Consider the following 72,089-nt stretch of genomic DNA (forward strand, 5'->3'; position numbering starts at 1 on the left):
ATTCACAGTCATATGCAACACGCCCTGTGGAAGAGGATCCAGAAAGCTTCATGGAGGAGATAGCATTTGAGATGTAGGATTTCGACGGGTGGAAGAGATTGGTAGATGGATTTCCAGGTAGAAGATGTAAGGGAGCACTACAGAGGTGGGAGTGCTTGTGTGGTTCAGTGTGAGCGCTCTAGTTTGGCTGGTGTGTAGGAAAGGGAAGGGCAGTAATATGGGATAAGGCTCAAAAAAGGGCTTGAAGAAGATCACAGGAGGCCTTGAATGCCAAGCTCAAACCGTAATTTATTCTCTAAGCCAGGGGTCAACAAACTATGGCTTACAGCCCAAATCTAGCCCACACTTGTTCTCAGGCCTGGCCTGTGGACTGATGATGGTTTTTACATTTCTGAAGAGTTGTAAAAACAAAAGAAACAAAAACAAGAAAGTTATATAACAGAGGCAGCAAGTGGCTGGAAAAGCCTAAAATGTTGACTGCCTGACCCTTTACAGAAAGAGTCTTGGAAGGTTCTTGTGTGCCTCTCTGTGCTTGACAAATGGTGATCTGGGGACAAGACCTGGGGAAATAGGACGTGGGAGGAGAGAGGAGGCAGGAGAACAGGTAAGAGGTGGCCCTAGGCAGCCAGGTGCCCAGAAGGGGGAGCTTGTGCTAGGGAGGTAGTGGGTACACAAATGAGCCCCACCAGGACCATTCATGGGTGATACTGCTGATTTCTTCAATATCAGGGAGCAAACGGTGATGAACACACCTGCCAGGCAACAAGGATGTGCTGGGCGGCCCATCACAGGGCATCCCACGCTGTTGGGCTTCTTCACAGCCCACTTGCATCAAGGGTTCCATGTCAGGTTCTATTTGAAGATTTTTTTTTTTTTTTTTTTTTTACTAAAACTAAATACAGTTGAAAATCATTGGTAGAGATGACATGGTCCCCCTTTCATCCCAAGAAGCCCAAGGAATTGTTTCTAATCAAGAACTCACTGTTACAGAGGAATTATATCTCCCTGCCCATCCCATCCAGAGCTATTAGCTTCTGGATGGTTCTTGATGTTGATGGCAGGGCAGCATAATGGGAAAGACATGGCCACTAACTCTTGCATCTCACTGGGCACGTGGCTTTCCGTCTGAGCATCAATGTCCCCAAGGGAAAAACACAATAATATCTATGTCACAGATAATGTGACCTGTCTGTCACAGAGATTTGAAAAATGTGTGGAAAGTACCTGGCACGTGGTAAGAGCTCAAAAGGTAATTATTATCATTATTCTTTTCATCTTCTCCATCCAGAGCCAGCATCACCCTAGGACATACCTTTTGTAGCCATTTTACTTGAAGCGTCCCAGGGTTGGAAGGGATCTGAGCAATGTGAATTCTTAGTCCATGACTCCCCTTCCTCTCCCTACAAGCGAGAGCGGTTTCTAACAATTAGAACAGAGCCCAAATAGAATGGATGTTGCCTTGCGAAATGTTACTAGTGAGGCTCCAACAGGGACCCTGCCACATCACCAATCATCGATGGTCAAACCCCATGGGAAATCCAATGGGCAAGGCAGCCCATTCCACGTGGGGGGCAAAATACCAATGATAAGAAATACTTAGAATCATTTAAAGCCATTATTTTCTACCTGCTGGTTCTGAGGGTCCCACAGCTATGCTAATTTTGCTTCCATCTCAATGTTTCCTCCAAGTCTTTCTTTTCCCCGTGAAACAACATAAGCTCTTTCTGCCTTCGCCGTCTGCTGTTTTTATATTTTTCCAAAGGTGAGTGTCTTCCTCTTCCTTCCACCGTGGCCAGCACCCTTCACCGTGTGAAGGGACTTGCTGGCCAGTACCTGGGGCCTAGGGCAGTGGTGCAGGGCGAGGCTGCCAGCTGCCGGATTTGTGTAAAGATGAAGGATACCAGTCTTGAGTGAGGCAGATGGAGGGCAGAGAGACAGTGGCAATCAATCCTCGGTTATATATAACTGTTCACCCGCAGCGGAGCCAGCCCCAGGCCGACCACCCACTCTGCAGCTCAGCCCTAGAGACCCCAGGCAGCAGGCCTGCTCACTTTTTCTGAGGCCCCTCGGCAGATTGTGGAGCCAGAGAGGGTAGGAGGGGGGCTCTGGGCTCTTCTGCTCAGCGGAGCTGGATGCATGACCTCTCTGAGCATAATCTTCTACCCTGCCACCTCCATCCTGGTTTTCGTCTTAACTCCAACTCTCTCTATTCTGCCTGGATGGGGCAAGAGGGAAAACTGGGGTTGAATTCAAGACAGAAGTGCATTCAAGCCCACTTGCTGGCTGTGCAGCTTTGGAGGAGCCACTTAACCTCTCTGAGCTGGTTTTCACATCTGTCAAATGAGCCTAATGATCCCTCCTTCATGGGAATGTTGTGAGGATTAAATAAGGGGTGTGTGTGTGTAGTTGTATGAAGCAACCTCCCTGTCACTCAGGAGGATCCAGTAGAATTGAGACTATGCCTCAGGAAGGCAGAGATGTCCTCCCAAAGGCCTCATCCAGGGTACCACTTACGCCTGTCTCTTTTGGTTAGTCTGAGGAAATCCTCTCCTTACAGAGAATGTCCCTGGGCCCCACACATCAGCGTGCTGGGAAGGCACTGGTTGGAACGGCAGAGCCGGGGTTACAAAGCCGATGCTGTTCACAGTGGGGAAAGGCCAGCCCGACACAGTCCAGACAGACACTGACCAAGGGCGCCCATCAGCACTTCCACCTGTAGTAAGCTGCCTGCTCCCTTAGAACCCCCATTGCTAAGAGCACCTGCTCCCCTAGACTCTGCCCTGGATGGGAAAGGACTTTACAATACAAACGTGACATTCAGGAAATTCCCAGGAACTGACTACATGATCATTTCTGTCTAGTTGATGGATGGCCCGGGAGCACTTCCTCCTCTAATTACCCTCTCATTACTGTCAGGAAAGTTTGCTGTAAGCTGGAGAGGCATCAGAAAGCCTAGAGATTCAGCGAATGTCAGGATCCTTCCTGCTTTGGAGCATGTTAGCCGGTGTCACCATGCCCTTGATGAAGAACTTTCAATGACTCCCTACTGCATTACATAATGAGCCCAAACTCCTCTGTCTGGCTTTCAGGGACTCTATTTGGGATGTAAAGTGACTGCTTATAATGGGCCATCTTTTGAGGGTTGCCAGGCACTCTGGCTCTGGGGTTCCCCCATGTTGAAGGACCCTTTGGAACCTGCCACTCAACTAGGACCTGCTGAAAGTGCTGTGCCACTGACGGGTTTGGTTATGAGCCTCTCCCCCCAGGGATGGTGACTTGCTGCCCCCTCCCACATTTCTGCTACTTCTGCTTGCTTCTCCCACCCTTAGGTCTTGTAGGAGCTTCTGCTTATAGCGGTGAGAACAAACCAAGTGATTCAGAGGGAACTGCCTCTATCTAAAGACAGTGGTTGAGAGGGGACACAGTCATGAAGGGGAGGGAGGTAAAGCAAAACTGATGTGTCCCCAGAAAAAGAATTCGATGTAGTTTTCCTTTCCTTCCCTTAAAATAATAATGATAGTAATGACAACTCTAAGAAAAATAAGAGGAAATATATTTGTACACTTCTACGCACATATAATTGGAAAGTATAATATAAATAGACTTTTTTTTTCAGGGTAAAGAGGTTTGTGGGGAATTCAATCCATATGGTCTCCTAACCATAGTTTGACAAGTGGCCATGGCATTTCAAGGTTCATAGATTTGGGGGTATGATTTTGGCCCCCAGGGGATGTTCTGGAAGAGTCTGGAGGTATTTTTGGTTGTCACAACTGAGGAGGGAGCTGCTGGCATCTCGTGGGCACAGCCCAGGGGTGCTGCTCAACATCCTGTAGGGCACAGGACAGCCTCCACGACAGAGAATGATCCAGACCAAATCTCAGTGGTGCCAAGGCTGAGAAATCCTGCCCGAGAACACAGTTCCCCCCCTCACCTGATAACAGACTGTCCGGAGGTGTTTGTTAAAGAAGAAAGCACCCCCACCTGGCATAAGGAACCCGAGTTTCCAGGAATGGGGCCTAATCAAGAATTTCAAAGCTTCTTGGCATGATGGAGTCAGCACCCGTCCTTCTCCTGGTGAGAGTTAAGAAGATCCAGTGGAAGGACCTTGTCCAGGGTCCGCAGTGGAGTCAGGACCCAGATTTCCAGCTTCCTAGCACAGGGTTATTCTGACCACCTCACAAATATCAGGGATGGTCATGTCCTCCCTCCCTGCCACTCTCAGAAACCGGCATGCAGGTGGGGAGACCTCCCGGCCAACCTCAGGACAGAGCCTGATCTGGGCCACTGCTTGGTGAAGTGGCCTGTCATGGGTTGGGACCCTTAGAAGCCGAGCCTGAGACCGGGGTCTGTGGGCATGTGATTTATCGGGTGAGAGCCCTTGGAAGAAACTAGTAAGGGAGTGAGGGAAGCAGAAGTAGTAAGGGGAAGGAACACAAGTCTGGTTTCAGCAGAAGTTTAGCTATGGCATGTCCTCAGGGAGCACGACCTGACCCCCAGGACCCTTCCCACCTTGAGGCAAAGGAGGGGGGCTTCTGTACCCCTGACTACCTTCTCCCCATCAGTCACTGCTGTTGGCCTGGGGGACCTTGGGGAGGAAAGCAGTGATGTGCTGCTGTCAACTCCTATCAGCTGGTGAGACCAACTGCACTAGTTCAGTGACATCACATTGGGAGCTTGAAATTGGCCAAGGGGGGAATATTTACACTGGGGAAATCAGCAAATGCTACAAACCAGTACTTTTTTCCATGAGCCCTTGTTCCAGCACACCCCTGGGGAGAGGGCTGTGTGACTCCCAGGTGGTGGCTTCAATGTGCCACAACTAAGGAGCTGGCAAGCCGCAACTAAGAGCCGGTGCAACCAAATTAATTAATTAATTAATTAATTAAAAAAAACAGTACAACTGTAAGCACTAGAGAAGGCTATAGCTGTTAGGCGAAGCCCCAGCAGGAACGTAAGGATGGGCAAAGCCTAACTAACCCGAAACTGCATCTGGTGATGCCACAGCACGTGTCCCTCCCCAACCCATTGCAATGTCGGTGTGAACAAAGAATGTCGCCTGCCATTTCAGTAAAGATGTCGAGGCCATCAAGCCACCAGCCTCTGCAGCCATCCCCAACGGTGCACTCTGAGGGGATTCAGAATGGAGAAAAACAGGATACTGGCCCTAGATAATTAAGGTGCATATCAAAGGAATAATTTCAGTAAGCCCAGACTCTTGCATCTTCCCGCACATAGAAAAGTGCTAAATTCATTAACTTGAGATGTCTGGTTTTCTTGTGTTGGTCAGTGTCCATGCGGTTAGGACAGCTGTGTCTGCTAGCTGACAACTATGGAAGTCAGGATTCCATCCTCCCACGGAGACTGAGAGAGAGGCCCTATCTTCCTGATAATTACTTTTCAAAGGAATTTTCCCCAGGCCCTAGAGAAGGCACCCGTGAGTTGTAGGAGATACATATACATCTCAAAGGGACAGAGGAAGGATTAACAGTTGTAAGCCCTTTTTAATAGATCTCTAATAAATGGAGATTGGAGTCTATGTCACGTGTTGGCTAGAACAGTAGTAAATTTTTTTGGCGGACTGGAGCTTGCCCAGGCAGGCATTGGATGGGGGGCTAGGGTCTTCCTACGGACAAGGCGTTATGTTCCTAGAAGCCCTGCTAGGATTTGGTCCTCTCCCAGTGCAGGGATTTGGACCGAGCCCTTAGTTCTCACCAGGGACCCTTTTCCTGGCCCCTCACCCTGAGCTGGTCCCTGCTCTGGGTTCCCCAGGCACTGGCACTCCCTGGAGAAAATTATCACATTATTGTGATCACTTGTTTTATTTGTGTTCTCTGATGGAAAACTGCCTGTGATGAGAGCCTGTTTGTCCTGTGCTGCGGTATGTCCAGCGCCTGGCCAGGGGGAAACACTTAAGAAATGTTGAATGAATTAATGAATGTTTAAATGAATGAATGAGTCCCAAGCAATAAGCATCTAAGGCAAGGTGGATTTAGACAGAACAAACTGGGGGAAATGAGGGGAAGGTGGAAAGCCAGACAACCTGGGAGCCTGTTACACTCTCTCTAGAACCAGAGAGAAGTGAGGTTTGACAAACGTGTCAGATGATGGTTTGAGGGGCGTGGGAGCTGCAGGCATTTAATGCCCCACTTGGACTTCTGTCCCGGGCTGGGCAGCTCCATGCTGGCCTTTCCCTGGACGTGGGAGTGAGAGCAGGGACCAGAAATCAATGAGTCGGTTAATTCCACATTGCACCAGCTCTCCCCTCCCTCTCCTGCCATCACACTTGTTTCCCCAGCAAGCAATCAAGCACTTTAGAAGGTGCAGAATTAGTGAGAGAATAAGCTCTTAGAGGGAACTCATCAAAGTGACAGACTGATCTCCTTTGAGAGCAAATCTCTGGAAAAGTGAATAACCTGAACGGTACACAGCTTCCTCCCTCTTGAGGCAGGTGGTGGGCAAGGGCAGGTGAAAAACAGCCTCTTCTTGCCCTTCCTGGGTGTAAGTCCTTTTTGCAGGGAAAGCTGTCCAAGTAATTAATAGAAGTAATTAGGGGTCGGGTGGTCATGAATGGAAATCTTTCGGTACCCAGCCACCAATGCCAAGCTTGGTCGTGCCAAGGAGAGGCGAACACGGTGGGGGGGGGGGGGAGGGGGGAGGGTCCAAAGAGGAGAAGAGGCAGCCGCCGCCATCGCCCCGCAGGATGCGGTGATCTGAGGGGGGCTTGTTCTCCCGGCTCTCAGACTAAAGGCAAGCTGTGAGGTCTGGGGGTTTGCATCCATAATCAGCAGCCCACACCGGGCAGAGGGGAAGGATTCAGAGCTACAACAAAGATGGGCAACTGCTAAGGAAGGAAATACAAGTGGTTCCTGACATTACTGCAGCCCAAGGCTCAGAACTGTGCCCTCTGCAAGGTGAAGAAGCACTTTAACGCACTCAGTATGTCTTGTAAATCCTTCCTTGGTTGTATTCCTCACACGTTATGTGTGGTTTTCAAGTCTTTAGAAATGGTGGAAATTTTTCCATCCACTCATCTATCCATCCACCCACTCACCCATCCATCCATCTACTCACCCATCCATCTATCCATCCATCCATCCACCCACTCATCCATTCATCTGCTCACCTACTCACCCATCCATCCACCTTCCCATCCATCCATCCATCCATCCATCCATCCATCCATCCATCCACCCACCCACCTCATCCATCTACTTCACAGATGTTTATCAGGTTCCCGCCAAACCCACAACAGGGCTAGGCTCTGGGTATACAAGACAAACAAGACAAGCATGGACCTTGCTTATGCACTTTACAATCCGGAGAGGAGGAAACAGTACACAAGCAAGCAAACAAAACCTGAGAAGCCCACACAACGAGTCCTGTGAAGAGAATGAAACAGGGTGATAATAGGTTAGAGGGTGACAGGTAAGGGTTTCTTCAGCTGGGATGGGCAGCAAGGACGTTTTGAGAAAGTGACCTTTGAGCTAAACGACAAGAAGGAGAAAAGATCTAGGGGGAGAGCATCCCAGGATGAGGGGAGAGCCAACTGCAAGGGCCCTTGACTGAAGAAGCCAAGGGGCTGAAAAGAGTGAGTGATGGGGACCTGGGTGGGGGGAGGGGGAGAAGTCAGCAAACTCAGGGACCACTCACAGCAGCACCACACAATCTGAGGGCCAGCTTGCTTGCCCTCCCAATACTCATGTGCCTACCCTGGTACTCACATACCAGAAACTTTTATTACTCTGCTATTTTAATGCTCCAGTAATACTCCTCCCAAATACTCTGTTAGGACCATTTCAGTGGCTGTAGGTCAAGTACAATAAGCTGGCTTGGACCCCAGCCTGGACTCTGTCCCACCTCTTCCCTCTCTTGGACTTCCTTCCTTGAGGGAGGCCACATGGTGTGGCCCTCTTCAGATGGGAAAGTGTGTGTTCCCCTGTTCATGCGACAATTGAGGGCTCCCTTCTGCCAGGCCTGGTCAAGGGTCGGCGTTTAGTGATGGTGACCCACTGGCTCTGACCTCATGGAGCATCTCTGGGGACAGAGGATCCCATGGGGCAGGGGGAGACATCCACAGTGCCACCTGGTGGGGATGTCCTGCCCCTGCATTTCTTTTTCTTTTTCTTTCTTTTCTTTTTTTTTTTAGCACCTTTATTGGAGTATAATTGCTTTACTACAGTGTGTTAGTTTCTGCTTTATAACAAAGTGAATCAGCTATACATATACATATATCCCCATATCTCCCCTCTCTTGCGTCTCCCTCCCGCCCTCCCTATCCCACCCGTCTAGGTGGTCACAAAGCACCAAGCTGATCTCCCTGTGCCATGTGGCTGCTTACCACTAGCTATCGATTTTACATTTGGTAGTGTATATATGTCCATGCCACTCTCTCACTTTGTCCCAGCTTACCCTTCCCCCTCCCCGTGTCCTCAAGTCCATTCTCTACGTCTGTGCCTTTATTCTGTCCTGCTCCTAGGTTCTCAGAACCATTTTTTTTTTTCAGATTCCATATATATGTGTTAGCATACGGTATTTGTTTTTCTCTTTCTGACTTACTTCACTTTGTAGGACAGACTCTAGGTCCATCCACCTCACTACAAATAACTCAATTTCATTTCTTGTTATGGCTGAGTAATATTCTATTGTATATACGTGCCACATCTTCTTTATCCTTTCATCTGTCGATGGACACTTAGGTTGCTTCCATGTCCTGGCTATTGTAAATAGAGCTGCAATGAACATTGTGGTACATGACTCTTTTTGAATTATGGTTTTCTCAGGGTGTATGCCCAGTAGTGGGATTGCTGGGTGGTATGGTAGTTTTATTTTTAGTTTTTTAAGGAACTTCCATACTGTTCTCCATAAAGGCTGTATCAATTTACATTCCCACCAACAGTGTAAGAGGGTTCCCTTTTCTCCACACCCTCTCCAGCATTTATTGTTTATAAATTTTTTCATGATGGCCATTCTGACGGGTGTGAGGTGATACCCCATTGTAGTTTTGACTTGAATTTCTCTAATGATTAGTGATGTTGAAAATTCTTCCATGTGTTTGTTGGCAATCTGTATATCTTCTTTGGAGAAATGTCTATTTAGGTCTTCTGCCCATTTTTGGATTGGGTTGTTTGTTTTTTTTGATATTGAGCTGCATGAGCTGCCTGTAAATTTTCGAGATTAATCCTTTGTCAGTTGCTTCATTTGCAAATATTTTCTCCCATTCTGAGGGTTGTCTTTTTGTCTTGTTTATGGTTTCCTTGGCTGTGCAAAGGCTTTTAAGTTTCATTAGGTCCCATTTGTTTATTTTTGTTTTCATTTCCATTTCTCTAGGAGGTGGGTCAAAAAGGATCTTGCTGTGATTTATGTCATAGAGTGTTCTGCCTATGTCTTCCTCTAAGAGTTTTATAGTGTCTGGCCTTACATTTAGGTCTTTAATCCATTTTGAGCTTACTTTTGTGTATGGTGTTAGGGAGCGTTCTAGTTTCATTCTTTTACATGTAGCTGTCCAGTTTTCCTAGCACCATGTATTGAAGAGGCTGTCTTTTCTGCATTGTATATTCTTGCCTCCTTTATCAAAATAAGGTGACCATATGTGCGTGGGTTTATCTCTGGGCTTTCTATCCTGTTTCATTGATCTATATTTCTGTTTCTGTGCCAGTGCCATACTGTCTTGATTACTGTAGCTTTGTAGTATAGTCTGAAGTCAGGGAGCCTGATTCCTCCAGCTCCGTTTTTCTTTCACAAGATTGCTTTGGCTATTCGGGGTCTTTTGCGTTTCCATACAAATTGGGCAATTTTTTGTTCTAGTTCTGTGAAAAAATGCCATTGGTAGTTTGATAGGGATTGCATTGAATCTGTAGATTGCTTTGGGTAGTATAGTCATTTTCACAATGTTGATTCTTCCAATCCAAGAACATGGTATATCTCTCCATCCGTTTCTATCATCTTTAATTTCTTTCATCAGTGTCTTATAGTTTTCTGCATACGGGTCTTTTGTCTCCTTAGGTAGGTTTATTCCTAGGTATTTTATTCTTTATGTTGCAATGGTAAATGGGAGTGTTTCCTTAATTTCTCTTTCAGATTTTTCATCATTAGTGTATAGGAATGCAAGAGATTTCTGTGCATTAATTTTGTATCCTGCTACTTTACCAAATTCATTGATTAGCTCTAGTAGTTTTCTGGTAGCATCTTTAGGATTCCCTATGTATAGTATCATGTCATCTGCAAACAGTGACAGCTTTACTTCTTCTTTTCCAATTTGGATTCCTTTTATTTATTTTTCTACTCTGATTGCTGTGGCTAAAACTTCCAAAACTATGTTGCATAATAGAGGTGAGAGTGGGCAACCTTGTCTTGTTCCTGATCTTAGTGGAAATGGTTTCAGTTTTTCACCATTGAGAACGATGTTGGCTGTGGGTTTGTCATATATGACCTTTATTATGTTGAGGTAAGTTTCCCTCTGTGTCTACTTTCTGGAGGGTTTTTATCATAAATCACTGTTGAATTTTGTCGAAAGTTTTTTCAGCATCTATTGAGATGATCATATTGTTTTTCTCCTTCAATTTGTTAATATGGTGTATCACATTGATTGGCTTGTGTATATTGAAGAATCCTTGCATTCCCGGTATAAACCCCAGTTGATCATGGTGTATGATCCTTTTAATGTGCTGTTGGATTCTGTTTGCTAGTATTTTGTTGAGGATGTTTGCATCTATGTTCATCAGTGATACTGGCCTGTAGTTTTCTTTCTTTGTGACATCTTGGTCTGGTTTGGGTATCAGGGTGATGGTGGCCTTGTGGAATGAGTTGGGGAGTGTTCCTCCCTCTGTTATATTTTGGAAGTGTTTGAGAAGGATAGGTGTTAGCTCTTCTCTAAATATTTGATAGAACTCACCTCTGAAGTCATCTGGTCCTGGGCTTCTGTTTGTTGGAAGATTTTTAATCACAGTCTCAATTTTAGTGTTTGTGATTGGTCTGTTTATATTTTCTATTTCTTCCTGGTTCAGTCTCGGAAGGTTGTGCTTTTCTAAGAATGTGTCCATTTCTTCCAGGTTGTCCATTTTTTTGGCATATAGTTGCTTGTAGTAATCTCTCATGATCCTTTGTATTTCTGCTGTGTCAGTTGTTACTTCTCCTTTTTCATCTCTAATTCTGTTGATTTGAGTCTTCTCCCTTTTTTTCTTGATGAGTCTGGCTAATGGTTTATCAATTTGTTTATCTTCTCAAAGAACCAGCTGTTAGTATTACTGATCTTTGCTATTGTTTCCTTCATTTCTTTTTCATTTATTTCTGATCTGATCTTTATGATTTCTTTCCTTCCGCTAACTTTGGGGTTTTTTTGTTCCTCTTTCTCTAATTGCTTTAGGTGTAAGGTTAGGTTGTTTATTTGAGATGTTTCTTGTTTCTTGAGATAGGATTGTATTGCTATAAACTTCCCTCTTAGAACTGCTTTTGCTGCATCCCAAAGGTTTTGGGTCGTTGTGTTTTCACTGTCATTTTTTTCTAGGTATTTTTTGATTTCCTCTTTGATTTCTTCAGTGATCTCTTGGTTATTAAGTAGTGTATTGTTTAGCCTCCATGTGTTTGTATTTTTTACAGATTTTTCCCAGTAATTGATATCTAGTCTCATAGCGCTGTGGTCGGAAAAGATACTTGATACAATTTCAATTTTCTTAAACTGCCCCTGCATTTCTTACCTTCTCAGGCAGCTCTTAAGGTGTGGAGAGCTCAGCACTTCCCCCAGTCTCAGAAGAATCTGCAGCCTCCCCCATCAATCAGGAAGGAACGCAGGTGCTGAATGGCTTTGATGTCCATATCCCCGTCCTACCTGAGCCTTCTCTGGTTCGGAAGCTGGCTGGTTGCCGTGGCTGCAGGTGGTGGCAGCCCTTCCCAGGGAATCTATTTGCTCATGTTGATAAACCTGAGTGGAAACCTGAGGGAGGAGGCTGGAGAGATTGGGAAACTGGGAGGCTCTCAGGGGGTCTGGTTCTAAGCCTGGCCTGCAGTCTAGTCTGACCCCACACCTGGGACGTTGTCCCCATTTCCATGGGAAATACTTTGTGGTTCTGCAGGGTGAGTGAGGGATGGCAGTCTGGGATTAAAAAACTGGACAGGGCAGGGATGGTGTGGGGAGGGGCCCCCCAAGGAGCCACCGGATGGCTGGTGGAGGCCACACTGCCCAAGGCAAGCGTGAACCCTCAACAGATGTGATGGATGCTTGGCGGATGCCAGTTCAGGCTGGATTTCGAGCCTGAGAGAGGCTCTCCATTCCCATAAATACATAATGTCTGTGGGCTGGGGGATAGACTGGGGTGGTGGTACTTTTGCTGACTTGCCGTCAGGCTGGCAGGATCCACCAGGACAACACAATCTGAGTATTGATGTGGCCTCATGTGTGTTCCTGGTGAGTGGACCCTGGGGACATGCGAGCAAAAGCGGCCTCTGACATTTATGCAGGCTCGTGAGCCCCAGATGCAGCTGGGACTGTTAGGTCACTGGCAGCGGGGCTAGAGGCTGATTACAATAAGTAGAAATGAGAACTGAGCTCCTGTGATACCTGCTGAGGTCTTCAGACTGCTGGAACTTGGCTCCTGTTATCTGATGCTGGGATTCGAGCTCTGATCCTACTGTTCTCTTTAGACAGCACCCTCTTCTATGAATGCTCAAGGATTCTGGAGGAAGATTCTGGAAGAGCAGGGAAGGTGTCCCTCCCACCGTTTCACTGTATTCTCATCAACTCTGCCAACAAGTCAGTGTTTCTCTGCTCACAGGGAAGGGCTTGAGGCTCCCAGAGGGTCCCTGGCACAGCCCAGGGCATCAGCTATGAGGATAGGTGGACACTTCACTGGAGACTGACCCTCCACCCCCGAGGGCTCCTTTTGAGGCTGGTTGACGTGCGGTTGCCTCACTCTGATTATTCACAGTCAGGGGCTCACTTGGGGATGGTGGATCTGTACTGGAAAAGCACTCCTAGCTCTGGTACCAAAGATCTCCAGAGAGCAACATTTTACCAGAATAGCACATTGTATTTTTTCCAAGGCTGTCTCACTTATACCCTGGAAAGGCATGTTTTCAGAAAATGGATCACGTTTGCAAACAACAGAGAACAATGTTCCTTTCTGTTTTTAAAAATTCTTTTATGTGGAAAAATAATGTAAAGTTTGGATGTGTGTTTATTAGCCTGGAGCTTAAAGAACAAGCCTACCTTGTTGGTTGCAGGCAAATGAAATCCACAGGGGTCTGCTTTGGGGAGGTTTCGGTGAGAGTAGACCACTTTGCAAATAATAAATCACCTAACTTTCAAGGCCATTAGAGACCACTAAAAAGAATTTTATGGCCAAGGCCCAGGGCCTGCAGCTGACTCAGTCAGTGGTGGTGAGATGTTAAGGAAATAGAGCCTTGATGTGTTCCAGGGTCCAGTTAAGTGCAATAAAGGTGTAAAAACCACCTATCTCCAGCCACTGACTGCACCTAGAGTTCAAGCCTATAGCATTGGTGGGCAGAGGAGAAGGAAGAGGAGGAGGGGGAGGGAGGGGGGAGAAGGAGGAAGATGGGCGGATGGAGAGGGGGAAGCATGGATGTTCAGTGCAAACCTCTCCATCACTGGTGAAAGCAGTCAGTGTGCATGCATTTTTCAGCCTTTCTGTATAAAGACTCCTGTGGACCAGCCCCGTAGGGAAGAAGCGATATTCAGTTCTAGGGCCAGAGCGAGGGTGTGTGGCCACCCTTTGGTCTCTACTGTGGTACCCAGGCCTACCTGTACCACCTGTGAAGCCAGGACCAGAGTACAAATACCCTCCACACACCTATATCTAAACATTCATAAGTCATAAAGATAAATTGCTAAGAAAACATTCCACCCAGCTACCTTGACAAAAATACCTTCTTAATGACTTGGAAGATCTAGGTTTAAATGATGATTCTTGAATTCCTGGAAATCTGCACCAGAATATGGCAGTGGGGGGAGAGCTGAGCCGTATAAGACCTTCCCTTTTCTCTTCCCAGCCCTGGCTCCATCCTGAGCCTCTAAGGGTCTTGTGTACCCATATGTGGATGCCCCAGCCTACATATCCAGCCTCTGTTCACATGCCCCGCCAACATCCACTGCCTGGGCACTCAGTTCACCCTGGAGGAGGGATGCTGGGAAGGGGCCCACCCCCGAGCTTGGGGTCATTTGTGCAGAGAATTCTGGGATCCTGAGGATGTGCTAAAATAGGGCACTGGTTCTGGGTGGGTGTGTGCCCTTGGCCCCACAGATTCTTTACCACAGAGGAAGAGCACAACTGGAGGAGAGCTGGAACAGGGCCCTCTAAAGCACTGGACCCCAAATAGAGGCCCATTGCCCAGGTCCAAGGGCCGCACTGGTGGTTCCCGCTGTGTTCATGATGAGATGAATTCAGTTGTGATGCTGCCAGAACCTTCTGGTCATCAGATCTTAAGGAGAGCAAGATGGTAAGACAAGATACTTTGGTGGTTTTGATTCTCCTGAATGGGTCTGAGATGTTGAATTTGAGGCTTAAAATAAACTCATTCTGGGTGCACCTAGCAAGTGCAGGTTGCTTTTCCTGGAGTCTAGCATACAACCCCAGGAAATGTGCCATTCTGTGCTGTTCCTGCCAGGCCAGCTCCTGCTGACCCGAGAAGGGAATATGCAGTTGGGTGGAGAGAGGGCATGAAGTGGTCAGAGCACAAAGCCTACTCCATCACTAACTAGCTTTCTCCCACCAGGTAAGTTATTCCCAAGACCAAATCAGATCTCTCAACGACCACATGGAGGTGATGGATCCATAAAGGTGAGACAATAATGGTACCTGCCTGTAATGGTTTATTTTACATGTCAAGTTGGCTGGGCCACGGTGCCCAGACATGAGGTCAAACATTATTCTGGATATTTCTATGAAGGTGTTCTTAGATTAAATTAACATTTCCATCAGTGGACTTTGAGTAAAGCAGATTGCCCTCCATAATTTGGGTGGGCCTCATCTAATAAGTTGAAGGCCTTAATAGAATAAAATACTGACCGCCCCTGGGCAAGAGGGTGTGTGCAGCAGATGCCACCAGACTTGAACTGCTACATTGGCTCTTCCCTGGGTCTCCAGCCTGCTGGCCCGTCCTGCAGATTGTGGACTTGTGAGTCTCCGCAATCACATGACCCAATTCCTTAAAATAAAACCCTTCATATATATATATATGCGCATCCCATTGGAGAACCCTGACGAATATACTGCCTTACAGGGGTGAGTTGCACAAAGGGCTTGGTTCAGCATCTAGCATGGACAGTGCTCTCGATACACATGAACTATTATTATAACCGAGAGCACAGCTTTGGAGTCCAACGGCCGCAAATCGGTTCTGGCTCTGTCGTGTCCTGTCGTCCACCACCTTCTCTGAGCTTTGGTTTCCTCACCTATGAAATTGAGAAATGGAACATTGCCTGCCATATCAGTAAACAAAGGATGCACAGTCATCAGTGATTGTAGCCACTGCCGATGGTGAGCTGGTGAGCCCTGAGGGAACTCAAGAAGGAAAAGAATACCTGCCATTTAGCAACCATCAGACTGCACCCACTCCCCCTCGGTGAGCCCCGAGGAAACTCAGGATATGAAAACACAGGATACTGGCCCCAGATAGGTGAGGTGCATATCAAAGGAATAATTTCAGTAAGCCCAGACTCTTCCATCTTCCTATATATAGAAAAGTACTAAATTCCTCGAGAGGTCTGCTTTTCTTTAATTAACAATAATATTTTGACGTTCAGACTACCTACCCTTTGTTGCAAAATTCCTATATATCCTAGCTCCCCACCGTTGCCTCCTTGAAGCAGTTCTCAGGGCTACTTGAGATGCTGCCTCCCCGGCTTGAAGTCCTAAAAATTCCCACCGAATAAAACATAACTCTCAGTTTTTAGGTTGCGCAGTTTTTTTCAGTCGACAAAATGAGGATGATAGCAGCTCTCCACCTGAGTTGTGAGGATGCTTAAGTAGAGCTCAGGTTTGTAGAGTTTCTAGTACTGTGCCTGGAATTCATTTGTTTGCTCTTTCACCCCACATGCATACTGGTTGTGCCACTACTGTTCAAACGCTGGAGACACAAAGGGCCTGAGTTCCTGCCCTAGGGGAGCTCATGTTCTAGTCCAGAAAAGGTAGACAATAAACATGTAAACAAACAGGTGGGATAACTTCACACCATGGTACGTGCTGTGCAAAAAATAACACAGGATGGCGTGATGAGAGTGACTCTGAGGAGGTGACACTCGAGACCCAAATGACACTAGTGGAGATCTGGGGGAGGGGGATGTCCGGAGCAGAGGAGGCCCTCAACTGGTATGCAGCATTACCATTGTTGTTCATAATAACTTGAGATGCTACAGCAACAGAGAGCACTAAATCATCGCCTACTGTTTGTGCAATGTCACTTCTCAAAGGCGTTTCCCCAGTTGAGCTGTGGCTCCTGGTCAGTATATTTCCTTGGGTTTGACCACAGATGTCCCTAATGTCCCCATGTCCCCAGTGTTTCACGGGAACTTTATATCCAGGAGATGACTGTTTGAACTGCCAATACTTGAAAACTCTTCTTCTTCCCCCAAATCATGTTCTTTTCAAAACTCTAGGCTGCAGTCTGCAGAAATGATGGTTAATTGGCACCCAGCAAGCCTGGGGGCCCCTCCCCTGCTCACTCATTCATTCAGTAAATGACCACTGGCCCCTACACTCTGCAGGGTGTGTGTCTTCCGAGCAAAGAGCTGAGCCTGCTGACCACAGTGAACCACTTGAGGTGGACCGAAGGATTAAAATAGACTCATTAACAGGGAATTCATCTACCAGAACCTATTATAACAAGGGTCTAGTGCTGTTTCCACAACTTGGGGTACCACCTCCCTAGGATTCTGGGAGAAACACAGTGTGCCTTTGGTGGGGGCCCAGTTGGATCCAGGGCCTTTAGTTGTGTCCCTGGTAGGATGCTCCCGGGAATGGCGATTGGAGACTGTGATGACAGACCGCAATGCCAACCCAACACAAGTCTCAGCTGAGTCTGTGGCCAGGCTGGGGTGGTGCTGGTGTTAGATTGCTTCATGTCTCAAACTCCCAGCCTCTGAGCCCCAGGCCCCCTACTCCATGGTCTAGGTCTAGGTCGTAGGTCCATCTCCCCTACGATGGCCCAACATCAGCGCAGTTCTCTCTCCTGATTGAAAACTGTCTCCAGGAACCTTCATTCACAATAAGGTACAAATGATGGCTGGAACCTTTCGACAGGAATTCGAGCAGCACCTAACGGTTCGTGATGACCAATTGGTTTGCCTATATTGTTTCCTCAATGGAAGCGTTACCTGCACTGAGGGTGGGGCGCACGGTGGTTGCCATGGAGTCTGGGAAGATGCTGGCCCACTTCTCCATTTGCCCAGCGACTCTGAGAGGACAGCCCCTCTGAGCCAGGGGTCTCCTCCACTGGAGCCAGCAATGCTGGGGGCTAGAAAGGTGACCGGGAGTCTCCTCGAGGGTGAAGGGGACAAAGAAGAGTCGAAACAGAGGGTGGAAGAGGAGGAAAGGAGAGAAGGGGAGAGGGAAGCAAGGAGGTGGGAGAAGGAGGCAGGATTCAGCTCAAAACGACCCAATCAGAGGCCCCCGAGTGACAGCTGATTTTATGCATCAATTTGACTGGGTCATAGGGTGCCCGGTTACTTGGTTAAACATTCTTTCTGGGTGTGTCTGTGAGGGTGTTTCTGGATGAGATTAGGATTTGAATCTGTAGACAGAGTAAAGCAGATCCCCCTCCCCAAAGTGGGTGGGCAGCACCGAATCCATCGAGGGCCTGAATAGAACAAAAAGGCGGAGAAAGGAGGAATTTCTCTCTCTCTCTCTCTATCTCCCTCGCCATCTTTCCCTCCCTCCTTCCCTCCCCTCCTCTCCCTCCCCCTTCCCTCCCCCTCTGCCTGACTCCTTGAGCTGAGTTTTCTCCTGCCCTCAAACTAGAACTTAACCATTGCCTCTCCTGGCTATCAGGCCTCTGGACTCAGACCAGAACTGCACCACCAGCATTCCTTGGGTCTCCAGCTGGCTGGCTGCAGACTGTGGGACTTCTCAGTTCCCATAACTGCCTGAGCCAATTCCTTATAATCCAGATAGATGGATAGATAGACAGAGCTCCTATTGGTTCTGTTTCTCTAGAGAGCCCTGGCTAATACACCCATCCATCCACTCTTGACTGGCTCTACCCAGTTACTCTCTGTCACAAGGCCTCATTTATGTCCTTCATGGCGCTTATCACTACCTGCAATTATAGTTTTGTTTACTTGTTTGTTTTATATTCTACCCATAAGATTATTGAGGCCCAAGCGAGCCGGGGCCCCACCTTCCTTCCGGAAGGTGTACCCACAATTCCTGGACCAGGGCACTTAGCAAGCACTCAGTAATTCTTTGTGGAGGCAAAGATGCAAGAGAGCAATGAGGAAGAAACATAAGGAATATATTATGGGAGACAATGGAGAGATGCTTCCCCAAATATCCCAGGAGCTTCTCACCAGCCCCTCGTCTAAGTGTCAGTCCCCAGCAAGGTCCGACGCTGTTGATACCCATCATCTTGCATCAACCTTCTGGGTGCATGGCATTGCTTCATACTGTCTCTGAATCAAAGTGCTGCAGTCCACATCCTGGAAAACACTGCCTGTCACAGCCTATGCTCCAAAGAATGTCACACACACCCTAAGGCCACTGATGGAGGTTTTTCAGAAGCTAAGTCCCAGGTTTTTTTGTTTTTTTTTTTAACATTTTATTGGTCTGATATAACCTGCTTTTTGGAATCCTGGCCTCCAGGAAAGTTTATCACAAGTTCCGGAGATGACAAGTCTGGAACGGTGCCAGCACAGAGAATGAACAGGCGTTATTCAGTTGAGGAGGGACTCAAGGCTGAAGGAGGTGGCGGGGCAAGATGGAAGCAACTTGGCTGTACTTCAGAGGGAAGAGTGACTCTGAGCAGAGGCCATCACGATTGTACAAAAACAACTGTTCTTCCTTTACCAGTTGCTACCTCTTAGGATGAGGATCAGGGTTGGAGTTCTGTCAACAAATGTTTTTCTGACCTGCTCACCAAAATATAACAACAAACACCCTTTGGCCAGGTCTTAGCTTTTTCCTCGGTGCCATTTTAGCCAGATGTGGGGTTGTTTTCTGTGTAACACCCCAAGGTGGCCGAAGCCTATTCCAGAAGGGGCAGAAGTCCTGCTCCCATGGAGACGGACCTGAACTCCAATCCCCACCATCTAGGTTGCTGCCTCTCAGGAGGAAGGAGAAGCTGCCTGGTCCTGCGGTCCAGGTCAGAGGAATGGACGGCACAAAGTCATCTCTGCAGGTGAGAGCTGCCAGTCTTCACATCCGCTGCGCTGTTTTCAGCTGTCAGCTCTGAAACCTGACTCGGTCATCTTCTCCCCACACGCACCTCAAGCCGAGAGGCAGGTTCTCCTCTGGGGATCCTTCCTGGGCTCCTTGGCTCTGCGGATTCTAAACTCTGAAATCAGAGGTCTCAGCGGGTGCGCCCAGGGGCCAAGGCTCAGAGCAGGGGCTGCTCCGGTCACTGATGGTCAATTCTTCTCCGTTTCCAGCATTTCCCTCGGAGGAGAGCCACGGGCTGGGGTTCTGGAGAGCGAGGAAGGGGTGCGGGTGGCTCAGTCGTCCTCATCCTCGTCTTCGTCCTCAGTGTCTTTGTTGGGGGCGCACCTCTGGAAGCACTGCACCACGGTGGCCAGAAAGAAGCTGGAGATGATGGCGACGATGGACACAGCCACACCAGAGAAGATGATGACGAACAGGTCTGTGAGCGAGAGGCTGAACTTGCACTCGCTGAAGCTGGCCTCCGACAGCTCGTGCAGGAATATCCTCCTGTTCTCCACGGGCAGGGAGCACTGGATTTCGTCAAGGCCTGTGAGAAAGGCAGGCAGAATGAGAGAGCGGTTTAGGCTGCAGCCCAGGATTACCTACAAGTTAGCAAGTTGAGTGCTTACCAGGTGCAAAGCAGGCGCGTGCCCCCTAACACAAAAGGGGGAAAAAGTTGACTTGAATGCAATTTAAATGTTTTCAAAAAGCCTCAGGGTAGGGCCTTCCTGGTGGCGCAGTGGTTGAGAATCTGCCTGCCTATGCAGGGGACACGGGTTCGAGCCCTGGTCTTGGAAGATCCCACATGCCGCGGAGCGACTAGGCCCGTGAGCCACAATTACTGAGCCTGCGCGTCTGGAGCCTGTGCTCCGCAACAAGAGAGGCCGTGATAGTGAGAGGCCCGCGCACCGCGATGAGGAGTGGCCCCCACTTGCCGCAACTAGAGAAAGCCCTCGCACAGAAACGAACACCCAACACAGCCATAAAAAAAAAAAAAAAGCCTCAGGGTAATCACATGGAAGAAACCAGAATGTGCTGGTCTCCCTTACTTTAAGGCGTGGCACTCTTGATTTTGAATCACTCAGGGTGGTGATGGAAGGGAGCCTAATCTTTTTAGGGTTTAGAAGCTCTGTAGACCGTAATCCAGATCTGGTAATACCCAGTGCCCTCGGGGCAGAGGGCGGGGCAAGGCTGTGGGATGCGGAGGGGCGGTGCCAACCAATGGCAGTACCCTCCAGTTTGTAAGGCAGCTTCCCAAGAAGAATGCCAGCCTCCTTTCCACTGCCACCCAGGAGAAACTGAACAGAGGATCAGTGTAGCGCTGTAGAAACTCCACTCACTACCCTAGAAGGGTTTTCCCTTGGCAGGAGTGGGGAAAATAAATATGTAGTTATGATGCTTGCATGAACTCCTCTGTGCTTGAGAGTCACCTGACGACTATACTGAAATCCAGATTCCCGGGCTCCGCCCCCTGGAGAATCCAATTCAGCAGGCTGCACTGGGACCCCAGCCTCTGCATTTTTAAAAACCAGGTGATTCTGATGCTACTGGCCCACGAGGCACACGTGAGAAACATTATCTTCTAGCTGGTGAGAGAGACTGTGAGGGGTTTGAGGGAGAGTTCCTGGGACACCCACCCCACTACAACCAGAAGAGCCCTTGTAAACTCTGTTTTATATATTTGGGTTCCCTTTAAGATCTCACTTGAAAAGTGTTTGGCTAATTTAAAAAGAAGTTTCAAATCCACAGGTCAAAAAAAAATGTTACATCTGGGTATGTGCTGAGACAGTGCTTCATAGCAACAGCAATAAATGCAATCTAGAGCTTACCATGGGCCAGGCACTGTTCTAAGCACTTCACACATGATAAATTGTTTAATCCTCACAACTCTGTGAGATAGGTCCTGCCATCATCCCCATTTTACAGATGAGGAAACAGGCTCAGAGAGGTAAAGTAACTTGTCCAAAGCGGCACAGCTAGTAAGTGGCGACTCTGACTCAAACAGTTTGCCTCCAGAGACCTGGCCTGCAGCCACTGTGCCTCCAAATGGAACAGAAAGCAGGTGTGGGGCTGGAGAGGAAAGCCAGGAAGAGAGGGGCCAGGGGCACAGGAAGCCAACGCCATCTTCCCGTGGCTGCCACCAAGAGGAGTGGTGGTGACAGCAGTTGTCGGTCACCTGGGGGTGAGGGACATGTTCCTCGTGTAATGGATTTATGGCATTTTAGAGATACCGCTGTATGACTGCTCCTTTATCAGTTAGCTGTTCCTCTCAGGGTACCTCATCTGCCATCAAGTGAAATGGGAGGGCAGCTACGAGAATTGCAGGCTGGTGAATTTTACCCCTTCTACTTACTCATAGGATCCTAAAGCTGAGGCTTGCCTGGGACAAAGGGCCATCTGTAGATAGGGGGTCAGCTAAGGTCTAAAGGATGAGATGGAAGCAGTTATGGAAGAACAGTCCAGGTAGAGAAGAAGGAAGCTGGCAAAGAACTCAGAGTTCGGGGAACCGTGCAGCTGGGGCATCAGAGTGAGCCAAGGGGAATTCAACATGAGCTGGGGTGGGAGAGATGGGCATGTGCTGAGATGAAGTCCCTGAGAACCAGGGTCTTCAAATAAATACTATGAAGAAAGGCAGCCCACCTCCACCCCCAATCCTGTTATGGACTGGATTGTATCTCCCCCCACCCCAAATTCATATGTTGAAGCCCTAACCTCCAATGTGACTATATTTGGACATAGGGTCTCTAGGGAGGTAATTAAGGTTAAATGGGGTCATAAGGGTAGGGCCCTGATCAATAGGACGGGTGTCTTTATAAGAAGAGGAAGAGATAACAGAGAGCTCTCTCTTTCTCTTTGTGTGTGCACAGAGGAAAGGCCATGTGAAGAAACAGCAAGAAGGTGGCCATCTGCAAGCCAGGAAAAAAGGCCTCAGCAGAAACCAAGCCTGCACACACCTAGATCTTGGACTTCTAGCCTCTGGAACTGTGATAAAATAAGTTTCTGTTGTTTAAGCCACCCCATCTGTGGTATTTTGTTATGGCAACCCTAGTAGACTAACAACAATCCTCACTGGACAAGAACAAAAGATACAGACTTGTGTTAGTATTAAGCTCTAAAGACTGTTTGTTATCAAGCATAATCTGCACATCCTGATGGATATACAATATGAACTACATACAAAGTCAAGTTACTGTCATAATTTCACAAACTTCAAATATAAGAAAATGCATGATATTAAAATGCATAAAAAGGTCAGACCTGTTTTTGATCTGGAAGAGGAGAGAAAAATAAAGTAATAGTACCTAACATTCATATTGCACTTACTACCTGCAAACACTGTTCTAAGTTCTATGTGCATATTAACTCTTAATTCTCACAACTATTATTACACCCATTTTATGAATGAGAAAACTGAAGCACAGAGAATTTACACACCTTGCCTTCAGCAACACAGCTTCACAGGGATGTGAAGACACTGTTTTGACATTAAGCTCACCTGCCTGCAATTTCTGTTTATCCTTGGCGTCCTTTCAGTTCTCAGGAAACCTTCAATTATTCTCTTTTTCAGTGCTTCCTGGTTTCAGAAAGCTGCCTTCAACCCATATCCAACATAATCTGAAAGTCAGAATGATTCCTCACACCTCACTAATTAGCTGGTTTCTGTTCTGCAAAGAGCAGCCCTGCTAATTGCACAGCAATCCTGCCACCACCCTTTGGGTCCTTATTGCGTATCTTTCCTTCTAGCTCAGAAACAGAAGGTGGAGGAAGAATGACTGAGCTTCCTCCTTCCTTCTGTCCTGACTCATCTTTTATGTAGTCTATAGCCAACCCACTGATGCTCTTCTCCCCATGGGAACCGTTGCTTGGCAACCATACTCAAGTTCCCTCCTCTCCCTGAATGGATGCCTACCTTGGGTATCCAAGGAATTAGCTGGACCAAAGCTCTGCAGGTTTCTCCAGTTTACACTTGACTACGTTTTTGACTATTTCTTTTCTTAAGCCAAACTTCTGTTTACTTCTGAGCATTTTAAATGCATTTGAACAGAACAGGAGAGCTTTATGACAGAGTTATTGTGGGGTTCCCTTGCAGACATTATTTTCTTCAATGGAAAAGCAGGAAAATCAATTGACCTGCCTCTTCTTAACATCCACCCCACCCCTCCCCGCCAGCCAAGGATGTTACAAAAATAAAAAAGATGGACACCGATGGACACCATTGGACTACACGAAGCTCAGGCAGTTTCTAAAACTAAGATAATATTTGCCATTTCCAAACCCGTAACAGGTCATTATTACCGCGAGAAAAGGTCTAGAAGTCCTTTTTTCAATGAGCTGTGTTAACTGGCAAACACCACCCTGACAAAACAACACAAGCCCACAGAGCCTGCCAATTAAATCCAACCTTTGCTGGCCACGACGCCTCAAGTCGATTCTGATTTCTACGGTGTTCTTTGTGCCTTGAGATTACGCCTGGCATTTTTACAAAGCGACACTTTTAGAAACTGTCATGTCACATTTCTCTGTGGCTAGAGGAAACAGGCTTGCTTGGACAACACCACACACAAGCCCACCAGGAGTGGGAGGCTCTGGACCCACGCTCAATGGAGCCATCACAAGATACACTGACTTAATGGGTTTTCGTAGCTCACAAAGGGCAGAGAAATGACAGTCAGCAGGACCCAGCAGAGGGGGGCAGGGCACCGCTGCCGGCTGCTCTAAGGACACAGTCAAGGCCGACTGCAGAACTCAGGAGTTGGAGTAATCTGACTTTGGGGTCCCCTCTTCTCTCTTGCAGGAGCTACTCTAGACCAGGGTTTCTCAACCACGGCACTACCAACATTCGGGCCTGGATAATTCTTTGAGGTAGGAGGCTGTCCCATATACTGCAGGATGTTTATCATTATCCCTGTCCTCTACCCACTAGATGCCACTAGCATCCCCACCCAGTGTGACCATCAATAATGTCTCCAGACGGCGTCACACGTCCCCAGGAGGAGGTCAGGGAAGGAGACAGAATTCCCTGGTCGAGAACCGCTGCTTTAGACTGAAATGCTCAGCTAAGTAGGTAAACTTCTAAGGCAGGGCTGCTCTTAGCTACTAGGCCGACATTTAGTTGTTAAATGGCTTTTTAATACATGCATTAAACAAAATGGGTAAGGCTTAATGCTAGATACCAAAAAAAGAAAAGAAAAGAAAGGCGAGAGAGAAAGAAAGGACAAAAGAAAGAAGGCAGGAAGGGGGGTGGGGAGTGAGGGAGGGAGGGAAAGAGGGAGGAGAAAAAAAGAGGAAGACGCAGTCCTGGCCTCAAGGAACTTAGGTCTAATAGGGGCAGCAGGACACAAGCATAAATAGTGATATTTTAGGAGAGAGAGTGAGAAGTCGCACAAGAGGTCCAGTGAAAGCCAGAGAGAAGTTGCGAGGAGAGTGCGGGGTAGGGGTCTCTGGGAGGAGGCCCGGAGGGACAGGGGGAGGATGGGTGGTCATGAGCACGTGGAGGGGAGGAGGGGAGTCCATGTGATGCCCCTACTTGATTTGAAATGTTCTCCCTCCTTTTCTGAGCCCAGCTCCTCAGCTGTCTGAGTTAAGAATAGTGAACAAGAGCCAGTATTTATGGGGCACTTCATGTGTGCCAGGCCCTGCTCTTAGGGCTTTATACACATTAGCTCACTGAATCCTCAGGCCAACCCAAAGAGGAGCCTCTAGTCATCCCCACTTTACAGATGTTCAAACTGAGACACAGAGAAGTCAAGTGACTTGCCCAAGGCCACACCGCCAGGAAACAGACAGAGCCTAGACTGACACCAGCCACTATGCGGTCCCACCCACTTTCCCGGGCAGGGAGACCTAAGGCTGCACCAGCCCCACCCAGTGCCTCAGAACAAGTTCCCTCCTCCAGGCAGCCTCTTTGTTTTTTAAATTTTTTTAATGGTGTAAAGCATTTCTTTCTTTTTTTTTTTTAACATCTTTATTGGAGTATAATTGCTTTACAATGGTGTGTTAGTTTCTGCTTTATAACAAAGTGAATCAGTTATACATATACGTATGTTCCCATATCTCTTCCCTCTTGCATCTCTCTCCCTCCCACCCTCCCTATCCCACTCCTCTAAGGTGGTCACAAAGCACAGAGCTGATCTCTCTGTGCTATGCGGCTGCTTCCCACTAGCTATCGGTTTTACATTTGGTAGTGTATATATGTTCATGCCACTCTCTCACTTTCTCCCAGCTTACCCTTTCCCCTCCCTGTGTCCTCAAGTCCATTCTCTAGTAGGTCTGCGTCTTTATTCCCGTCCTGCCCCTATGTTCTTCAGAACCTTTTTTTTTTTTTTTTAGATTCCATATATATGTGTTAGCATATGGTATTTGTTTTTCTCTTTCTGACTTACTTCACTTTGTAGGACAGAATCTAGGTCCATGCACCTCACTACAAATAACTCAATTTCGTTTCTTTTTATGGCTGAGTAATATTCCATTGTATATATGTGCCACATCTTCTTTATCCATTCATCTGTTGATGGACACTTAGGTTGCTTCCATGTCCAGGCTATTGTAAATAGAGGTGCAATGAACATCGTGCATGACTCTTTTTGAATTATGGTTTTTTCAGGGTATATGCTCAGTAGTGGGATTGCTGGGTCGTATGGTAGTTATATTTTTAGTTTTTTAAGGAACCTCCATACTGTTCTCCATAGTGGCTGTATCAGTTTACATTCCCACCAACAGTGCAAGGGGTTCCCTTTTCTCCACACCCTCTTCAGCATTTATTGTTTGTAGATTTTTTGATGATGGCCATTCTGATGGGTGTGAGGTGATACCCCATTGCAGTTTTGACTTGAATTTCTCTAATGATTAGTGATGTTGAGCATCCTTTCATGTGTCTGTAGGCAATCTGTATATCTTCTTTGGAGAAATGCCTATTTAGGTCTTCTGCCCATTTTTGGATTGGGTTGTTTGTTTTTTTGATATTGAGCTGCATGGGCTTCTTGTAAATTTTGGAGATTAATCCTTTGTCAGTTGCTTCATTTGCAAATATTTTCTCCCATTCTGAGGGTTGTCTTTTCATCTTGTTTATGGTTTCCTTTGCTGTGCAAAAGCGTTTAAGTTTCATTAGGTCCCATTTGTTTATTTTTGTTTTCATTTCCATTTCTCTAGGAGGTGGGTCAAAAAGGATCTCGCTGTGATTTATGTCATAGAGTGTTCTGCCTATGTTTTCCTCTAAGAGTTTGATAGTGTCTGGCCTTACATGTAGGTCTTTAATCCATTTTGAGTTTATTTTTGTGTATGGTGGTAGAGAGCATTCTAATTTCATTCTTTTACATGTAGCTGTCCAGTTTTTCCAGCACCACTTATTGAAGAGGCTGTCTTTTATCCATTGTATATTCTTGCCTCCTTTATAAAAAATAAGGTGACCATATGTGCATGGGTTTACCTCTGAGCTTTCTATCCTATTCCATTGATCTATATTTCTGTTTTTGTGCCAGTACCATACTATCTTGATTACTGTAGCTTTGTAGTATAGTCTGAAGTCCAGGAACCTGATTCCTCCAGCTCCGTTTTTCTTTCTCAAGACTGCTTTGGCTATTTGGGATCTTTTGTGTTTCCATACAAATTGTGCGATTTTTTGTTCTAGTTCTGCGAAAAATGCCATTGGTAGTTTGATAGGGATTGCACTGAATCTGTAGATTGCTTTGGGTAGTATAGTCATTTTCACAATGTTGATTCTTCCAATCCAAGAACATGGTATATCTCTCCATCTGTTTGTATCATCTTTCATTTCTTTCATCAGTGTCTTATAGTTTTCTGCATACAGGTTTTTGTCTCCTTAGGTTTATTCCTAGGTATTTTATTCTTTTTGTTGCAATGGTCTTTTAAAGAGATGTTCTAGAACTCTCCAGCAACCTTCCTGGTCCCCAGGCCCTGACCTGGCATAGCCTGGAAAGGTCAAGGTGCTGGCATAGCCTCTCCCTGGTCAGGAGACGTGCTCCGTGGGTACTGTGAAGTGCAGATGTGGAGGGAAACCATCCTGTGAGTGTTCAAACAGACCCCCGGGGGGGGGCCCTGGCTCTACCTCCTGATATCCTATGACCCTGGCCCAGGCCCTGTCTCCCCAAGCACTGCCTTGTGATGATGCTGTGAGCATGTAATGCTGGGATATCTGAAAAGCTCTTACCAGGGTGCCTGGCCACCATTCAAGCTTGAAAAAGCCACTGTTAGTATCATTCAGATTTTCAAGGTTTCAAATTGTGCCCAAGCCAGACTCCAGGTATCTGATGAGGGTGCCTTTGTTAGTCAGGGTTCTCCAAAGAAACAGAACCAATAGGATGAGTATACACAGAGATACTTATTATAAGGAATTGGCTCATGGAACTATGGAGCTGACAATCCCAAGATCTGCAGTCAGGAAGCTGGAGACCCAGGAAAGCTGGTGGTATAGTTACAGTCTGAATGCCCACTGGCTCAGGACCCAGGGAGGACCAGTGTTACATTTCTATCCGAAGGCAAGAAGGAATTGATGTTCCAGCCCTAGGCAGTCATGCAGGAGGGGTTCCCCCTTACTGGAAGGAGGGTCAGCCTTTTTGCTCTAATCAGGCCTTTAACTGATTGGATGAGGCCCACCCACATTAGGAAGGGTCATCTGCTTTACTCAGTCTACTGATTCAAGTGTTAATTTCATCCCAAAACACCCTCACAGACACACCCAGAATAATGTCTGACCAAATATCAGGGCACCCACGACCCCGTCAAGTTGACACATAAAATCAACCATCACAGTGCTCTTTACACTTCCAGCAGCAGCAAGAGAGATGCTTCTCTAATTACATTAGGCTAAGGCAGAAATTTAAATGAAACTCTCCTTTCCTCTACTTGCTCAAGACATCTGAGATAGGGAGGTGGAACTCGTTAAGGATTCGCAATGTCAGAAAGATCTGCATGTCCAGAGTCATCCTGACTATACAGCTGGTGGAGGCTCCTTCTCTGCTCCTCCTCCATCTCCTCCCTCCTCCTTCTCCCTTTCCTTTTCCTTCTCTTTCTTATTCTTTGTATTTTTAAAATTTTGGTAAAATATGCATAACATAATGGTTATCATTTTAACCATTTTTAAGTGTATAAATTCATTGGCATTAAGTACATATACCATGATGTACAACCATCACCACTATTTATTTCCAAAACTTTGTCATCCCCCAAACTCTGTACCCATTAGACAGTAACTCCCCTTGCCTCATTCCCAGCCCCTGGCAACCACTCCCTACTTTCTGTCTCCATGAATTGCCTACTCATATAAGTGGAATCATACAATATTTGTCATTTTGTGACTGGCTTATTTCACCTAGCATAAGGTCTGTGAGGTCCAGCCATGTTGTGGCATGTATCAGAATTTCCTTCTTTTTTAAGGCAGAATAATATTCCATTGTATGGTGACACCACATTTTGTTTATCCATTCATCTACTGATGGGCACTTGGGTTGTCTCCACCTTTTGGCTATTGTAAATAATGCTGCTATAAACCTTGGCATACAATGGACTTGTTGAAGTCTCTGCTTTCAATTCTTTTAGGTACATAACTGAGAAGTGGAATTGCGGGATCATATTGTAATTCTACATTTAAATTTTTGACAAACCACCATAGAGATTTCCGCTATGGTTACACAGATTATAGTCCCATAAACAGTGCACAAGGGGGTACTTCCCTGGTGGCGCAGTGGATGAGATTCCACACTCCCAATGCAGGGGGCCCGGGTTCGATCCCTGGTCAGGGAACTAGATCCCGAATGCATGCCGCAACTAAGAGTTTGCATGTCACAACTAAGGAGCCCGTGTGCCGCAACTAAGGAGCTGGCAAGCTGCATCTAAGGAGCCCACGAGCCGCAGTTAAGGAGCCCACCTGCTGCAACTAAGGAGCTGGTGAGCCACAACTAAGGAGCCCTGGAGCTGCAACTAGGGAGCCTGCCTGCCACAACTAAGACCCGGAAGAACCAAATAAATAAAAATAAATAAATGAATATTAAAAAAAAGACAAAAACAGTGCACAAGGGTTCCAATGTCTCTATATCCTTGCCCACACGTGTTATTTTACATTTTAAAAAATGGCCATCCTAATGGAAGTGAAGTAGTATTCATCTTTTTGGTGGTTTTGATTTGCATTTCTCTACTGACTAGTGATATCCAGCATCCTTTCATGTGTTTATTGGCCTGCTCCTTCTTTTTAAATGAAGGCCATCGTCTCCTAAACAGCCTGCATGGGGCATTTCATCAAGGATTAGCAGCCATGTTTTAAAAGGTTGGTCCCAGGTAAGTCAAACCTGGGTAGAAAATAGGGCTGAGAAACCCTGGGGGAGACCCAGAGGCACGCTGGACAGATTTCTGAAAAGGAAGACTAGGCATATCTCCCAATCCAGTATCATTCACCTACTACTTCCTGAGCCTTCATTCATGCCCTAAGCTGGGAAGAATGTGTGTGCAGGGAGTGGGTAGCATTTATTGAGCACATGTTATGTTCTGATGCGGTGCCCGCCCCTTAACACACGTCATTTATAGTTGACCTCCATCTGGGAGGTGAGCGGCATTATCCTCAATTCACAGCTGAGGAAGCAGTGTCTCAGAAATCTTTGGCAATTCACGTACTGTTAAATAGGGAAGGCCAAATTCAAACTATCCTCTCAGTTTGTTTTACTCCAAAGCCTGTGTTTTTCCCGTCACTCTATGTTGTCTGTAATGCTGAAGAAAGTGACATCCTCAGCCTCAGGAAGCTTATAATCTGACAGAGGAGCCCAAACTAAAATACATCAAGCAATGGGGAAGGAAGACAATATATGACTGAGATTCGACTTTGGGCTTTACAAATTCAGAGAATGAAGAGCCAGGGTGTGTGGAAGGTCTGGTAATACTCATCCCTATTTATGGAATGAACACATACCTTTGAGTTCAGGGGATTACTGGGGAGGAATGAGAAAGGCATTGCAGGCAAGAGGCCCGGGTGGAATCTGGAAGTGTGGGTGAGAATGACATTAGAGGCGCCCTCCTGGGCTAGAATAGCGCCCCCCAAATACAATATCTTCCCAAATGGCTGCCACTGGCTGATGTCCAGTGGCCGCGTGTGGAGTTGATCGAGCATCTGAGGATCTGAGAATCTGGATTAAGAGATGAAAGGATGGCAACCCTGAGCCAGGCTCAGGCTGCAAAAGATTTTGTGTGTGTGTGTCAAAGCAACAATAGTGGTCTTTTATCTTAAGAATCTAAAAAAAATTCAAATCAGCAGATAAGGCAATGTTGTCACTTGGAGACAACCGTCAGGCTGCCCTAATGAGACATGACACATGCTGTGAGCCTGCTCACTCATTCGTGTCACCTGCTGGCCCCTGTGCAGGCATGTGAGTGTGTAACTCCCTGGGGCAGTGGGTTTCTGCCTCTCCTGCATCCCAGAGGCAGCCAGGGATTGCAAGGCATGGGCATAAGTTTAGGGTAAGACCATCCGCCTGTGACTAAGATCTCTCGGAAGCCTAGAGTCTACAGCTATGATCCTCAGGCTTTTGACTTTTACATAATGGCAAAATTTTTTTTTAAAATAAGAAATAGAGGAGACTGACACAGGGCTGCAGCTGATAATTCTTCTCAGGACGTTAAACACACACACGCCATCATCATTTTATAAAAGAGAGAACGTTTGTACACCATTAAAGTTAAGAAAGGCAGGATAACAGCAAATCAGTTAATACATTGGCCTTAAAAAACACTCACCACAGTGCCCTCATTGCTCTCATTTTGCCTGGAAAAAAATGACCACTGATAAAGGGCCTCATTTGGGAAGCAACATCATATTCCGTACTCTCTATCCCACCTGGAACAAGAGCCCGGGGACCGCTTCCTTATTCTTCAAGACCAGAGGTACAGCTGCAAACTACAGCTCCAGGCCCAAATCGCCCTTCCTTCCCTCTCCCATATGTATCTGTAAATAAAGTCTTATTGGAACACAGACAGACCCACTGGTTTACACATTATCTAAGGCTGCTTTCGAGCTACAATGGCAAGTTTGAGTAGTTGCAAGAGATTCTCATTCTCAAGAGATGGCTCACGAGGCCTAAAATATTTACTATCCAGCCCTTAATAGAAAGTTTGCCAACTCCCGTTCAAAACTCAACCCAGGAAACGCCTCCTCTGGGAAGCCTGCCCTGAATGCTTCCTGTGTTCCCCCTTCCCGTGAATCAGACCCCTCCCTTCTTGGCCCCCCACACCTCCTCCAAAAAAGTCAACTCCTCCACGGGGCGGCCTGAGTCTCTCACGTCTGCAGACACAGCTGCCAGCTCAGGGCCTGGCACACAGCACACGAACATCAGGAAAACCGGGAAAATCTAAAACAACTCAGAAATATCTGGGTGAGAAGGATCCTGGTGCATGGTTCCCAGCCGGGGTCCTGCAGGTGGGCTGGGGTTCTGTAAGCAAGGACCAGTTGTCAAAAGGCCAATCAGTCACTTGTTTGTGAGAAGGCCGCAGGGGCTATTTACTCAAACATGCAATTTGGTAGAAAAATCTTTCAAACTCAGGGTCTGGAAACATTAATACAATACGTTCTTTAGTGGCAAAAATGTTAGGAGCTATCAATTTTTGTGATTTCTCTGTCTTCTTCAGTGAAGTGCATCCAAGACGCGGAGACCTCTTCCTATTTATTACACATGATTTCTGAAATAATACTAGTAATAGCTAGTGGGTTCGATAGATAACTCAGTTCCCGCCCTGAGTTTAGAACTGAATGATTGAGAGACATGGGACTCAGAGGAAATAGGTGAGAACGTCAGTTTTGTTACTGATAAAACTGCAGGAACTTACGCTGTCTTCCTGTGTCTACCCTACTGGCTGCCCCAATTCTCCCTTCAGCAGCCAGAATGAGTCTTTTACAGAAAAACTTATATCCCATCATTCTCCTGCTCAACACCTCCCACCACCACCGCCACTAAGGCTCCTCATCTTTCCCAAAGTGAAATCCACGGTCCTTACCACTGTTTCTGCAAACCTCTCACTCCACCTTGCTTGCCATTCCTCAGACACCCCATGCACAGGCCTACCTCAGGGCCTTTGCACCTGTTCCCTCTGCCTGGCTCACTCTATTTCCTTAAGGTCTCTGCTCAGATGTCACTTTATCAGAGACGATGTCACTTTATCAGAGCCCCAGCCCCACGATCACTCCCCATCCCCTGTACCTGGCTTTGTTTTTCTCTATGGGACCACCTGACATGGTATATGTGTATCTATCTGTTTATTTCCTGCTTCCCTGCCCCTCTCCACTCACTTGTCAGCTCTGGGAAGTCGGGCTTTCGGTTTTGTTCCCTGCTGTATTCCCAGTACCTAGAACTTTCAAAAGTATTTTTGAATGATGTATGAATAAAGACAGGATTGGAGAGTGTGGCTTAGCTGCGTGGCCACAGAGGGGTTCCTAGACCACCTCCCCAAACAGACCGTCCATCCCACCTAATGGCTGATGGTGCTGGACAAGCACAGGTCCCTCCCTTGCAAGACAGACGTCCTTTACCCTAAATTCATCGCCATATACCTTGCAGCTCGCTAGGAGGAGGAAGAAGCTGTATGTATTTCTCCCGTGCTTTTCCCTCTTGGGAGGTGGAAACATTCACCGCTCTTTGGACACAGGTGGAGCAGAACACAGAATGCTGGATAGTCTTCTAAGCGTTGCACTGTCTACACTCCTCTAATCCATAAAACAAGCTCTGTGGCTAGTACTATAGTGACCCCGGTCAGCAGACAAAGAAACTGAATGCTACTTCTGTGACGTGCTTCCGGTTCTCCAGCTGAGAAATGATGGAGCCAGGATTCGGAGTCAGGCGGTCTGACTCCAGAGCCTATGCTGTTAGCTATTACCCTCCCCTATTGTCTTAAAAATGCTTGCACAAGTTATTGTGGGGATACTGAGACCCAGTGAGTCACAGACTTAAGCCAAAGCTTCATAGGAAACTTGTAAACCCAGTTTGGAACCCACGTCACCTCCAGGGGTGGCCCAAGCCCAGAGTACTCCATGGGGAGAGGTCATTCTAAAGGGTCTGGGTGTTGTCGTATTTCCTAGGACGGCGGTAACAAATTATCACAAACCAGGTGGCTTAAGACAAATTCGTTCTCTCATAGTTCCTGAGGCCGGAAGTCCAAAATTAAAGTGCCAGAGGACCAGGCTCCCTCTGAGGGCTCTAGGGGAGAATCCTTTCTGGCCTTTTCCAGCTCCTGGTGGCTCGTGGCATTCCTTGGCTTGTGGGAGCATCACTCCAATCTCTGCCTCTGTCTTCATGTGGCTTTCTGCTCTGTATCTCTTCATATCTCTCTCTTTCTCTTACAAGGACACCTGTCATTGGATTTAGGGCCCATCCTAAATCCAGGATGATCTCACCTCGAGATCCTTAACTCAGTTATATGGACAAAGACTCTTTTTCCAAATAAGGTCACCTTCATAGGTTCCAGGCATTAGGGCTTGGACGTATCCCTTTGAAGGATGCAATTCAACCCCGTCCAGGTGTCTCACGTGTAACAGTCATTTGTCGTCCTTCAGCTTCTCACCTCCATCTCTCCTCATTTGGAGTCTGCTCCCAGATTTCATTTTGGGCAATCACCTCTCATCCTGTGGGTACGTCTTAGTGCGACTTTCTTCAAATGCATGGCCCCTCACCAGCGTCTCTCTGTCCCAAAACACTGAATCTTGAGTGGACTGACCAAAAAGTATGGCCGGAGCCCGTTCAATCCAGCAGCCCCACCCTGGAGAACTCCTCAACTGGTTTTTGCTTTCCAGACTCCCAGGGCTGCCTCATTCTTTTCTGAGCCTGCTTCCCAGCTTTCTCTTCAGTCCTGTGAATTACCTGACATACCTGCAATGAGTCCTTTTCTTGCTTACATTAACCAGAGCTGGCTTCTGCTGTTTACAGTCAAGAGGCCCAATTAACCAATGGATTATATGAAAACAGAGTTCGAGGATGAGCCAGACACCTGTCCTGTCAGCCCCTGCTCCACAGTCACAAATCATCGCACTCTGCCCTGCTGTCCCACAAAACCACGTGTTTGGTGGTTCCAGGCTCTCGAGGAAGTGCGATTGATTCTGTGCAACCCGTCTCCCCTCCTAGGGAGACAACCCAGGCAACAGGCACGACTGATGGGAAGCTGAGCTCCTACCTTCTGTCTTGTTAGGGGTCTTCCTCCAACACAGACTGACCTTCCACTAAAACCAAGTGGGCTCTGGCTCGTTTGGGTCCAGGCAGAACGTGGTTCACCGCTCCTTTGCTTCAGAACTACCTCTTTCTTCTCCACCAGGCACACTCCGAAGAGGTGGGCCATTCCTCGTGCAGGGTGGCATGGCTCCCTGCCTGCTGCCGCCCTTCCTGGTCCTCTCCCCTTGACTGATGACTTCTCCCCAGCAGCTGACACCTGAGCCAGAGAGGGTGAATTGCTGCCACTCTCCCGAAATAGATGGTGACACAGCAGAAGGCAGACTAAGATTAATCTCTCGCCCGTGCCAACAAACAGGCCTGCAGCCAGAGGCTCTCTTGGGGCCTTTCCCCTGATCTGGCCTCTCGGGAACTGCCTAATGACAGACTCTCCTAAGCGCTTTTTGTCATTAAAAATATATTTTTGCTTTCCTAATTCCACTTATTATGCAAAGCCTCTGTATACACTGAAACAATAGAAGTAAACAAAAAGAAGCGGGATAAAGGAACTCATAAATACATGTTTAACACACTGGCTCACACCTTGCTAGATTTTTCCTTCTGTGTGTGCATGTACATAAATCCCCAGAGTAGAAATACACTCCGCCACTCTGGTGGATAACCATTCTGGGAGCATCCTTCATTCCACCAATATAATCATCAAACATCGTTTGTAATGACTACAGGGTATTTTATTGTGCAGATGAGCCATGATTTACTTGCCCAATCACAGAATGTTTCCAGTTTTTTTTCTTACTAGAAGCAAAGCTGCTACGAGTACCACGTACACACTTTAAATTATTTCCCCAAGACACATTCTGCCAAGTTGGAGGTTGTGTGAGAGTCCCTGAACTCACGCCAACAATGGATTTTGTCACCTTTTCATCTTTGCCAACCTGATAAGCCATAAAAGTGCACACTGGTGATGGAGTTTGCATTTCTCTGATTACCAGTAGAGCTGACCATTGTATGGTGTGCTCACCACCCACTTGGAGTTGTTTTCCTGTAAAGTGCCCGTCCAAGACCTGTGCTAAGAGCTTCGCAAGTCTTACCAAGGTATGAGAAGGCCCTGATGACAAGAGGCACTGGGGAGAGAGTCAGGCTGATCCCCTCCACCCAGCTCACTGCTGGAGCTACAACTCCCAGGGAAGGGGCTTCCCTGTCCCACACGCAGAGGAAGGACACTGTCCAGGACCGCTGCTGGTGGTCCCATGGCTCTTTTTTTTTTTTTCAATTTACTTTTGGCTGTGTTGGGTCTTCGTTGCTGTGCGAGGGCTTTCTCTAGTTGCGGCAAGCGGGGGCCGCTCTTCATCGCAGTGCGCGGGCCTCTCACTGTCGCGGCCTCTCTTGTTGCGGAGCACAGGCTCCAGACGCGCAGGCTCAGTAGTTGTGGCTCACGGGCCCAGTTGCTCTGCGGCATGTGGGATCTTCCCAGACCAGGGCTCGAACCCGTGTCCCCTGCATTGGCAGGCAGATTCTCAACCACTGCGCCACCAGGGAAGCCCGGTCCCATTGCGCTTGCCCGGAGTTCTCCACTGGCTCTTCCACCCTCCTCTTCTGCTCATTGGAGTAAGAGGGCTCAGCCTGGGCTGGTGAAACACCCAGCCAGGCCCTCCCTGCCAGCCTTCCGGAACCCAAACCCAAAGGACCGGGAGAAAGCAGCAGCTTTGGTCCTTTCACATGCACAGCCAGACTTTCAGCCTCCTGATTTCACAGCATCATACAAAGTTAGACTTGAAGGTGCCTTGGACAGCTAATACCCCTCCCCAACCTCTCTCCTTTACTTTACAGATGAGAGGCCCAGAGAAGTTATACAACTTGTCTAAGGTCACATGGAGTCTGGACAGAACTCAGGTCTCCTGACTCCCCGTTTAGTACTCTTTTGAGGCATCAGGTTCTTAGTTCACTACAAGCACCTGGAGTTGCATGTGCTGTGGCCCCTGCTGCAGCCACTTCGTGTTACACAGGAAGACTGCACGAGGGGGCATCGCAGATGGCAGGCAGGGCTTGCTCATGTTTCTGGGGAGCAGGAAGCCGGGGAACACCAGCTCACATTTTTTATAGTGCTGACCTTTGCTCCCTACCACCACTTTCATTAAGTATCACCACATAGGGGAAAATTCCCAGCTCTCCTCACTGTATCAGCCGGCAGACACTTCATCTGATTAAGTAATCAGCTGATTTCTACTAGAGGAAGACGCATCTGCAGCATTGGGTCAAGGGCACCTGCTTGGTCCTGGCTCCGCAGAGCATGTCCTGTAGAAGGGGCAGCATGGAAGAGTGGATCCTGCACCAGGGTTGGACCTGTGTCTGCTGTCCTCCACTCCAGCCTGACTCCCACCCCGAACCTCAGGACACTGACATTAGTCACACACACAAGCATGGAAAACTGACTGACTCACAATGCGGTTTTCCCAGACTGTCCTCCCCTGGTAAGAAATGAGCAGAGATGATCCTGACAGCTTACACTTTTATTCTCTGGGAAGCTTGCAAGCATTTCCACTATCACCACCACTGCCATCATCTTGACCATCACCACCATTGCTACATCCACCATCTCTGCCGTGATGTCCACCTCGGCCAAGTCCACCATTTCCAAAGTGATGCCCACTCCCCCATGTCCTCCACCTCCACCCTGACGTCCACCTCCGCATGTCCACCATTTCCACCCTGACGTCCACCTCCGCATGTCCACCATTTCCACCCTGATGTCCACCTCCCCATGTCCACCATCTCCACCCCGACGCTCACCTCCCCCATATCCACCGTCTCCACCCCGACGCCCACCTCCCCACGTCCGCCGTCTCCACCCCGACGCCCACCTCCCCCACGTCCGCCGTCTCCACCCCGACGCCCACCTCCCGCACGTCCGCCGTCTCCACCCCGACGCCCACCTCCCCACGTCCGCCGTCTCCACCCCGACGCCCACCTCCACTAGTTCTACCACCATCACCACCAGCACTGCCACTTCCATCATCCATTACAGACATCTGTTACAAGTTGGGCCCTGGGCTGAGGACACCGACCTGTGTCTAGTTATTGTAACTGATGAACTGGTTAGAACCTTCCGGCAAGGCCAGCATGAGGAAGTCTAAGAGTGGCCCCGTGAGTCTGGTACCTCCCACTACTCATGGTGATTGACGCTCCATGCTGCTCAGACACCCACTGGGCCTCCCTCCTTAGACCTGCCCCTCTGAGCACCCAGTGTCCCAAGTTACTCTCTGCCAGTGGGCTCACTGGCCAGCTGCAAGAAGCCGTCCTGGGGGTGAGAAGGGGTGTGTGTGTTAAGGGGGCCCCTCAGATTTCACTGTGGAGATGACGTTCTGTGGGGGAAGTAATATTTATTGAAACTCATCATTTGCCAGGAACTACGATGAGTACTTCACCATTACCGCGTCATTTACTCCTCTTTCTCCACAGCCCTTTTGAAGAGTGGTTCTCATCTGGGGGTGATTTTGCCCCTCAGTGGGCATTTGACGATGTCTGGAGATATTTTTGGTTCTCACACTAGGTGGGGTGCTATTGGCATCTAGTGGGTAGAAGAAGGGATGTTACTAAACACCCAACAGTGCCAGGATGACCCCCAAGGCAAAGAATTAGCCAGGCCATAATGCCAATAGTGCCGAGGTTGGGATGCCTGCTTTGGAGTATTTTTTTTGTAGTCCCATTTTTCTAATTTAAATTTTGTGGTAAAATATACATAACGTAAAATTTGCCATCTTAACCATTTTTTTAAAATTTATTTATTTATTTTTGGCTGTGTTGGGTCTTCGTTTCTGTGCGAGGGCTTTCTCTAGTTGCGGCAAGCGGGGGCCACTCCTCATCGCGGTGCGCGGGCCCCTCACTATCGCGGCCTCTCTTGTTGCGGAGCACAGGCTCCAGACGCGCACGCTCAGTAGTTGTGGCTCACGGGCCTAGTTGCTCCGCGGCATGCGGGATCTTTCCAGACCAGGGCTCGAACCCGTGTTCCCTGCATTGGCAGGCAGATTCTCAACCACCGCGCCACCAGGGAAGCCCTTAACCATTTTTAAGTGTGCAGATCTGTGGCATAAAGTACATTCACACTGTTGTGCAACTATCACCACCATCCATCTCTAGAACTCTTTTCGTTCTGCAAAACTAAATCCCTGTTCCCATTAAACACTAATCCTCCATTCTTCCCTCCTCCCAGACCCTGGCAACCACAGTTCTGTGTCTATGAATTTGCCTCTTCCAAGGCGCCTCAGATAAGTGGGATCACACAGTATTTGCCCTTTTATGACTGGCCCCGTTCACTTACCATCATGTTCTCAGGTTCATCCATGTTGTAGCGTGTGTCAGAATTTCCTTCCTTTTAAGGCTGAATAATATTCTGTTGTATGGATGGACCACATTTTGTCTATCATTCGTCCATCGATGGACACTTGTGTTGCTCTCACCTTTTGGCTATTGTGAATAATGCTGCTAGAACATGGATGCAAACGTGGGGTAGGTTTTAGATGCAGAGACTGGGGCTCTAAGAAGCTGTGTGACTTACCTGAAGTCACACAACTCGTCTGTGAGGGTCTGGATTTAAGGGCAGGCCTGGCTGTCACCACAGCCCATCCTCTCTCCACGATACCACGGTGTCCTCAGTCTTGACCGGGCTCACTCACATATGGGTCGTTGGTTGGACTTCACTTGCCTGCCTCTCTCCGGAGTGACCTGATGGCTGCCCCATCTGTGCTACTGTGACAACCACTCCAGGACGTCTTCCCACGAGCGCTGGCACTTCCCTCTCAACCCATAAAGCTCTCTCGATGCCCCGGATGGCTCCGAAACAATTTACCAACACAGAAATTCTGATTTTTCTGGGAAGTCAGGAACCAGGCTGGTTTTTTTTTTTTTAGATTTATGCTTCCTCTGGCAGCAGGCACCAGGGGGAGCCCCAGGATCCCGGTGGCAGACACCTTCACCCTGCAGTTTTCAGCAGGTCCTGGCACTGTGGCAACTGCTATCACTGGGGCCAGAGTTGTGGGCTGTTGGGAAGTGACTTCAGGGTGCGGCATTTGGGGGCGTGGTCGTTAGAAACAACCTGTGCAGGTGGAGCGGATGCACCATTATCTGACCCTCTCCTTTCACAGGTGGAGAAACCGGCCTGGGGAAGTGAAGGTACTTCCCCGTGGTGACAGAAAAATGCCCCCCAAATGACCACGTCCTAATCCCTGGAATCTGAGAAAATGTTACCTTGGAAGATATGATTAAGTTCAGGGCATGGATTGTCCAGGTGGGTCCAATGTAGTCACAAGGGTCCTTATAAGAGGGAGGAAGGTCAGAGTCAGAGAGGAGATGTGAGGATGGAAACAGAGATCAGAATAATTCGGGGCCATTTGCAGAGCCCACCAGCTGGCCGTTCCTCCTTATAGAGTGTCAAAATCAGTCTCCTTGTAGTTCGCAACCGTGGGTCCATCTTCGGAGGCCAAAACAAGTTTCTCACATTCAATGACAGCTCTTCAGACATCAGGAGACAGGGGCTATGTCCTTCCACGTCTGTCCTTAGTTGAACATCCATTTTCCTATGTCAGTATGGTCTTATTCTCCAAATACAAAGAGTCTCTGGCAATTTCCAACAGACAGGAAGCCCAGGTAACTGCTTACAAGCTGCAATTTGATGAGGCCTGGGGGCTCCGACCTTCCCTCCAGGCCTCCCCGCATCTGAAATTCTACACAGACTGTGCCTCCATAGTGAGCAGAGGTCCCTTCCTTCTGCCTTTACTGTATTTATTCCTGGTTAACCCTGAAGTCACTAACACTTTGATGAGAATTAGTTTACCAAACTGTTTTCTCTAAGCGAGGCGGATGGTTCTGGAGGCCACCTCCTCTCTGCTCTTCTCCCCTTTACCTGTGTTAGCACCCATCACTGAGTCATTCATTCAGTCAACAAATACATATTGAGCACCTAATATAGGCCAGCTCTGGGGTAAAAACATTTGTGACTACAATTTAGTGAGGGGAACCAGACAGACCACGAGTAAATCAGTAATATGTATTATGCAGCAGATGGTGACAGGTGTTATGGAGAAAGAGAAGCAAAGTGGGGAGGGAAGGAGAGCTGGAAGCGGCGGGTTGCAGGATTCAGTGGGGCTGGGAGGAAAGGCTTGGTGAGAAAATGGTATTTGAGCAAGCGGCTAAAAGGAATGAGGGAGAAAGTCATGTGGACAGCAGGAAAAGGTGCTCCAGGTGGAGGGAGCAGCAAGTGCAAAGGCCCTGAGGTTGAAATATGCCTGGTGTGTTTGGGGAACAATAAGGGGTCTGGGTGCCTGGATCAGAGTGAATGAAAGGGGAGTGGTAGGAAATTAGGCCAGAAAGAAAGGAGGAGGTCAGATCATGGGGGTGGGGGGGCTGCTTATAAGCCCCTGGAAGAACCTTGGCTTCTAATCTCAGTGACATGGGAGTTACTGAAGAGTTCTGAGCAGAGGAAGGACATGACTTGATATCTGTCTGGCAAGCAGGGAGGGGTCATTGTTCCAGATACAGCTCTCAGAAGAGCAGAAAGTAGGAGTCGAACTTGCTTTCAACAGGTGTTTCGTCTACTCTGGTTTCCACTAATATGTTCAAGTCACCTTTGATTTCCTCCAAGTCAAGGTTCTGAGTTGGCAAGACTCACTAAGTTTGGTTCTGCACCTAAAGCAGGAGCTGTGGACCTGAGAGGGTGGGCTTGTGGATAAAGGACCTGGTTCTGACATGATATTTAAGAAGCCATGCAATGGTTGGTGACAAAGACCCTGGCTCATCCCTCCCTCTATCACTTCTTGGCTGGTGACCTTGGCCAAGTTACATTAACCTGTCTGTGCCTTGGAGTTCTCACCTGTAAAATGGGGTGCGCCTGGCACTGACCTCTTTGGAAGACACTCATAGACTTAGAGCTACACTGTCCACTACAGTAGCCACCAGCCACATGTTGAGAACTTGATCACGGCCAGTCTGGACTTAGATGTACTGTAAGTATAAAACACACCCAGATTTTGAAGACTTTGTGTGAAACAAAGAATGGAAAAATATCTCATGGATGAGTTTTCTATTGATAAGTTGAAAGAATAACATTTTGGATATGCTGGATTAAATAAAATACTGAAATTCATTTCACCTACTCGTTTGATTTATTTAAATGTGGCTACTAGCAAATTTAAGATTCTAGACATGCTTTGAATTCTATTTCTACCGGGTGGAGCTGCCCTGGAGCGCTTAGCTCAGGGCCTGGCACACAGTAGACACGCAATAAATGGAGCCAATGGGAGCAGCCTGCTCAGGGCAGGAAGCAGGGACAACCCTCAACCACATAAACAAGAGCCCGATTTGTTCCTTTAGTACCTTATTTTCCCACGTGCAAAGGAAGTGAAGCAATTGGTTCTTGACATCATAAAATCCAAGGGCTGGATGCCATTTTGGAGGCTACCAAATCCATCCCCCTGCCTCTGGCAAAGAGGGTGGTTATCATTATCTCCTGCAGTATCTTCCCAGGGCTGCCGTAACACAGCACCACAGACTGGGGGCTTTACAACAGAAATGTATTGTCTCATGGTTCTGAAGTCTAGAGGTCTGAGATCAAGGTGTGGGCAGGGCTGGTCCCTTCTGAGTGCTGTGAGAGAGAGGCTGCTTCCTCTCTCCTAGCATCTGGTGGTTTGTTGGCAATTTTTGGCGTTCCTTGGCTTGTAGATGCATCACTGAGCTCAACCTTCACCTTCATCTGGTGTTTTTTTCTGTGTCCATCTGTGTTCAAACCTCCCCTTTTTTATAAGGACACCAGTCATACTGGATTAGGGCCCACCCTAATGACCTCATCCTGCTCAATTATATCTGCAATGACCCTTGTATTAATCATGATTTTTACATTCTATATTTTATTTAGCTTTGGCATCTTGGGGCCTTGCCACCAGGGATGGAGTGTCCCTCCCGGGGTTGGCCAGTTCCTAGAGACAGTAAATCCTCATCAGTGAGCACACCCTTGATATGCAAAGCTACCAACCCGAGTCCATACCCCACCCACCTCCTTTTATCAGGTTCTTGCAGTCTGAGACACTATCTCCCTGCCCTAAATCACCGCAGGGCCAGGTACTAGACAGCTAAGGATCACCCTTTTAGCCAGAGCCTCCTGAAATTATTCAAACTAGCCGACCCTTAACCTCCCTCCTCTGCTTACCCTGCCTTGCCCATTCCTTCCTGCAAAAACCACAATAAAGACTCTCACCTGTTTTTCCTTTCATTCCTTCTGTCTCCTGACCATCCCTAGTGGTTCCAAGTGTGGCCCTGCACGGCTTCCACTCTTCCTATTTCTAGAGATCTGTGAGTATAAAACTTCATCCTTCAAGACAGTTATTCTGCAGGCCCCCATTTTCTCCTAAAGCTCTTTTACATCAGGATTTCCCTGATCTTCCAAATAAACCTTGGGGTTACAGATGAGGGAACCACAGCCCAGACAAGTCAGGTGACCTGCCCAGGTCAAGGAGGTGGCAGCAGGTCCAGGGTGTCCCGACTGTCAGCTCTAAGCTCTCAGCCCCTCAATGGGACCATGTGACATCTTCATCTCTGATGCAGACGATCATTTATGTTGGTTATGTTTAAAAAGAGACATCACCTCGTTGGTGTCTTGTGCAAAAGCGATGCCATTCTTTCTAATAATGTGAGAGGAGGGCCTTTTCTTCACATGAAGCGGGAGAAGAGAGGAACATACTTTTGCACCTACTGATTTGAAAGAGAGCTACCGGGATGATGGGGCCTATATGCCAAGGGAACCCACCCAGGAAACCTGTGCTGGGAGCTGGGGGCGAGCGGCTTCCAGACCCTCTCATCCCACGACCTGGAGGAGGCTGGCTGGGGAGGGCAGAGAGCAAGCCAAAGTCAGAGCTAGAAGAGGCCTTCGAGGTCATCTAGCCCCAGGGTCTAGGGCGGGTGGCTGGGGAGAGGAATTCCCCGTGTTCCGGGGAATCCGGCCAGCGCTGTGCCCTAAGTTGCTTCTCATGTGCATGTGGTTCTCCTCCTGCCCCACCCTCTCTGATGACTCCCACCTACAGCCCCCAGGGGCATCTGGGGTCACCACTCATGATCTAGAGCAACTGAGAAAGAGGACATGATGCAGGTCGACTGCTGGCTAACAAGGAAATGGGGACAGGGACCCCGATTCCTAGCTCTCTGGGTCCCGAGTGACCCGCAGCTCCCTCAGGGTCCTGACTCCTGCCCTTGGCATTTATCCCATGACCAGCCCAGAGGATGGAAGAGATGAGGCACCCGGGGGGCTCCTTGATGGGCAGCCTCTGAAGCAGAGGGGACAGGCTGAGAGCCACTGGGAGGATGAGCTGTGAACACACAGATAATGCCCGTCTACGCGGGTTGTAGACATCTGGGATTTGACAGGAAAGGCCTAAAGCCGGTGGGATTTGTAAACCCGCATGCACATTCCTAGGAATTGGATACGGAAGAGAAGAACAGCCTCTACGTGCAGTGCTGGAGGAGGCGGCACTCTGAGCACCTTCCCATGATATCACTCGAGGTCAAAGGGCAGATGCTAACACCTGCAATTGACAGAGGGAACACCAGGGCCCAGGAATGTCGGGGGATTTATCTGCCGTCAGACAGTTCACTGGAAGCTCGGCCACGGTCACGGCTGCCTGGCTGGATGTCCAGTGCATGGCCTGCCCAGCCCCCATCCCGAAGCTCCGCCCCCCAGAGCCTCCTCCAGGGACCTGGAAATTGGGACCAAGACAGCAGAGTCTCGCTCGCCCAGCCTCAGCTGGTCTCGTGAATGGAGCAGGGTATTTTTGGCCACATGGATGGAAAAATACAGAAAGCCCATCAGTATATGAAGGGGGGTAAAAGAAGTGTGAGAAGCAGAGGGTGAAAAAAGGAGGCGCTCTGTTCCCTGCAGCCTCTCGGGTCTCAGCCACGAGCTCCCTGAGGCCTGACTGTTCAGGACTTGGGTTCCTGGTGACACCCACATGCTTACAAGACACCCTTCGGTTTGCTTATGTCAGAGGCAGCTGGTTTTCGATTCATCGGGGTAAACTGAGATCGGCGGCCTCAGTGTCCTGAATTCTCCCCACCAGCCATTCTCACTGCACCTCGCAGAGCAGAGGCTAACAGACCCCCAGAACGAATGGCCGCCCCGCCATCTCGCCAGCACTGCTCCAACAGATGGGGCAGGCGCAGCTGGCTCCCTCCCGCCTTCACAGCGGAGAGCCCGAGGCTCGGGATTTGACCAGGATCACACAGATCTGCGCAAGGAGCTCAGAGAACCCCCGTTCTGGGCCTCTGTCTTTGCTAAAAGCTGATCTGGATATCCTTGGCTGACCAAAGTCGGAGACGGGGTATTTGGTGGGGACAAAAGCCAAGGCCAGCGATGTTGGCCTGTCCCCCCGATGGCCCTTGTGACACAGCCCTCGGGAGTGTGCATTCGTCCACTCATTCACACATGCCTACTGCCCCACGGAGCCCCTTCTACACTGGGCATGGCCCCAGGCGCTAGGGACACGGCAGGGAGCGTGCTGATATTGAGCTCATGTTTCTAGAGGGACAAGACTTGTGAACGAGATAATGTGGACTCAGTGAGCGAGACGCCACAGACACAACAAGCAGATATGACAACGATGAGAGGGTGGGGACGGGACTGCTTGGGCGGAGTGGTCAGGGAAGGCCTCTCTGAGGAGGGGACATCTCCTGGGGACGTGATGATGCGGAAGACACAGCCATTTGGGGTGGGAAACGTCTTAGCAGGAGAGGGAGCCGTAAGTTAGGAGGTCCTGGTTGGTCCCTGGCACTGGGCGTGTTCACGGGACAGAGGAAGGCCAGCGTGGCTGGTGTGGGGATGGAGCCTCGTGGGACATAGGAGGCAGCCGGCTTGTTCTAAGTGCAGCGGAAGCCACCAGAAGGTTTCCAAACATGCCATATACTGCACCAGCTGCTGGGGATTCAAGGAGAGAAAGACACAGTTTGTGTCCACAAAACAGGCCAGACCTGTGAACTGGCCAAGTTCAAGTAGTGGCCATAGAGCTACCACAGCATCCAGTGAGGTCACACAGGCCAGACTCCCAACCTAGCCTCGAGGCCCAGAGGGTTGGAGGCTGGAAGGCTAAGTAAAAACCAGAAAGGTAGAGAAGTAGAGGTGGGGAAGGGAGGGAGGGAAGAATCAGGGACCTGGCTGGCACCGTCTGGGCAAAGACCTGAGGGCAGGAGCCCAGGACACTCCCAGGACTGGACTGACACACTCTGCTGTTATCCTACAGTGACAAAGTTCAGGATACGATTTGGCTCACATAACCGCGAACACACCCAATTCCGGTCCTCGCGACAACCCACCCACGAGGAGGTCCTTCTGGGCCATCATCACACTGCCAGCCCGAAGGTGACAAGGCCTGCCAAGCATCTCATTCCCAGCTACCTCGGAGACCACAGGATTCGGGGACAGCGGGCATTGGACGGCCACTTGGCTGAAAGGCCTAAGCCTTTGGGTATCGGAGTCAGATGGCAGCTTGTCAGCTTCCGGTAACAGTGACACTGGCCTCTCCAGAGCAAATCCCCAGCTGCCTGTGCTCTCCCGGGGCTGTCCTAGCTGGGCAGGAAGGCAGGTCCTCTGTCCACTAGCCCGGCAATGAGGTCGCCCTTTGAGTTAATTGATAGAGCAGCAGGATGGTGACATTTCCGGAAAGATCCAACGTTTGGGACAGAGTAGCAGGACCAGGTGGGGCTCTCCAGGGAGAAGAGAGATCAGGGCAGGGTTGTCTCAGGTCATGTTTGCAGTTGACTCTCCCCCGGACTCCAGATCGTGCTGTCTGTAAGAGCTGACATCCAGCTGGGACACTGGGGATGGTGAGAAAGGTGACACCGGGGACTCAACTCTAATTAAGACACAAGTTAAAAACACATGAGCCTATGGCACCAGGACATGTACAGGCCTGTCAACCGCGGGAGGAGGCCACTTGCAAGAGCCAGCGAGACTTCAATCAACCTCTGCCAGGAACGTGGTTCTCTTAAGTGTATAAACACAAGGGAGAGGTCCACTCCGCTGGCGAGCAAATCATGCAAACTATAGCAATAAGGGGATGTCATTGTTCTGTCTATTAAATTGGAAAGCATGTTTAAAAATAGTAATACATAAACCTGGGAGAGGCACGGTGAGACAGGTACTTTCTATTTGCCAACAGAGCCTGCTGTCTGGGGTGCAATTGGGCAAAAATGCATCCAGAGGTTTAAAATAACCATAGACTCTGACCTGGTGATTCCACCTCAAAGAATCCAACCCAAAGAAGTAACCGGAGAGGTCCACAAATTTACATGAATGAGGATGTTCAGTTCAGCACCGTGTATATACAAAAAACAAAGAAAAACAATGCAGATTTCCAACAACAGGTTCAATGACTAGACATATAACATGACCTCTTACATGACCATAAAAAGTTAAATTTTCAAAAAAAAAAAAAAAAAGTTAAATTTTCAAAGAGCTATAATGACAGGTAACTCTCACAACTCAGTAAGAGGAAAAGAGTCAGTAATAAGATATATAGTATAATATCAATTTGTTTAAAATATATATATGTGCATAAGAATACAACCAGAACTAAACACAGTAAAACTTTCGTAGCAGTGGGATTCTGGGTGGTTTTTATTCTCTTCATGATATTTATCTACATTTCCCAAGTCTACAAAGGACCTGTTATTTTATTATCAGAAAAATAAAATGCTTTTATTTTTCAAAGAAAACGAGTCACCTTGGAGTCACCTGGGAGAAAAGGACCTGTGTGACCTCCAGGCAAGCATCAGCTTGTGTCCCTTTGGCTGAATTACTGTTTCTTTTGTCAGTAGGACAACAAGTCCCCACTCATCTGACCAAACCAGGCCCTCACGGCATCTGACATCAGGGAAGGGAGGTGGAGTTACTGGGAGATGGGGGACAGGCTCCCCCAGAAGGCCGCGAGTCTGGCCTGCTAAGCAGGCAGGGTTAGTGAGATAACTGGTGAGCGCCCCACTTGCCATGAACCCCCTCCTCGACAGGACTCTGCCTGCAGGGTCCACCCTGCAGGGGCTGAGCCACAGAATGCCCGGATGCTCCAGGCACCACAGTGGACCTTGTCTCGGAGGCTTGTACCCACCCAAGGGGCCAGGGTGAGCAGACTCAAGGCATGACATGCAGCCGTGTTTAATTTTCCCCCAGTCCCCGCTTCTCCCAGCCCTTCCCTCCCTACAACCTCCCTTGTCAAGGTCCCAGTTGCAGCTCAGATCTCTCCCCTGGGACTGTGGGCTGTGTCCTGCAGGCCACACGAAGCCACGGCTGCAAAGGGAGGTGACAGAAGGTGCCTCACTGTTCGGCACCCCTCACCCCCAGGCCCCGGCTCCTGCTCGGGCTTCTCCCACGATACACTCTCAGGGCTCGGTGTGGTCTGTGTCCCCGGGGAAGCCTGCTGGCTCCATGCACCTCTGAGCACAGAGACAGCCCCTTGCCTGCCGGCTACGGTTCCTCATACCCAGTGGCCTTTCCTGCCTGAGGCTCCAGGCTCGAGGCTGGGACACATGAGATGTCCTTTGAGCCCAGAGCCCCAGGCTGCCTGAGTGCTCTGCCCCCTCCCTACCGCACAGAGACTACGGCCACCTGGATTCCAGCAGAGGGGTCTCTGGAGGGATCTGGTCTCCCCAGGCCTCAACTTCCCAACCCTTAAGACACAGACGGTCTTCCCTTCCCTTGAAACCATAGAACTTCAGAGTTGGAAGGAACCTTAAAATCCTCCTACCCATACTCCTTTGTTTACCAAAGAAAAATCTGAGACACAGAGAGACAGGAAAGTCATATAACGTCACACCGCATTTCCACAGCTGCAGCAAAATGACGTCTCCCTCCAGCGCGGGTTTTCAAGCTTTAGTGAGTGTGCACTGCAGGCCCCTTTCAGGGGCTGGGGGTGGGGGGAATTAAAATGCAGATCCCCGGGCCTCACCCCGCAGGCACACATTCAGTAGGTCTGGGGGCCCAGGAATCTGCATGTCAAACAAGCTCCCTAGGTGATCAGCACACAGGTTTCTCGTCACCCGTGTGTTTTCATTCCCTACCCACCTCACTGGGCTGCTGTAAAGGGAAGGCAATGCGAGGAACTGGAGGGCTTTTTAAAGATCACTGTCTGCTGAGAAGGTGTTGATGCTTCCCTGTCTCCCCACACCTTCCCCATCTCTCCCTCTCTATCCTGCCGGTCACTTGAGCGACTTCCCAGGTCTCTTGCTTCCAGGTCTGGAGCCCTTCTGCTGAAAGAGGGATGATCACTGTTCCCTGGATGGCATACTGTCCCACTTGGCCCAGGACCTACTGTCTACGGGGAGAACCACCTGACCAGGTACAGAATCTGAGGCTGGAAGGTCAGCTGTCACCCATGAGAGTCGGGGATGGTCGGACGGGGCTGGGGCTATTCTCACCCTCCAGAAAGAATTAGGGGTGGGGTCAGACACTCCTGAGTGCAAGCTCATGTCAGTCACTAACGATGTGACCTTGTGCAAACCACTTCATTTCTTTGCACCCCGCTTGCTTCTTGTTGGGTAAGTTGTGGGTAAAGGTACAGATGGCACTTGTAAACCACAAACCGCCACCATAAGGTAGGGCCACCGGGTAAAACACAGGACGGCCAGTGACGTGAATTTCAGAAAAACAACAAGTAATCCAGTGTGTGAGAATATCCCAAACATGGCACGGGACAGACTTATACTAAAATATTATGCCTCGTTTATCTGAAATTCAGAGTGAATTAGGCATCCTGGAGTTTTGTTTGTTTGCTTTCTTGTTTGGGGTTTGTTTGCTTGCTTGTTGTTGCTAAGTTGGCCAGTGGGCATTCTGGCAGGCGTCCCCTTGTTCTGTTCCTTCAGACCCAGCACCAGCAGGCCGGCTCCCCCTGAGACCTCAGACCCAGATGCCTCCGTGCCCCCTTCCCAATCGAGCCCTGAGGAACCGCACGGAGGGGACCGGCTGCCCTGGACGGGTGACTGAGCGCTCCCATCAGCGAGAAGGCTCGCTGGCAAACGATCACATTTTTTGTGCTGTCAGAGCTAGTCAAGGTCACTTGCTCTGTTCAGTTTGCTTCTCTGGGGGAGGAGGGACAGGGGAGGTGAAGGAAAGACAATGAGGGTGGGTCCCCTCTGCTCCTTCCTCTGAATTCCCTCCCCTGGGTGCCTGCCTAGAAAGCCTTGGAGCTTGTGCCCCGTGGTGCCTGGCTTTCCTTGGTGGGAAGTGGGTGGTCAGCATGGCCAGGGAGGGGGGGAGGGGGAGCCAGGAGGTCCTGGTGCACTCCCAGCTGTTTCTAACTCTCCGTGTGACCTTGGGCAAGTCACTCCCATCACCTCTCTGGGCCTTCTAGAGAAAACGGGGTAAAAGTAACAGCACTAATGCTTATTAGTACTTACTGTGTGTCAGGCACTGTTCTAAGTACTTTATAGATAATACCCTTTTCATCCTCCCAACTAGTAAGAAGTAGAGGCAGGATTTGAACCAAGCAGCTCTGTGCCAGAGTCTGGGCACCTGGCCCCCTTGCCTGCTGCATCTGTGAAACTATGAGAGGCCCAAATGCAGGAGGAGGAGGGAAGGGGGTGACTGACACCTAGCGATCACCTACTCCTTGCTAAGATTACCACGCCCTTGACAGAGCTGACTTCGTACAACCCTCGCCGCAAACATGCTATGGGATTCTGATCTTCAGTCTGAAGTTAGAGGCAGGGAAACGGGGGCACAGAGAGGTCAGGGACTTGTCTAGGGTCATAATCTGAGTCTACATGGGAACTCAGCTCTCCCACATCAAGCCCTGGGCAAGGTGCTCCACACCACCCCACTTTCGGTTCACAGAGCTCGGGACACTGCTGTGGCCACAGAACATGGGCAGCGAGGTCAGAGCTGCTCTTGGTGCTTCACCCCATGAGATGCCGGAAGCCCCCATGCTGCCCTGCTGCTGGCTCCATCCTCTTCCCCCTGAATGAGACCAACCCTTCCCAAGGGCCTGGACACTGTTTCTTGCTCTGGACCTCTCCATCCTTACCCCCAGCCACACATCCTCATCTGGTGGCTCTTTGCTTTCCTATATTACAGACAGTAGGAAGGATAACATTTTATATTCTTTGCTCTTTCATTTACCCGCATTATCCTGACGATCACTGGTCAGATGGATTGGTCAGCATTACTGTGTCCCAATTTCACACAGCAGGAAAAGGAGGTTCAGAGAACTTTCCCAGAGTCACCCAGTTGTTAAGCCAGGACTCCAGTGTATACCTTCCAATCCAGGGCTCTGTAGAGGCCTCAGAGGTCAACCAAAGTACTTTAAAGATGAAGAAACCAAAGCCCAGACAGGATACCTGTCCTGGTCAAGGTCACAGCCATCCACGGCAGAACTGAGACTGACATCCACAGCTCCTGACCCATAACACCTAGCCCTCGAGTGAATGCTGGTGGGAGCCAATCATAGCACCTCAACTGACAACTGGGGTTCACGATGCCAGCTCTACCAAGAAGCGAAGGCAGAAGCCATCAGAACCAAGGGGAACCCCCATTCAACAGTGAGGTCTGCATCTGGACCTTCCTGTCTTCTGGTGGGGAGGGTCTGGGGAGTGAATGAAGGCAAAGTTTAAAGTTAGGCGACTCTGTAGCTTGCAGGTCAGATCTTTTTAGGACTTGTTCATGTGGGAGAGCCAGGCTGGGCTTAAAGTGCCAGCTCAGGGGCCCGTGTCTGCAGAGAAGTGACAGCCCCTATGCCTGGGATTTGTGCTTGGTGACAGTACAGAATGAATAAGCGAGCACAGGACTTCAGGACATAGATGGGCAGCATTTCTGAATTCTCAATAAATGGAAAAAATATATATTTACCCATGATAAGTCCACATCTACGTCACCTTTTATACTGTGGGTCTTTCAGCTCCGGTTCCTGTTCTGACAAACCCTCGGGGTCAAGGTGGGAGGTGGAGTCTGGCTCTGAGAGGTCACTGCTGGGACCCACGCTCACATGCTCACCAGTGGAAGCCTGGAATCCACTGAAAGTAGGGGCATTTCACCTGCTTCCCGTCCTGGGGCTCATCCTTATGGATGCTGGGGTCCCCTCTTCTCAGCTCTGCCTTTGCTTCCTTCCCACTGGCCTTCACAGGGTCTCTTACCTGCTGTGCCCTTATGTTCCTGTCTGCCACGTGGGGATGTATGTCCATGTCACTGCCAGGAAAGTGCACCAGGCAAGCAAAGGGTGCCCCAGCCCACAAGATTTTGTTCAGCAATTTCACGTCTGGGCTGAAAAGCTACCGAACGGCAAATCTTTACTGCATGACTGACGCTTAGCAGGCTGCTGCTTTCCTTCACCGGGAATATTCTCACCCCTTTTAGACAGAAGAGCAAACTGGGAGCTGAGAAACAAGACCTACTCAGGTTACAGAAGCTCTTAGAGCTGGCGGGCTCTCTCTCCATGTTCAGTGTAGTGAGATGGGTGCTGAGCTGCTGCCCACAGAGTAGGGTGTCTTCCACTTAGGAAGGGCCCAGAAATAACCCACATCCACCGGTACTAGGACCCAAAGCCCCACAAGATGATCTCGGAAATCCAGGTCCCGAACACTGTTGGAGAAACAGGGGGGAAATCAGGGCAACAAGGCCCAGAATCTCCAGAGGATTCCAGATGTGTCCCTCCCCACTCCCCTTCCCTAGCAGAGTCCCAGGAAAAGTTCAGACTGGGAACCTGGGAGGGTTACACCGGGAGCAACTCTGATCCAGGGCGGTGGCCGTGAGCGCCCAGGCCTCCCCTTCCAGGCTCAACGCGAGGCCGATCGCTGCCCTAGGCTCCCGGCCTTTGTCGGCCTCTCCCCGCGCTCTCCCTCACTCCTTTCCGTCTCCCGGTCCGGCCGGCAGGCTCACCTTTGGGCAGCTTGGACACGTTCTCCTGGATCCAGGAGAAGAGGTGGGCGAAGTCGCAGTCGCAGAGCCAGGGGTTCCCGTCCAGGCGCAGCGTGCGCAGCGCAGGCAGCGCGGCCAGGGCGGCCACGTTGAGGCTGCGCAGGTTGTTGTCGTTGAGCTCCAGCACCTGCAGCGACTCCAGCGTTTCGAAGGCGGCCTCGTGCACGCCCGTCAGGTTGTTGTTGGCCAGGCTCAGCTTGACCAGCCTCCCGGCCGAGCGGAAGGCGCCGGCGCCCAGCTGGGTCAGGTTGTTGTAGCTGAGGTCGAGGAAGGCGAGCTTGGCCGAGCCGCTGAACGTGCCCTCCTCCAGGGAGCGCAGAGAGTTGTTCCTGAAGTCCAGGTAGACCAGGTCGCCGTAGAAGATGAAGAAGCCCTCGGGGATGTGCTGGATGCGGTTCCCGGCCACCAGCAGCTTGCGCACGTCCAGGGGGAAGGGGTCGGGCACGCTGGGCAGCCCGCGGTCGCGGCAGTCCACGGTGTGCGGGTCGCTGCAGGCGCAGCCCGTGGGGCACGCGGGTCCTGGCGGGAGCAGCAGCAGGAGGCTGCAGAGCCCCAGCGCGGTGGCGGCGCCGGCGGGGGCGCGGGGCGCGGCGCGGGGGCGCATAGCCGGGACCCGCGCGAGCGGCGGCGACGCGGACGCGGCTCTGGGGCCGAGCCCTGGCGCGGGGCGGCGCGCGGGGTCCCGGAGGCCAGGCGCGGGGAGCCGGAGGGCTGCCGGGGCGGGGAGGGCTCGCGCCCGGGCGCACGGGGGCGACGGGGCGCAGCGCAGACCGACTAGGGGAGCCCGGGAGGCTCGGGCGGAGGGGGGGAGCTCCGGGGAGGGAGGGGCGAGGGACTCGCGAAGGATTTACCCGAACAGGAAATTAACCCGCCGGAAAATCCCGGGAGAGAGGCGGGAGCGGCAGGGGTGGCGGAGTGGCCGTCCCAAACGCGGCCCCGCCCGGGCACCTCATTTCCGACACCGGGCAATAAGACCTGTCGCGCGGACTTGGCGCGGAACACTCGGCGACCGAGTTCAGTGACCAAGCGCCCCCAGCCCCAGTGGATTTCAGAGGGCGTGTCAGGGTCGTGCGCCCCGCACTCCCGCGCCCGCCTGGTGCCAAAGCGCGCTCTCCGCGCGCCAGCCCTTGCAAAAGGGAGCGCGACCTGGGTCCCTCTGGCTCTGCGCCAGGGCATTCCCGGCGGGCTCTCGGGGGCCGCGCCAGGGGCTGTTGATCCGGGCTTGGGCGGGGCTCCAGAGGGCTCCAGGGAGCTCCAGGGTGGCTGGTCTTCCTTCCTCCTTTCCTCCACCGGCGCTTAACCCATCTCAGTGAGGCAGGCGGGGTCAACCAGTGGGCGCTGCCAGGGCCCCCGCTGTGGCCCGAAGGAAAGCGAGGGGCCAGTCAGCCGTTTCCACGCTGGCCCTGAGCTTGTCGGGGAACTGGCAGCCACCTGGGCGCGGATCTGCTGCTGATCTAACCAAGGCCCAGCCGAGACGCACCCTCAGAGGCCAGGGTTCCCAGCTGTGTGGCCTCAGTTCCAGTGCTTCCACACTCTGGACCCCGTGTGGCCCCTCTGTAAGATGGGAAAAGGTAATATGTATGACACCAGCTTTGGGGGAGGAACACAGAGGCAAGAAACAAAGTTTACAAATGATCTTTTCCCTCTTAATTTCTACTGCATCCTCAACAACCCCCCAGCTTTGGTCCCCAAGGAAGGTGGTCAGGGAGGTGCCAAGGCTGGCAGGACAGCAAGGAGTGGGTATGTTTAGCCTCAGGCCCTTCACCAACCCCCAAGTCAAACTCCTTTCCCTTCCCAGCCCCATTTAGGAACTTTTCTAAGGAGAAGTCCCCACAGAGCCACCAAGAGATTGTCCTGCTGTTAGCTATTTTGGTCCAAGTGTCCTGGAATTGATAAGCTCCCCCTGGACCAAAATAACCCAGGAACGGCTGTTGGGCAACAGGCCCCCAGTGCCCCTGCCCTGGCCCCTGGCCCCATGCAGATTGATGGAGCCTTGAATTCTGAAGCCACAAAGCTAAGCCCTGGCCTTTTTCCAAAGGTACACGCAGCTTGATGCCTTCCGATGGATCAAAAACCTGAGCTTCTGGGACCGAGCCAAGGGCTCAACAGAGCCCTGGGTGAGGAGGGGTACAGAGCCCTGAGGGAAGCTCTGAGGCACTTGGGGTCCTGCTTACACCCCAGGCCTTCGCACCAGACCTTCTGGGTCTCCTGTCTGTGTCCCCACTCTCCCAGGGTCCCCAGTTTGTCTTTGTCATCCCCAGCTGCAAGGGCTCAGCCCCCATTCTGGTCTCATCCCTTTGATGAGGCAGGTCTGGGGGAAACGTCTGAATCGTCCCAGAGTGGGTGAACACCCCACGCTGCATAAATAATGCATTATTGCAGTGTCAAGGCAAAGGCAGGTGGCAGAACAAACAGATCCCCCCATTACAACTCTCCAGGAACACCCTGGAATGATCTGTTACACCCTCCACCCCTCCAGCCTCAGGCTTGGCTCCGGCGCCTCACTCTAGTACTGAGGGGAACCTATTCCTTACCCGTCTGAGCCCCTAACATCGTTGCTCAGGGCATCTGCGTTTGGCTGGGCTGCCATCCTACACATGTGCCCCCCTGCGCCTGTGTGTCTGAGAGCACCATACCTCCCTGCCAAGTGGTCTGGTTGCCTGGAGCCCTAGCCTGAGTGTCAGGCCCCTGGACCTGGTCCTGGCCCCACCACTGGCCACAGAACCTTTCACAGGCCACTCGATCTCTCTAGGGAAATACTTCCCAGTCGGGGATCCTTGGGCCCCCTGAGGATCAACTCTTCAGAATTTCAAAAACTCTGGTGAAAATTGGGCCTTTTCCTATGAGGAGGTAACCCAGAGCAAATGCCGCAGTTCTTGGCAATGAACTCAGTGATAACCCTAGTTCTTTTGTGTTGAGCAGAAACTGGTGACTTTGATTAATGGAAACAGATGAATTTCTACCTAATAAATTCAGAGCATTTAGCAAGGGCCTGCAGAACAGGGGGTTGCACGGTTGTAAAATAATCAAAGGGGTCCCCAGTAATGAAAATGTTGAGAAATGACACTCTGGGCCTTGATTGCTTCATCTTGAAACTAGAGAGAAAGTACCTTCCCTCTCCCCTTCCATAGCCAGTGTGAAGGCCACGTGGGGAAATATTGGTTTGGAAAGTGAGCTGAGAAGTGTTTGGAGAGACACTGCATATAAAAGTGGCCGTCTTGCTGTGGCAGGAACGCCTTGCTTCTTGCTTTGTGTCCCCCAAAGTGCCTTGAATCCAAATTGAAAGGCTTTTTTCATGAATAGCAGAAGGAGCAGACATGGCTGGGGTTCGTGGCGAGCAGGGAGGCCCCCCATATTCCAAGACTCCCATGCCTTGGGAAAATGCAAGCTTTGCCACCTCTGATTTTCCCCCAGCAAGGAAGACATAGCTGTGACCTCAGCAAGGTCACACCGTGAGTCAGTGGTGGCTGCTGGAAATAGTACACAGGCATCCTGCTCCCCTGCCACCCCACTCACCCTGCTGCCTCCCTGGGAAGGGGGCCTCTTACAGCTTGAGGAAAAACACTGCAGGTGATGTGGAGAGACACCTTCAGAGACTCAGTTTATCAGCTCCATTTCTGTATTTATTCCCAGAGTCAACACACTTTGTGATGCCTGATCAAGAGGTTCAAAACAGGGGTGGGACCAATACCCGAGGTATCCTGATATTTTCAAAACCTTCCCCAAGTCACCAAGCAGAATCCCTCACCCCTCTTCTATGCTCCCCGAGCTACAGAGCACCTCCTATCTTATCTTGTAAGTGGCCCCTGTCTGACTCCCCCTGAGGTTGGGCCTTGGGGAGCTACGTGGATGGGGTCCGCAGGAAATCCCCCACGTGGTGGCTGGTCCCTAAGCAAAAGCAAACCGGGCGTGAGGTCTTCCCCTTTGGTTGCCTCTAAATTAGCCCAAATCCTAGGCCCTAAATTGTAGACAAGATGATGCCAGTATGGTATGTGCAGGAATCTGAATTTAGGTGCAGAGGCTAGGTTTGAATGATAAGACTGTGGATGGTGTTTGGTGATGTCATTTGGGTTACTGGCATGTGTCACCTGTGATGAGTGCCTGGCTGACCTGGCACCCCGTGGGCCCCAGGAAGGGAGACGTGCTCTGGCCCTTTGCCTGGGGGCAGGCTGACTCAGTGGAACCAGCTCTCTGCCCCGAGGACGCTGCTCTGTATCTGTCCCCCCCACTAACTGGCAAACCCCAAGCTCCAATTTGTTCCCACCCACTGCCCTTCTCCACCACCACCACCAGGGGGCACCATCCACCGCTTGTACTGGTGAGAGCCGAACCCTTCCTCTCTCAAGGCAGCAGCTCTGTCTCCTCCCATAAAACTTGCTTTTGTTTTGCTCTCCTCTGGCAAGGCTGGACCCACTTTTTAGAAGAAAAGCTCCTGCCCCTGTTTCACCCCTGGTACTAGGAAACGAATCTTTAACCAGCCTCAATGGAGGCGGGGTGGTAGTCGTGCTTAAGAACATGGGTTTGGAGTCAGACAGACCTGGGTCAAACCTGGTTCTCTTGTTCCCTGGCTCTGTCACCTTGAGCAAGTTGCTTAATTTCTCTAAGCCTCAGTTTTCCCATCAATGAAATGGGATAATACTAGTGCCTATTTCACTGGGTTGTTATGAGGATTAAATGAGATCTATCAAGTGCTTAGCAGTGAATCTTGACATCATAAATGGCCACATAATTATTTATTTCTTTGTTTTTTCACATATAGCAGGTAAATCTTTAATGGAAGTGGTATTCTTTAGGTAAAGAATTAAAGTGTTTATCTGGAATGTATTTGCTAGGGATGCTCGACATTCTAGGATTGGGTTTAGTAACTCTCCCTGCCATGAACCTTATTCCAAATGTAGCATTTCTCAGACACACACACACACACACACACACACACACACACACACACACATCCCCACCCCTTTAGCCCCCTCCAGCTCTGGCTGACTTTGTGAGCACAGTTATAGGTGAGCAGCTTCCAGCATCCTGGCTTGGTTGGCCTGAGCGTGGGCAGACCAATGAGACCAAGGACATGGGGTCAGTCCCTCAGCCTGGCACAAGGAGACATCTGTTCTCTGCTCACAGCCGGTGCTCCTAATGCTGGCCAGCCATCCAGCAAATGAGTGACCTTGGGTAAGGAGGATGGAGATACTGCCACCCTGTCTCTCCCAGGAGAAAAACACAGAGCACACGTCGCAAGAGTCAAGGGCACCACCATCCCACAGGCAGGAGGCACGTGTTCTCCAGTGAGTTCGGGACTCATCCCTGCTTCCTCTTCCCTCACACCCACCTCCTGTCCACTAGCAAGGCCCTTTGGTGCTATGTCTCTGCCTCCACTGGGACCTCCTTAGTCCGAACTGGCATCGTCCTTTACAGAAGTCCCGCTGGCCTTCCTGCTTCCAGCCTTGTTCCCAGCAAGGGAACACTCATGATCCCCACTCATGCTCCCAACACTCAAGAAAGCCAAAATAAGCCTTTGAAAATATGTTACCTCCCAGTTCAGACACCCCCAGTGGCTTCCTGTGAGTGGTAGGCAGACTTCTAAGATGACCCCCAGTGATCCCCACCTCTTGGCACTCCCTGAGTGAGGGCAGGACCCATAACTTGCTTCTAACATATTTAGCGAAGGTGACGGATGCCATTTCTATGATTAGGTTACAAGAGACGGTGACTTCCATCTTGCTATCAGACTCACTCTGCTGCCTCTTTGGCTTGTGTGCTTTGATGAAGCAAGCCGCCGTGTTGGAGTGGCCTGCATGGTGAGGAACTGAAGGTGGCCTCAGATCTACGGCCCATGAGAAACTGTGTCCTGCCAACAACCACATAAGACCAGCAAACATTTTGGTTGCAACCTGTGAGAGACCCTAAGCAGAGGACCCAGCAAAGGCCCGTCAGACCCCTGACCCACAGAAACTGTGAGATTGAAAATGTGTTTTGTTTAAGCTGCTAAATTTCTGGGGAATTTGTTACGTAGCAACAGCTAGCTAATACACCTTGGCACTTGGAATAAAATCATCCCACCAGACCCTGCATCCTCTGGCCCCACATGCTTCTCTCACCCCATTTTGGACCCCTCTCCCCTTGGCTCACCACCCTCCAGCCACTCTGGTCTTTTCATACATCTAATTCATCATGTTTGTGCCACCCCCAGGACCTTTGCCTGTGCTGTGCCCTCTGGCTGGAATACTTCCCGCCCCCACCTCCCCCAGTTTTTGGCATGGTTGGTGCCATTTGGTCATTCGGGTCTTCTCAGCCCAAATGTCACCTCCTCTGACTGGCCTCCACTGACCTCCCTCTCCCCCCCATCACTTCTATGCTACCACCTTGTTTTATTTTCTTCAGAACATTTGTTACCACCTGATATTATCTAGCTTGCTTGTTAGTTTACTTACTTGCTTTACCTCCTGGCACTAAAATAGAACTTCTATGAGAACCATTACATTGTCCCAGTTCCTAGAATCACCCCAAAAATATAATAGGCATTTGAAAAATGTTTAATTAATTAATTGCCACCTACAAATGATGCTTCTCAACTAGGCCACCAGTTTCTCAACAGCTTCCAGTGGTATCTCACCTGGAGATGCCTATCTACCTCCTAGGGGGAGCAAGGACCTTCATCCCTCCAAAGGTGGCCTTGGCTCTGGGCCCATGGAGGGGGAAGGATTCATGTGTGGAGCACAAAGTGTGCCAGCTGTACCCTTGAAGTAGCCTGGGTGTTTGGGGCTCCCCCCAACACATTTCTAGCTCCTCTCTACTCCATCAAAGCCCACAGCACCCCATAAATTGCTTTAACGCATCCACCTTCAAGCCTTCATGCGCACTCTCTTTCCAGCTTGCCTCTCACCATGTTCCAAGTTTGGCTCAAGGAAACTTGGCCTCCTCCAGGGAGCCTTCCAGAGTTGCTCTGAACAAATTCCTGGTCCCCTTATTATCCATCCCAGGAGAATAGGTGCTATGCTAGGTATGGGGGTACAAGGATGAAGCAAGCACAGCCCCATGCTCAAGGAGCCCCTGGCTTAGGAGGCAGCCATAGGAAGAGGTAATCACAATTTGGTTAGAGCTCAGGACTTCCCTGTCAGCCTGAAAACTCCAATTCACGCTGCTTTATTAAGCACACTGAAATAGGGGCAGTAAATTTGGGTAGAGTCAGAGCTCAAAGCATCAGCCCTTGGGCCAGTCAGCCTGCATTCAAATCCTACTTCCATCACTTCTAGACTGCATCTCTTCTGCAAGTAATCTCTCAAAGCCTCAGTTGCTTCATCTGTAAAACAGACACTCATAGTATCCACCTCTTAGGGTTACTGTGAGGATTAAATGAGATAATGTACAAATTAGCATGTGGCACAACATGCAAGTGGGTGTTCAAAAGTAACAGCATCCTGACACTGTCATCCGTTTGGATGCCTCCTGCAACAAACGTCTTTTGCCTGCTTAATATTCACAAGAAAGGCATTGACCTGGGTTCTGGGGAGCTAAAGATAGAATAGAAAGCCTCATTTGTCCGCTGACTCACAATCTCTTTGAAGAGACGGGACACACAGCAGCAGCAGAGGGCAGACAATTCAAGGACTCACTGTGTATGATAACTGCCAACAAGCCTTATGAGTTTATAAATGTCACAGGCATTTGGAGGAGTCAGGGATGCCTGGATTGATGTGACTGGGAAAAGGTACACCTTGACACCATTAACCATATTTTCCAAATCCGATTTTGGAGCACGTGGCCATGTGGCTTCATGCTCTGCACCCTGGCATGCAGCCTTCCCTCTGCCGGTCCGCCTGCCAGGAGCCTGCTTGCCCTTCAAGACACCATGCATTTCTCCAGGTGGCCTTGACCTTCTGAGGTGCAGCCCCCTTCACCTCTCTTGCTCCCCAGGCTTCTATCGTTGTCCCTTGCATGTGGTGTGGCATTTATCGATGACATGTTTGTCTCCCCTGCTGGATGGTTAGTGAGCTCTGGTGTAAGAAAAAAGGTCCTTAGGAACAAGGACAGCAGGAAAAGGTCCTTGTGAGCAAAGATCGTGTCTTTTCCATCTTGTAATCTTGGAACCCAGCACAGGACCCTGCCCAGGGCAGATGCTCAATGTCTTTGCTAGATGAACAAATGAGTGCATGCCTGTATGAATGAATGATTCTGCCATGTGGAATGATAATCGGGCGAAGACTATTTGAAGTCTGAATTGCTTTGGAAAGCTCAAGGGGTGTAAGTCTCTGTAATTATACTACAGAACTGTTCATTCAGCCCCATAAATACTAAACACTGTTCTGTGGCCCCGTGGCGGTTGCTCCTTGCAAATCCTCCCCCTTCCCCAGTAATAATGATGGTGATCCCAAGCCCTCTCATTAACCATTCACAGGACCGCAAAGCCCCTTTACACCCATAATCGCAGTTGATCCTCAAAGCAATTGTCAGGTACGCAGGCCATGCGTCATTGTGTCCATTTTACAGAAACTGAGCCTCAGATAGCTCACTGATTACTCAGCCTGCACGGCTGGGGAATTCCAAGGATATTTGACCTTCCCGCTCCAGGAACAAGTTTCCTGTGCTCCTTTTGCAGCTCTTGTGGTCTAAAGGGAGCTGTTTAATAATAGTGGGTGGTGGTTAGATGGCTCTTGATTACATGGACCGCTGACTGATTGGATATAGGGCCTCAGAGCCTGGAATTCTAAAGTTTATTTTGGACCAGCCACATATATCTGATTGCAGAGCAGTATTTCAGCTGCCCTCACTAGCCACCTCTGCCCTCCGTCCCACAGACGTGCACACAACCCCACAGGCATACATCCACCTGCACGCGCCTCCCTCCTTCCAGCCAGGTGTGTCTTTCTGAGAGTGCAGATGAGGAACGGAACGTGACATAACCTGAACAGAACATAAAGCCACCAGAATTCTTTCTAGTAAATGCGGAGGCACAAAGCAGGCTATTTTTATGTGGATTTGCATGTAATTTGCATACACACATGCATGCATTTCCCAAAGCCATCACACTTAGTTCATGAAATGAACAATCAATGGGTAAAGCCACTTCATCTGTGCCAGCCAATGGCAGATATGGACGCATCTACTATCCAAGCTGCCATGGCTTCTTTATACCTGAAGTTTCTTCTAATTTAGCATGAAATTGTTTTCAGAATTACTGAAGACATCAAAGGAAAACACAACATTTATGCAATAATCATGCTAACAATATCTAACACATACTGAGTGCTTACTGTGTCTTAAGCACTTCTCTATGAGCTCTAAATATATTAATCTCAGTAATCAAAAAGGTCCAATAACTATCCCCATTTTACGGTGAGGAGACTGAGTTCCATGGGGTTAAGGTCAAATGTCTTGTTAGTGACTCAAACACGGGCAGTCTGGCTCGGTTCGTTTCTGTAGCGAATATTAGTTTGAGCACCTCCTATGAGCCAGGTGTTATTCTAGGCACTAGGAACACTGCAGTGAACAAAGACAAAGTCCCAGCTGTTAGAAAGCATCAGGATATGTTAGTTAAGGTGAGGCTGGATTGCTGAACAAGGAGACCCCAACATTCATTAAATTAAAGAACAAAGAGGGAATTCCCTGGCAGTCCAGTGGTTGGGACTCGGTGTTTTCACTGCTGGGGCCTGGGTTCAATTCCTGGCCGGGAAACTAAGATCCTGCAAGCCGTGGGATGCAGCCAAAAAGTTAAAAAAAAAAAAAAAAAAAATTAAAGAACAAAGAAGTGAATCTCTCTCAAGCAGTAGTAATTTAAGATGTGTGTCCCAGGCTGGTGGGCAGCCCCGCTCCACCTGGTCACTGGGGAGGACCCAGGTTCCTTCCAAGTCCTTGCTCTGCTGAGCACATACGATGCTGTCCTCTCCTGCTTGAGCGGAGCTGGGCTGCTGCCACGTCTGTGTAGCTGTCAAGGAGGGTGGAAGGGAACATGCAGGGGCCACCCCAGCTAAAGCCCAGGCTGGGGGTCGGGGAGGGGAAGGTAACCATCACATCCGTTTCCTCTCTGGGAGTGAAAGCCTGGCCACATCCAACTTCAAGAGGAGCTAGGGATCAGGGTCTGGCCAGGGACCAAGGAGGAGGAGAGGATGGATCTGGGTGGGCAACCAGTCGCCTTTGCCGTGGAACCACACCCACCAAGCAAATGACTCTACTGGATAATGTCAGAGAGTGATGAGCACAGTGAAGAAAAGCAAAGCAGGGGAAGGGGCTGGAGGGTCATGTTTTTAGACCGTCGTGAGCTCTTAATCACTCTCCTTAACAAACACCCATGCTCGCAGTGAGGGGAGACTTAGGAGAGTTCCAAGCACTCCCTGAACCAAACAAAGTCAATTCACGTTCCAGCTGAGAAACCAGGGGCTCTGGCCAAGCAAGAGGTGATTGGATTTGACCTTCATAGAGTCCCTCATGCCTCTTACTGAGGTATTTTTATTTATCAGTCATCTTACTCCCTTTTTAAAAGGCCTTTAAGGTAGTTAGGGCAGGTACTGTCATCCCCCTTTGACGACAGGGGAGCTTGAGACTTAATGATGAGTTCAGTTAGAAAATAAACTACATTGAATTCCTTTGTGCTAAGGAATTGGAATAAAAAGGCAAATGGGGGGGACTTCCCTGGTGGTCCAATGGTAAAGAATCTGCTTTTCAATGCAGGGCATGCGGGTTCGATCCTTGGTCGGGGAACTAAGATCCCACGTGCCGTGGGGCAACTAAGCCCGCGCACCACAACTACTGAGCCTGTGCGCCTCAACTAGAGAGCCCACGTGCCACAAACTACAGAGCTCATGCGCTCTGGAGCCCGCTCACCACAACTAGAGAGAAAAAACCCGCACGGCACAGCGAGAGAGAAGCCCTCACGCCGCAACAAATAAACAGTGCTCCACAACGAAAAATCCTGCATGCCGCAACTAAGGCCCGACGCAGCCAAGAATAAAATTAATAACTTAATAAATAAAATTTTTTAAAAAGGCAAATGGGGCATGGTTCCCTCAGATACCTTAGGGACAGGTAGCTTAGTGTTGCATGCAGACATACAAGCAAAAGATTTGCAAAGCAAACAATGATAAAACTGTGTACAAAATACAATCATATGGCGGAAGAAGGGAATAATAATTCTACCTGGTTGGAAAGGATCAGACAAGGTATCGCAGAAAAGGTGACGCCTGACTAAGGTTTTGGTTCTTTGTTTTTGTTTTTTTATTGAAGTATAGTTGATTTACAATGTTTCAGGTGTAGAGCAAAGCGATTCGGTTACTACACGTATAGCTGACTAAGGTTTTGAACGAGGAACGGGAATTCTCCAAGCAGGTTGGGAATCTGTTCCAGGTAAGGAAAATGTGTTCCAGCAAGAGGGAGCTGTGTACATAAAGACATAGAGGTCTTAGGAAGTAATTTAGAATTTGGCCATGAGCGCTTGAGAAAGGCTTACTAAACCTCTAAAATCAGTGCTGGAAAGTAACCCAGGCCTCCTGATTCCTACCACACTGGTTTTGGATCTTCTTTTGCAGCTGTCCCAGGGTCTGGTGGTCAATCTCTGAGTTTTTGTACAAGCATTTTAAAAGCTCTGATCACAGAGTTGCTATTTCCATGCATTCACCCAACAATACTGACTGAGTGCACTCGTTCTAAATGGACTTGAACGCTGGGGACACAGTGACACCCCCGCCTGGCCTGATCCCCAACATGAGAGAGGGGCTTGAGAGGGGAGAGCAGGCTGCACCAGGAAGGCCACTGTATATTTTGAGGTCAGGAGTCTGGACTCCGTTCTGCTTATGTGGTCCTGCAGATACACTTGGACCCCCGCAGACCCAGCCCGCAGCCCAGCTGGTCCCAGTCAGGAGTTGTCTTCCTCCAGCAACACCTGGTTTCTGGGCAGAGTCCATCATTGGTCACATGGCCATGCACTCGTTGGACAAATCTTTACCTAATACCTGCTATGCAAACCGGGTACTAGGCTCTGCCCTCAGTGGGGTGAAGAGACATAACTGGGTGTGCCTTTTAGAGAGATGACTGTGGGAACAGCATAGAGATTGAGTTGGGGGGAGGCAAGACTTTTTCACAGCAATTCAAGGGGGTGATGATGTCACCAGCACTCCTAGGACTCTACCCAAGAGAAAGAGCAAGGTAAGTCTACCCCCCAAACATCTAAGCTAATGCTCCCAGAATCATTATTGATCATTGCCCAAAACTGAAAACAACCCAAATGTCCATCCACTGGTAAATGGATAAACAAAGTGCAGTATGTCCAGACAATGGAATACTACTTAGCAATAAAAAAATAATGAGGGGCTTCCCTGGTGGTCCAGTGGTAAAGAATCTGCCTTCCAATGCAGGGGACGCAGGTTCAACCCCCGGTCGGGGAACTGAGATTCCCACATGCCACAGGGCAACTAAGCCCGCACGCCACAACTAAAGAGAGAAAACCCGCACGCCACAACTAGAGAGAAGCCCGAGTGCCACAACAAAAGATCCCGCATGCCTCAACGAAGATCCCGCATGCCACAACTAAGACCCTATGCAGAAAAAAAAATAAAACAAAATTAAAAAATAATGAACTACTGGTCCATGTTACAACATGGATGAACCTCACATTATGCTAAGTGAAAGAAGCCAGACACAAAAGACCACGTATTGTATGACTCCATTTACATGAATTGTCCAGAATAGGCAAATCTTCAGACAGTAAGCAGATCTGCCCACAGAAAATGGTAGGAGTGGGGATTAACACACACAAGCATGAGGAAACTTTTTGGAGTGGTGAAAATAGTCTGAAACTGGATCATGGTGATGGTTGCACAACTTATAAATTTACTAAAAATCATTGAGTTGGACAGTCACAATGAGTGAATTTGGTGGTATGTAAGTTATAGTTCAATAAAGTTATTTAAAACAGGAGTGATGATGGAGTCCTGAACTAGGGTCTTGATCGTGGGGGATGAGAGGACAGAAAGACATGAGGGAGAGAATGGAGGGAGGATTTGCCCACCGCAATCCCATTGACCTGTGCTCTGAACCCCAGAGACCCACAACCCTGCGTTTCCTGATCCTCACTGGATAAGTTAGGCATTTCATAGATCTTACTGTTTACCACAAAGCAGAAGTTGGTAATCGGGTTTAAAAGTGTGAGCTTATGTAAGGAAAACAGTTAAGCACATAGAAGGAAATGGCCAACATTGACACTGGTAAGGACAGCAGGAGCTTCGGGAAGCAGCACTCTAGCTGGCCCAGTGGAGTTGGAAAGAGCAGAATCTGAGCCAGGGGAAGACGAAGACGGAGCAGTGATGAGGGGGTGGAGGGATTGGGGGCTGGAAGCTCCTGGGTGTCCCTGGAGGTCACTGCATTTCCAGTGACTGCCTACTTCAACTATGGCTGACCCCCACTCCTTGGCAGGAGGTAGGGGCAGGAAAGGAAGGCAAAGATGCAGGGAGATGCTGGAAGTTACCTGTCAACTGCTTGGCTGATGGCATTTTCCCTCTGCGGCATCTCATCCCGGCCGCCGTCACAGTGAGAGCCACAGCCCTGGGGCAGCTGGGCGGCGAGCTGCCCACCGCTGCATCCTGAGTTTCTGGTCTGGTGGCGCTCCGTGAATGTGGTTCTGCAGATACACTTGGACCCCTGCAGACCCAGCCCACAGCCCAGCTGGTCCCAGTCAGGAGTTGTCTTCCTCCAGCAACACCTGGTTTCTGGGCAGAGCCCATCATTGGTCACTTGGCCATGCACTCGTTGGACAAACCTTTACCTAATACCTGCTATGCAAACCAGTTACTAGGCTCTGCCCTCGGTGGGGTGAACAAGTATCTTACGAGCTGGTTCAGGGCCATGGAGACTTTGTGCTCCATTTGGGGATAAAATGCCCACAGGCCTGCTCTTCCCCATGCCTCCTCTCTCGTGCTAGCCGGACCGCTTCCATCATGTGTGGTCCAGGCTGGGAGGGCCGGGTGGAGACAGTGAGCACAGAGCTAAGCTGGCAGATTGTGCAGTCGCCCTGCCTGCATTTGAATCCCAGGTTGTCGATTACTAACTATACGATCTTGGCTCGTTATTTAAGTAGTCTGTGCCTCGTTCTCCTCATTTGTAAAATGGGAATCATAGTACCTCCCTCAGAGGGTTGTGTGAGGATGGAAAGAAATAATATAAGCTTAGAGCAACCCTTGATAAGTGTGAGTTCTATTATTATTATTGTCTCCACCATTATCACTATTATATCCCTGGCTGCTGCTGCTGCTTCTCCCTCAATCCCAGGCCATTAACACCAAGTCCTGGAGATTTGCTTCATATTTTCCTTGTATCCTTTTGCTTCCCAGCTGACCACAGTCCTGGCCTGGGAATGTTGTCCTCACATTTTCGGTGGTTGTAAAACATTTCTTCTCCTAACTGGTTTCTTGTCTCCAGGCTTTGCCACAACCTAAATCACACTTGACATTCCTATAGCTGTGATCTTTCAAAAGAGAGCTGACCTTTGCCTATAGCCTTCTGGTGACAAGAGATATGCACAAAGATGTTCATTACATTGCTATTTATAATGACATAAAATTTTTTAGAAACAACCTGAAATATTGTCTTAGTCCATTTGGAATGCTGTAACAAAATACAAGAGACCAGGGCAGTGGGCAGTGGGAGGGTGGTGTTATAAACAACAGAATTGATTTCTCACATTTCTGGAGGCTGGAAGTCTGAGATCAGGGCGCCCACAGGGTCAAGTTCCAAAGCTGGGGAGGACCAGCTTCCCGGTTCATAAATGGCATTCTTCTCGCTATGTCCTCACATGGTGGAAGGGGCTGGGGGCTCTGTGGGACCCTTTATAAGGGCACTAACCCTATTCATGAGGGCTCCACCCTCATGACCCAATCACCTCCCAATGGTCCCACCTCCTAAGGCCGTCTCCTTGCGGATTAGGATTTCAACATATGATTTGATGGGGAACCATTCAGACCATGGCAAATATCCAACAATAGAAGATTCGTTACATAAATGTCCACCTAACGAAATGCTATGCAGCTCTTAGAAATCTTATCTTAGAAGACTGTTCAGTGACATGGAAAATATTAAGTGAACATAAGCAGTTTACAAAACGTTATGTCCCAATTTTGTTTTACAGACGTGCACACAGAGAAAAAAGAATAAAATAAAACTGTTTATCTCTAACTGGCATTTTATAATGAGGAAAAGGGTATTGAAATCGAAATAAAAATTTCTGATGGCTTACCTTTGTCCTTAGAGGAAGTCTGAGCACATATCAAGGCTTTCAGTGTTCAGATGTGACCTCATCCTGGGGGGGGGGGTCTTTCCACCCTAATCTCCAGCCACCCTCCCTCCTGCTTCTAAACACACTGGTCACTGGCCCTCTGTGCCTCTATCCCGCTATTATCTCCATGCTGAATGCTCTTCCCTGCTCTGTATCACCTCCTTCCTAGGGCCCCCTTCCACCTGCACTGCTCCCCAGGATAGAATGGCTCCTTCCCTCACCTGTGTCCTCCTGGTCCTTGGTAAATCCTCAGATGCAACTCTAGCCTCACTGAGTTACAATTATTTGCTCACCTGTCTGTCTCTCGCATGAAACCTTGAGCTTTGTAAGGAGAGATTCCAAGACTCACCCTAACCATCAGCTCCTGGCACATAGAGGCCTGTCATTTTACTATCTAGGGCACCCCAGTTATAAGCCAGGAATACGTGTAAAGAGGCTCTATGGTGTCAAGTTCAAAGAAGTACCATCCTGTCCCTGAAAGTACATTACAGGTTCAGTCCTTGCTGCTGCTTCTGCAGTGACACTAAAGGGGATCTAAGTAACACGCCAGGGCAGCTCTTTAGAAATCTCTCTCTGGTTCTCTTCTCCCCAACTCTCTCTTTTTTTTTTTAATTAATTTTTATTGGAGTATAGTTGATTTACAATGTTGTATTAGTTTCTGCTGTACAGCAAAGTGAATCAGTTATACCTATACATATACACATATCCACTCTTTTTTATATTCTTTTCCCATGTAGGTCATTACATAGTATTGAGTAGACTTCCCTGCGCTATATAGTAGGTTCTTATTAGTTATCTATTTTATATACAGTAGTGTGTATATGTCAATCCCACTCTCCCAACTTATCCCCTGCCCCTCCTTTCCCCCTTGGTAACCATAAGTTTCTTTTCTACATCTGTGACTCTATTTCTGTTTCGTAAATAGGTTCATTTGTACCATTTTTTTTTTTAGATTCCACATATAAGCAAAAATCCGCACAGCTGTTCCAGAACGCTCCACACTCCAAATCCCTCACTCTCCACGCACTCTGAAGCCTCAGCCCGCTTGCCTTTTCTGTCCTTTCCTGTCCTGTCTCTTGCTTTTCTCTACTCATGGTCCCAATTTGATATCTCAAAAGCCCAGGAAAGACAGAAAGGACAGAACCCTCCCAAGCAGATGGAGAGGAAGTGCTGAGAAGGTGAATACACAATCATTCCTCAGCTCCCGGGCTGTGCAGGTGGGAAGGGACTTGCTCCTTTCCAGTTCCAGTTGCTGGAATGCACATTGTCACGTGACAGGTGAGCTGCAGATTCAAGGCTGGCTAAGAAAGGGGCCATGCAACACGCAGACCAGCCAAGGCCATGGTGGCCACAGCCCTCAGCAGCTGATGGTGGGCAATGTCTCCTGCAACCTGGAGGGAGCCGTCCTCAGTGGGTTCACCCATCCCCCGCAGAGGAAGAAGAGCAGCTTGGAGAAACTGAGTCTGGCTAACCCAGCCCCTCCCCTTGCTCTCCCCTGGGATCTGTGCGCCTCCAAGCTGGGGGTTTACAGAGGCAGCACCAAACTGGCCCAGCTCTGCATATACCTGGCACCTTCGTCTGCCTGTTTCCATGTGGGATGTCCACTTGCTCTCAGATTTAAGCCACCTTCTCCGAAGTCTTAGTAGTAAAGAGAATGTTCCAGACCTCTGTCCACTGACGGTTCTCTTGTTTCTCAGTTGATCCAGAACTCAGGTAGGGACAAGGGATGGTATTTATCAAGCCTCCCTGAGCCTCAGCACTTCCCTGCTCAGCCTTCCTTCTGCTCCCAGCAGCCTAATCAGTGCAGACTACGTTTTCTTACTTTCTTTTCTAAGCTATACAGGAGCTAGTTTAAACCATTCCTGCCCAGAGCAACCCTCTTCATCTCTAGGCATCAGTAATCAATAGAAAATCCATAGTGCTATTTCTCTCTCCTTTTTACCCGCTGGCCCTTGCTTGTCTCCTGGCTGAGTTCAAATCTGATTTTTCCTAAAGTTGCTTGAGGCTAGACCATTAGTTTCTCTCTCTGAGCCCCAGTTTCCTCACCTCACATGCAGTATCTCAATAACACCCTCCTTTCAAGTTTGCCACAAGGATTAGATGGGATAACATTTGTGAAGCTCCTGATTGATTCTAAAATAATCAAATATCAGGCCCTCTCTTTCCTGCGCCCCCGAAAACTGTGATCCATCCATCGTTCATTCAAGTATGAAAGAGCAAAAAAGTCGGACAAACCTGTTTTTCACCGAAAACGTTCCCTTCCTTGGATGGCATGATAAATCAGAGGAGTTCTGAGTCCTTTGGAGCACTTTGTACCGGTCCTTTGGTGGGAATCCTACCAGCTTACTTACCTAGAAGTCTGTGTACTTCTCTTGACAAGCATAGAAGGAACCCATAGGTTTGGGGGATACCAAAATATTTTGTTCTGAATTTTCTGCAACATACTCTAAACAAATGTCATTTTGCTTATTCATTTAAACATCAAACAACTTGGTTTCCCAGTTGAACTCTGGGAGGCAAGATTGAAAGAATATACTGCAGATTGGTTCTCTGAGTGGAGAAAATGATATTTCAACTGGCAGGTGGAAATAAATTGAACCAATTCTGAACAAGAAGTCTCTTACTCAATTTATCCTACTTTTTCCAAGAAATACCAGCCCCCCTTATTCTCAGTGCTGCCAACATTCTGTTTCTGGGTCTTGATGATAATTTATGATAGCTCTAATGGGATTATCACATTTGAGGGACTCTTTGAAGTGCTTAGCCCATTTAAATTGGGCCCTATCATGTTAGAAAGGTGTCGTAGACAGTGATGAGTTGGTAACTGTTTAACCATCTGCCTCTCCAGAAAAAACATATTCCAAATATACTTATGCATAAACGAGTTAAAATTTTGCTGACATAAAGGATGCAGAGCACACAATTTACAACTAATAATAAATTATGCAATACCTTTTCTTGTAAATTCCATACACCTAACTAATTATCACAGAATGTTTTCACTGATTTTTATAGAACTCTTGAGCTGTAACAAACCTCTGGTCGCAATTCAACCATAATTTGGCAAAATCAGACTACAAATAACTTCTTGATCACTATCTGATTCAGCAAAGCAGTCACTCCTGTAGTTGGCTGTTGGGTATAGGTCTAGCTTGGATATTGATTGATCTCTTCATTTGCATTAATAACTAAAATAAAAGTTAAGCAATGAAGGTATATGTTGAGACTTCATTGATCATGTGAGCAACTTCTTTGCTCAATCAACTAACTGTTTTCCTAAACTAGAATATTTCCTTAATTTTTTTGTCTGGTCTCAATATCATAACCACAGACACAAAACCCTTTTCAGTTGAATCTGCGTTATTAGTGTTCTCCCATCACTTTCTTAAGTCTATGCATTTTTCAAAAGCCCAGCCAAGTAAGCCCTGATTTGTAAATGTTTTCCAATTTCTGTGGTACAAATACTCCAATCATGGTAACATCTAGCAACCAGCATGACATTACTGAGTGTGGAGCTGTGGAGAAATGTACAGTAAGTAGAACATTGTTTAATAGACTTTCTGCCATGCAGACATCTGAGATATAAATAACCTCCCAAGCATAGATAATAGTAAAATGTAGTTAAATAATTAGAAAATGATGTTTTGAGTATTTATTGCCTTTTTAAAAAAGTCATTTTAATGTGTTCAATTCAGTAGCATTAAGTACTTTCACAGTGTTGTGCAACCATCACCACTATTTATTTCCAGAATTTTTCAGGACCCCAACCGAAACCCCACACCCATCAGGCAGGACATCCCATCACCACTCCCCCACCTCCACCCCCAAACTGCAGCAACCACTAATCTGCTTTCTGTCTCTATGGATTTGCTTGCTCTGGATACTTCATATAAAGGGAATCATACAATATGTGGCCTTCTGTGTCTGGCTTCTTTCACTGAGGATAATGTTTTCAAAGTTCTTCCATATGGTATTGTATGTCAGTACTTCATTCCTTTTCATGGCTGAATAATATTCCATTCCACATGTGGATAGACCATATTTCATATATCCATTCATCTGTGGACGGACATCTGTGGATGGGTTGTTTCTGCCTTTCAGCTATTGTGAATAGTGCTTCTATGAACAGTTGCAATTGCCTTCATTTTTGATATAATTTATTTAATTGTAAGTTTATAGCATTTAATTTTTAACAATGGCTGTGTTTACCACCGGCTTGCAAAATTCCTGATCATTTAATGATTGGTTCTTGGGAGCAGGCAGGAGCTGGTTCCAGGGGGACCACTGGTTATCATTGTTCACCTAGCTCCAGGCAGGAGACAGAGTTCTGAACTTTGAGCCAGCAGATCTGTGTTCTGGGGTCAGTGCAGCCTCCCCCTCACTGTTATCTT

At 48.9% G+C, this 72,089-nt stretch overlaps 1 protein-coding gene across 1 annotated transcript; it reads right to left on the reverse strand.

Annotated features, from left to right (window-relative positions):
• Positions 1–19,654: 19,654 nt before the first annotated feature.
• LRRC38 (leucine rich repeat containing 38) lies at positions 19,655–53,618 on the reverse strand. Its single transcript, XM_068537499.1, is given in 4 exon segments — positions 19,655–19,908; positions 52,404–53,166; positions 53,168–53,216; positions 53,311–53,618. Coding segments are annotated over 4 exon segments (1,374 nt in total).
• Positions 53,619–72,089: the final 18,471 nt, after the last annotated feature.

Source organism: Eschrichtius robustus, chromosome 3 (assembly GCF_028021215.1).
Source record: "Eschrichtius robustus isolate mEscRob2 chromosome 3, mEscRob2.pri, whole genome shotgun sequence".
Lineage (NCBI taxonomy): Eukaryota > Metazoa > Chordata > Mammalia > Artiodactyla > Eschrichtiidae > Eschrichtius > Eschrichtius robustus.